The 63,564-nt window shown below is 48.2% G+C and overlaps 2 protein-coding genes across 3 annotated transcripts in view; both read right to left on the minus strand.

The window, feature by feature from the left end:
* Positions 1–20,961, minus strand: part of ASXL1 (ASXL transcriptional regulator 1) — a 21,814-nt gene extending 853 nt beyond the window's left edge. The window contains exons 1-13 of one of the 2 annotated variants that reach the window (XM_089665558.1): positions 20,731–20,961; positions 15,047–15,129; positions 14,305–14,307; positions 12,615–12,723; positions 11,821–11,932; positions 11,601–11,668; positions 11,428–11,521; positions 10,003–10,140; positions 9,715–9,878; positions 8,313–8,409; positions 6,488–6,593; positions 5,264–5,756; positions 1–3,602 (exon numbers count right to left, since the gene is read on the minus strand). The exon at positions 1–3,602 is cut by the window's left edge and continues 853 nt beyond it. In XM_089665558.1, the coding sequence (XP_089521684.1) occupies positions 1,830–3,602; positions 5,264–5,756; positions 6,488–6,593; positions 8,313–8,409; positions 9,715–9,878; positions 10,003–10,140; positions 11,428–11,521; positions 11,601–11,668; positions 11,821–11,932; positions 12,615–12,723; positions 14,305–14,307; positions 15,047–15,129; positions 20,731–20,787 (3,297 nt within the window). In that variant the 5' untranslated portion in view covers positions 20,788–20,961 and the 3' untranslated portion in view covers positions 1–1,829. Of the gene's footprint in view, positions 3,603–5,263; positions 5,757–6,487; positions 6,594–8,312; positions 8,410–9,714; positions 9,879–10,002; positions 10,141–11,427; positions 11,522–11,600; positions 11,669–11,820; positions 11,933–12,614; positions 12,760–14,304; positions 14,308–15,046; positions 15,130–20,730 lie in introns of those variants that run through there. The other variant, XM_089665557.1, reaches the window with a different exon arrangement.
* A 9,892-nt stretch (positions 20,962–30,853) lies between these two features.
* KIF3B (kinesin family member 3B) lies at positions 30,854–60,523 on the minus strand. The gene is made up of 9 exons (XM_089665559.1): positions 60,396–60,523; positions 49,195–50,653; positions 46,307–46,408; positions 43,479–43,601; positions 41,663–41,781; positions 41,465–41,578; positions 40,596–40,701; positions 38,803–38,981; positions 30,854–35,000 (listed from the first exon to the last, which is right to left on the minus strand). Exons 2-9 carry the CDS (start codon positions 50,602–50,604, stop codon positions 34,913–34,915), a joined length of 2,241 nt encoding a protein of 746 aa, XP_089521685.1. The 5' UTR covers positions 50,605–50,653; positions 60,396–60,523; the 3' UTR covers positions 30,854–34,912.
* Between the last annotated feature and the right edge of the window lie 3,041 nt (positions 60,524–63,564).

Below are 63,564 nucleotides of genomic sequence, written 5' to 3' on the forward strand. Positions count from 1 at the left end.
GCCAACTGGGGAGACGCCACTGGCCACTACAAGACCCAACCCTACAAAATTATGTTTAAAACAACGGCTAGAAATGGGCAGGCCTGCTAATGCCCAACTCTGGACCCCAGTAAGACCTTGTGCCGAAGCGTGAGCCACGCGGCAAAATACAAAAATGCCCAAAAACCGTAAGGTCTGTGTCAACTGGATGCTAAAAAGTAAATTATAAAAAAATTACAAAAAAACTGGTTTCTAGGGGCCTAAAAAAAAGACGAGACTTTTCAACAATTATGAGGCCCATGAACTCAACCAAATTGAAGCCTATGCGTTTATTCAAACAGCCAACTCACGAGCTGCTAAAGGACAGATATTGCTAAGCATGGCATCCTCAAAAATGGCTAAAAGCTTAAAACATCTGCCAAAAATGCAACATAAAAAGAGACTTTACCCACAGCAACCATTTTTTGTGCTGACCGCTGCAGACCAAATCCAGGTTTGCTGCTGTTGGTCAAAGCCAGCCTCTCAACCTTTTGACCCCAGAAGAACCCTTAAAATAATTCTCATGTCTCAGGGAACCCCTGGTAAGATTAGCCCATGGGGGAGTCACTGGGAAAATGCTCCTTACATTGACGTCCAGGCTTGCTGCTATTGGTTGCCATATTGTTGGTCTAAGCTAGCCTCTCAACCTTTTGACCCCAGAAGAACCCTTGAAATAATTCTCAGGGAACCCCTGGTAAGATTAGCCCAGTCATTGGGAAAATGCTCCTTACATTGATGTCTAGGCTTGCTGATATTGGTTGCCATATTGTTGGTCTAAGCTAGCCTCTCAACCTTTTGACCCCAGAAGAACCCTTGATCTAATTCTCAGGGAACCCCTGGTAAGATTAGCCCATGGTGGAGTCATTGGGAAAATGCTCCTTACATTGATGTGAAGAGTGCCCCCAGTTGACCTGAAACTATGCAGGCACCATCAGATGGGAGATCACTTCATTTAGGGAACCCCTGGCCACCTCTGGAGGAACTGACGAAGAAGCGGAAGCTTCGAAACGCGTTACCGCCCACTTTACGGAGTGACGTCTCCTTGGTGTCATCACTTGCCATCTTGCGTCCCACGTGGGTTCCAGCCGTCGCTACTTCCCTCCCAGACTTGGCCAAGGAACATCAGCCGGATCACCTTGAGGAACCTCCTGCGATGGTTTTACATGCCCATTCTATCTGCTCAATAGTGAGTTTCCGATTTTCCTATATCTCAATAAATGGATTTGTCCCATACTGCGCTTAGTCTGGCACCCTCTCTGTGTTGTCTTTACATACACCAAATCAGAGCTTCAGCTTCACTCTGGGAGGGTGGTTCTGCTGCTGGTGCCTACATACAGTTTAAGTCATGGACATTTGATGGACTTTTTTGTTTAATTTATGGTTCTATTCCTGTATGGTCCTTGGCAATATTTGCTTCTTTAGCCCCTATCTCCCCCCCTCCCCCTTTTTCTTCCAAGGAACCCTGATTGAGAAGGACCTAAACTCTACCTTGCGAAAAAAAGAAAAAAAAAGGGAACCCATCCTAAAATTCCGTTGTAACGATCAATGCACCATCTCTCCCATTGGCACTGCCTGGCAATGACTAAGGAGAGGAGACATCCCAAAAAACGTTGGTAAGACCAGTTACAGCTCTTTTGCATTACTGCCCCTTCAGCAGGATCTGTATCACAATAAGAGCTGAATAATAATAATAATCATCAGCGGTTTAGTCTCTAACAAAATGAAGCATAATACATATTAAATCACCTCCGGGCTCCGAGGTTATGAAAATACAGACAACGTACTATTGAAAGTCCCGGGCCATCTTTATACTATCTTATGACAAGGCACGAATCACAAAGCTTGGAGGGGCCTATGCAGTCGATGTGATAGAACGCTCCGCACCCTTCGCAAACTGTCATGGCTTTGAAGCTGCACCGGAACGACACATGCTCCCCGCTCTCATGCTCGGCAAAGACTTCCACGGACAGGGAGGCCTCGCCGGTCACCGCGTATTCTCCAGGAAAGGAGGAGAGGAGCACCCCGGCTGAGTAGCAGTAGGAAGCTACATCCTGCGCTTGCTTCCCAAATAAAGTTTGTTTTAATTTGCCTGGAGGGGATAGCGACAACAACTCTACTGGCAGCTCGACGTGGACATCGACCTCCTTGGGAAATGAGACAAATGGAAAGTCCAAGAGCAAACTATCCTTGTTGATGGACTCCATATAGCTAGCTAGCCAACGCTGTTGTTTTCCACCACAAAACATTTCGTCACCCTGGAACAGTTCCAAGACGTTAGGTGGATCAATACCACGAGGATTAGGTTTCTCGGCGCTCCCTTTATTTACCACCCCTTCACCCAGAGATGGGACACTGGGAGGTGAGCAAGATCTCGGCAACTCTTCACTCGCGTTTGCCAAAAAATATCCATCTTTGGAGATTAACGTAGGACAGCGTTGGTCGGGAAATTCACTTTTTACAGCAGTGGGAGCAACCAAGGGTAGAGAATCCTTGAGACCGTCATTCAGACCTTTAGGAGATAAATCATCTCCAACTTTGAACATGAAGTTCATGTCCGTATGCAGACAAGATAAATCTGTCGTTTGAACGGGTGTACTTTCGCACGTGTCACATGACGGTGAGCGAGGTGACCCTGCCAACACGTGTGTCTGATTTTGCTTAACACTGTCCAATAAGTCAGACTCGTTTGGCTCCCGTACATCCAGAACAGGAGATAAGTTGACCGACTTACAAGGAATGGTCTCTGGATGACTTCCACAGTCCCGATGCACGTTATCGGTTGAGGTGCTGGCTGGCTGAGGTTCAAGAGAGCGAGGGTCAACGGTGGCTGAATTTGCAGACTCTTGGAGGTCTGGATGTGAAGAATCCATGATACCATCACTGCTTTTGTCATTGGAATCCTTTTCATTTGAACTCGCGTTAACAGGTTTAATTCTGTTCTGAAAGGTATTGGACACGTCACCAAGGACACAAGACACAGATTCAGTCTGTACACAGTTCCCTTGCCCTGCAGAATCCGTAACTAGAACGGAAGCCGGCCGGCCAACTCTTACATTTTCTTCCCCTTTGCCATCCATAGGATCATCCATGTCACAGATATTTGTAGCTTTTTCGGAACTCTTACAGTAATCCAAAGAGCCAACCTCGCCATCAACCAGCTCATTGACGTGCCACTCTTTGGCCCCTCTGGCGTCGTGACCATACTCTTTGGTCTCTGGAGAACTCCAAGTGATTTTGACTCGAGGAACTTGAGGTTTGTCCGCCGAATCCCTCACTGTAGCGGACGGCAGTAATTGTGTTCTGCAGCAATCTGCTGGCTTCTTTCGATGTCTACGCTTAGCCGATCTTCTCCTTTTGGAGTCTCTGGGCCAGCTTCTTCTCGCCGTGGTGCTGTGGCCTCCTCCCGGGCCTCCGCCTCCACCAATGGAGGTCTGGAGGTCATGGCCACTGGTCTGACTGTCAGCAGGTGAGCAGGAAGTAAGTTGGCACCCAGGGGGATCAGGGTTTGGGATGATCCGGGGACAGATCTGGTAAGCTGGCAGACCTTTAACCACCCAGGGAGGTTTGATGCGAGAAAGCTGGATCTGCAAGATAAAAAGGACAATTAAATCAAAAAGGTCCAGCAAAATCCTCCATAACCATCAGCAGCTGAGAGGTACATTAGTGAACAGTAAAGGCGATCATATGTATTGTGTGCATTTTCCACGTAGCCCATAGTTCTTTAATTGAAACACTACCCATTTATGACAACTATTGGAGAGAGTGACACCATTAGGAGGACTTGTTTCCTTTATGTTCACCTGGTGACTTGGTTGGTAACATACTTCCTGTCTTGGGGTAGCACCTCAATGGGGTCACCCTTGGACGGCAATGGTAGGAGAGAGGGTATTGTCAGGCGACTAGTAAATCAAGAAGGACTTTTCAAAAATGACTGATAAATTAAAAGCCTGTGTTTGTCTTTATTACCACTTTAATGGCAGGTTTCTTTTGGCGCCTCCCGGCCCTTTAAGGGTTTCAGAAGCCGGGGTTTTAGGGTCACGTGACAGACGTGATTTGCTGTCACGCGATCAGGAAAGGTCCCGATCACAAGAGGAGATCGGGACCTTTCCGTGAGTACCTGACGTGTGCTGGGAGCACGCACTCTCAGCACATGTGTTTTTCTTAATTGCACAGAAATGTGCGGCCGCTCGGCATCAAGGACCAGACGCCGGGAGGTTGCACATTTGCGTGTGGCCGGTGCCAAGAGGTTAAACTACTTACCCTCAATGGAACAGGACGTGGTGGTGTCCCCACTATGATTAGACCACTTACACATTCCTTCACATGAAGCCCTGGTTCATACCGCTGCGACTTCAGGTGCGACACGCGATTCACAAATCACACCTGAATTCGCATCTAACGTATTTCTATGGTACGGTCTTAATAGGTGCGATTTCAAGCGTCGCATTTTGAAAAATAGTTCCTGCATTACTTTTTCACCACTTTAACCCCTTCATGCCGGCCGCACGCAAATGTGCAGCCTTCCGGTGTCTGGACCTAGACGCCAAGCGGCCGCACATTTGCGTTCATGTAACAAAAAACATATGTGCTGAGAGCGCGCACCCTGCGCTCTCCCAGCACACATGTGCGGTACTCGCAGAAAGGTCCCGGTCCACTCTTTCGATCGGGACCTTGCCCGATCATGTGACCGGCAGTGACATGACACTAAGCCCCGTCCTGCCCACCTCCCGGCGCAGGAACTCCTCCACGCCGGCGTGAAGGGGTTAACTTACAGACTATAGAAAGGTAAATGTCCCCAAAATTGCACCCATGTCTATATCAGCGCTACTTTGAAGTCGTACTTTAACCCCTTGGCGCTGGCGCCTCCCGGCCCTTTTTGGAGTCTCAGAAGCCGGGAGGCGGGGCGGGGTTTTAGGGGCGTGTGACCGCTGTGATTCGCTATCAATATTGGAAAAGGTCCCGATCAAAAGGGGAGATCGAGACCTTTCCAGGAAACACGGACATATGAGCTGGGAGCGCGCACTCTCAGCACATATGTACTTTCTAATTGCACGCAAATATGCGGCCGCTCGGAGTCAAGTCCCAGACGCAGAGAGGCCGCATATTTGTGTGCGGTCAGCGTCAAGGGGTTAAACTGGAACCAAATCGCACCAACTGGAAAATCGCATTCGGTGTAAACCGGAGCTTAAGCAGACTTCTGCTCACACCAAAAATGCAACAGGAAATAAAAAGGACTTAGCAATACCCGGATTGGGGGGACTTTTGGTTCCTCTTTGGTGGGCTGTGGCTTTTCTGGGTGAACACTTGTAATTGTGTTACGAAAGGACTGACGCTGTTCCATCCGTGGCTTCTTTTCGAGGGAGGGGCTGGAGTTATCTGGATCGGCCATCTTTCTTTTCTGCTCGCTGTTCTCGGGATGAAGCTCTGGGACCCTGTCAGAAGTGGATGGAAGGTTTACAGCTTCCGCAGGGGCTAGTCTGTCCTCTGAAGCTGGGCTGATATTCTCAGCTTTCTTGGGAGGAGGAGAAGAGATTTTTGCCTTTGAAGCCACTGGAAGGGTTTTCTGTAGTCTCTCTCGGTTTCTGTACATGCTGCGCCGCAGTCTGCCCCGGATCTCTGGAAGGGATTCTTCAACATGAATGGGCTCTGGGCTGGTCCTCTGCACAGCTTGACTTGTGGAATCAGGTTGGTTGCATTTATTTTCCGGGTCAGAACCTGGATCCTCAGACAGGCCAAGTCTACAAATATAAAACAGGCAAAAATATTTACTTTCATATGAAATAAGGAAAATATTGTGCACTTACCACATTCATCAGAGAGCGGTGACATCACCGAGAATGTGGCCTATCTATTCACTAGAGAGCGGTGACACCACCGAGAATGCGGCCTATCCATTCACTAGAGAGCGGTGACACCACCGAGAATGCGGCCTATCCATTCACTAGAGAGCGGTGACACCACCGAGAATGCAGCCTATCCATTCACTAGAGAGCGGTGACACCACCGAGAATGCAGCCTATCCATCCACTAGAGAGCGGTGACATCACTGAGAATGCAGCCTATCCAATCACTAGAGAGCGGTGACATCACTGAGAATGCAGCCTATCCAATCACTAGAGAGCAGTGACATCACTGAGAATGCAGCCTATCCATTCACTAGTGAGCGGTGACATCACTGAGAACGCAGCCTATCCATTCACTAGAGAGCAGTCGCATCACTGAGAATGCAGCCTATCCATTCACTAGAGAGCGGTGACATCACTGAGAATGCAGCCTATCCATTCACTAGAGAGCGGTGACATCACTGAGAACGCATCCTTCTAGTAAATGCAGAGTCATACACCCAATGAGGACCCTAAATGAACATTGTGAACAGGAACCTGCAGGAACAGGCAGGTGTGGAACATACAGATGACCCACCGACACCCCAAATGAACCAAAACAAATGATGATCCCAATAGCCACTCACTTTTGCCCATAGAAATCCTCGAAAAACTTCTCCTTCCAATCTTCTATTTTCTTTTCTTTGCCCATCTCTTGTCTCATTCTCAGCTGCATCTCTGGCGTAAATTCACCTGCGGGGACAGACATCCAATTACAGGAACCACAGCATAGGACAAGCGTAAAGGGGGTCAGCTTCATGCAGACATGTTGAATGACTCGGGGGCCAGCACACCCCAGCGGGTGCATTTTATGGTGCGCATGCGATGTAGGCTGGTGTAAAGAGGGAAGGTTTGCCGCTACGCCCAACTGGCCTGGGAGAAGAAACGATAAAGAGCGGTCTCCATCAAACCACACCTTCCACCCCACCCACCAGGGCGTAGTCATAGGGTGGGGGCTGGTGTGCGTTTTGCCCCCACGGCATGTTGGAACCCAATGGCAGTGTTGGTGTTTGGAGGATTGCTCACGTCATTGCTTGTCATGTTCAGGCAGCACACTTGTATGTTGTGAACACGACATACAGCACTTGATATCTCAGCGTCTGCCAATCAACAGCTTATGACACCTAGTGTGTATGAGCCTATACTGGGGAGACTCTGGGGTGGGGGGGATGGTAAAAATCTTTGCCTGCCAGTTAATGTACTCTGCACCAGCATCGGCCTTTATGAGAGCCTCACGCCACTTGTAAAATCTTTTATTTGAAATATTGTGACTGTTCCAGTATAGAAGACAACAGGACTGGCGTGCAGAAGTTTTAGAGTTCATTTCAGGCCTGAGAAACACAAAAGTGTTCTGAAAGCATGCATTTTTGAAATTTTTAAAGTAAAAAAACACAACAGAGTGGAAAACAAATCATAAAAAAGACCTAACCACATCGATAAACGGTCAGACGGGAGCGATGCCATTACAGGTGGACGTTTCCAAACGACCCCCTGCATCCATTGCCTGTGCGCGCTCCCTGCGTACGGGACCTCTATGTGAGGTCCTGATTCATGTCATCACTGATTGGCCAATCAGTGATCACATGAATAGCAGTAAACAAGATGTCACTTCTGACATCATTGCTTACTACGTGTGACATCTGTGAATGATCACAGAGATCACATGGTACAGGGCTATTCACAACAGCCTTATACCATGTGACAAGCTGTGACCAATCACAGCTCACACAGTATTTCTCAATGGCTGCAAGAATGCAGTCAAAGAAGAAATGATGGCATTTACAGCCTTTATGGGTGTAAAAGCAATCAGTGTAAAAAGAGAAAAAAAAAAAATCTTCATCACCCCCCACAGTAGTACAGTGTCACTATAGTAAACAAGATGTCACTTCCCGACTTCATTGCTTACTACTTGTGAAATCTGAACAATCACAGAGGTCACATGGTACAAGACTATTCACAGCAACCTTGTACCATGTGACAAGCTGTGACCAATCGCAGCTCTCAAGGTATTTCTCAAAGACTGCAGCAAAGCGTCCGGACCGGAAGCGGTTAAAGCAAAACCGTCCTTCCCCCCCCCCCCCCCCCCCCCCGAGAACAGCATGTAATATCTGCTCCACAAAATCTATTCCCCTGAAGGCCAAAGGGAGCTACAGAGGAGTAAAGACAAAAAAAAATAAAAATGGTAGTTTGTAGATATGGAGAGCAACTGACACTTTCCCAGCAGTACTGGCAGTTGGTAGGTCAGGTACCCAGTGCAGTCACATGGCGTTTACACCGAGCTGAGGATTCTCCCTGCCCCATGGTCTTCACATCCCCGTGGTTTCACCGATTGGCACGGGATGAATGGGGAGGTGTGTGGTGTATGTGCGATTGTTGGACATCGAATCCTTATGACATATGAGTGTCACCTACCGTCTGCTAGCCTCTCCCTCCATCTCTGACAGGAATGGGCAAAGAACTCGTTATTCAGGGCACTGCCACTCATCTTCGTCTGCCCGTCTGGAGTGACCTGGAAAGACACGCACAGCAATGTTACAATCTGCACAGCTTTTCAACATTTCCACATATAAATATTTTAATTGGATTATAATCAATATTTGACTTTGAACAATTTTTTAGCCCCGTGCCATCCTCCAGCCGCCAACTCCATTTCTGCTCGCAGCGCACAGGTGACGGCGACATCGCCAACCCTCTGCCGAGATCCCAGGAAGTTCTGAGTGTCACAAATTTCACCTGAAGATGTTCCTGAGCAATAATTCCAATACTCAGCATTCTCTAATCTCCCCAGATGGACGGTGACACCAGCACTGCACAGGTACCACCAGCAGCAGCCAGGAATAAAGATAGCACACTGACTAAATGGTTAGCACTTCCGCCTGGCACAACCACGGCACCACCTGCCTGGAGATCACAGGTTCTCCCTGTGCCTGTGTGAGTTTCCTCTGGATACTCCAGTTTCCTCTCACACTCCAAAGACATGCTGATAGGTGAATTGGTTCCTGTCCAAATTGTCCCTAGTATGTGTATGTATGAATGTGAGTTAGGGACCTTAGATTGGACGCCCCTTGAGGGTTAGGGACCTTAGACTGGATGCCCCTTGAGGGTTAGGGACCTTAGATTGGACGCCCCTTGAGGGTTAGGGACCTTAGATTGGACGCCCCTTGAGGGTTAGGGACCTTAGATTGGACGCCCCTTGAGGGTTAGGGACCTTAGATTGGACGCCCCTTGAGGGTTAGGGACCTTAGATTGGACGCCCCTTGAGGGTTAGGGACCTTAGATTGGACGCCCCTTGAGGGTTAGGGACCTTAGATTGTACGCCCCTTGAGGGTTAGGGACCTTAGATTGTACATCCCTTGAGGGTTAGGGACCTTAGATTGTACATCCCTTGAGGGTTAGGGACCTTAGATTGTACATCCCTTGAGAGTTAGGGACCTTAGATTGTACACCCCTTGAGGGTTAGGGACCTTAGATTGTACGCCCCTTGAGGGTTAGGGACCTTAGATTGTATGCCCCCTTGAGGGTTAGGGACCTTAGATTGTACGCCCCTTGAGGGTTAGGGACCTTAGATTGTACATCCCTTGAGGGTTAGGGACCTTAGATTGTACATCCCTTGAGAGTTAGGGACCTTAGATTGTACACCCCTTGAGGGTTAGGGACCTTAGATTGTATGCCCCCTTGAGGGTTAGGGACCTTAGATTGTATGCCCCCTTGAGGGTTAGGGACCTTAGATTGTACGCCCCTTGAGGGTTAGGGACCTTAGATTGTACCTTCCATAAGTCAAGTGGTCAACACCCGTGCTCTGCAAGGAGATTACCTGCCTATCCACCTCTGGAAGTAGGAGCAGCAGCTGCTGTTGAAGATTGTGGGGGAGAGCATTAAACGTCCGGACGTTGATCAGTGCACGAAGGTTTGTATTGACAAGAATAGATCCCGGGGTTTCGAAGTCTATCTCTTCTTCTTTGTTCTTCTTTACTTGCCCTGCGACAGAACAGGAGATGCCCTTTAAGCGAAGCACTCGTCACACGATTCATGGTTGTGGGAGAGACAGTTCTGTCAGAAAAACCTTTCATGTCACAAACAGTAACAAGTGTTTCCACTCTACCTGTAACTGGGGAAGTCTTAATACTTCTGAGATGATGTGTGGAGTTTCCGCTCAGCGCGGCACGCCTGTGAAAGGTCAGATTGCTCCCGATGGTTCGGTTACTGGAGGACGCGCTCTCTACACGACGGACAGATAAGCCTGAGACACAGCAGAGAGTCAGCCAGCAGAAAAAAATCACTAATAACAGCTTCTCTATGACTCTAAACCAGTCCCAGAATCCATGTGCTACGTGATGCCCGAGACTCAGAAATGAAAGGAATTCCTTTACCCTCCAGGACTGAGCCGCGTGTCAGCGATGATCCTGCTTCCTTTGTATCTCACGCGCTCCCCCTCCCAGACACTGCAGCTCACAGTGGGAAGGGTTCAGCAGCAGAAACACATTCTGTCAACCCAGATATCAGTGGGCAGGGATAGGTGTGGCCAGGTGCTGACAGATACAGGCTTGTATATCAGCAATATGAATGTTAAGGCTGAAAAGCCACGCCCGCTCCAACATCTTCTCCCACTTAAGCAGGCACAGCTTACACGAGTGGCAACGCTGCACTGAATTCAGGAGCAACGCAGCATCGTTGTCACAGCATAACAGGAAGCTGCATTATGAGGACTTCCATGGCAGGATCAACAGGAGGGACTTTGTGGTGACAAGTGTAGATGTACTTACGACTAAAGGGCTGTGCTACATATACATACAATCTCTCTCTATATCTATCTATCTACATACATATAATTAATAAATATAAATTTTATATATATATCTATCTATCTATCTATCTATATATATATATATATATATATCACACATATATATCACACATATATATATCACACATATATATACATACATATACACATACATATACATATACACATACATAATTATGTATTAGTCCTACCTATTTCAAATCAATAGTGCAGCGCTGTGTTCTAAATAATAACAGTTACAGGACATTAAATAATAACCAAGTGACCGAAAGATAAATACATCCAAAAAAAAAATGTCCCCAAAAGTATTTAAAAAAATAAATTAAAAAAAAAAAAAAAAATATATATATATATATATATATATATATATATATATATATATTTTAATAATAATATACATTTTTATATATATATTTTAATAATAATTATATATATATATAAAATTTATATTATTATTAAAATATATATATATTTATATATATAAATAAAATTGATATTATTAAAATATATATTTTTTTTTTAATTACTTTGGGGACTTTTTCTTTGGGCATTTTTTTTTTAGATGTGTTTATCTTTCGGTCACTTGGTTATTATTTAATGTCCTGTAACTGTTATTATTTATAACAGCGCTGCACTATGACTTGACCTAGGTAGGACTACTGATGAACCCAAACAGAAGAGATCAGCTAGTGACCTTTGTGGCAAATTGACGAATATTCTTACCGGAGGTTGATGGTAAATGGGCCCCGTTGACCTTCAGAGGCGTCAAAACAACGCGAGGCAGTAAAACTCCACTTCTTCTCTTCTGTTTGTTGACCTAAACGATGAGCACCTCAGGGTCACAGAGAAAAGAGGGCACCCCCAAATATTCCCCGCTCCCAGAAAAGAGCCATTACCTGCACCAAGGACCTGGTTTCTCTGACGTTGGACTCTTGGGCAGAGGACGCGCTTCCAGATGATTCCACTGAATGAAAAGAAAAGGAATCGGTCAGGCTCTGGAAATATTGAGTTTGTGTAGATATTGCTGATATTGCTCCTCATTCTACACAGGTCAGTAGGGGGTATTCTTTGAGATGGGAAGAAGGGTCAATGGCCAGCCCAGTGTGACACCTGTACCTGCAGCGCCTGTATTGCTCTCACTCCATTGGCTGCTCTCCTCGTCGGCTGTATCTTCTGTGTCCCCATCTTCAGGCAATGACACCACACGAGACCACTGCAGTGCATTCTTCTATCATCGAAAAGAGAAACAGCAGCATTTTTAAAGGATTTCCTTTGCTCTTTGTATCGTACTACGGGGGTCATTTACTAAAACCGGAGAGTTCAAAACCAGGTGAGGCTCTGCATAGAAACCAATCAGCTTTCGGGCTTTTGGTTTGTCAAAAGTTTAACCCCTCGCCCTCCTGAGGATTTAGCTCCGCGGTATATATACACTAGGATTTATTTTTTTTAATACTAGTAATGGCAGCGATCAGCAACTTATAGGGGGGCTGCGATGGGCATTCTGACACTGGGGAGTACTAACTGCTACTGACATCCCCAGTGACACCAATACAGTGATCGGTGCTAATAAAAAGTACTGACACTGTACTAATGACACTGGGCAGGAAGAGGTTAATATCTGGGGCGATCAAAGGGTTAACTGTGTGCTGTTTTACTGTGTTGTTTGTGTGTGCTTTACTATGTAAGCACACTGCTTTGTATGGCTCTGCCATGCAGAGCCATACAAAGTAGCGTGCTGGTGCTGAAGGAAGAGATCTGTGTTGTTTACATAAAGACCTCTCCCCTGTTAGTGTTCCTCTGCGATTGCATAAAATAAATGAAAGTAAAAAAACCTTCAGCCTTTAGAATCACTTTACTGTATCTTCTTCCGCTAAACACCGTTACAATGTCCATTCTCAGCTCACACTCACCTTCATTGTGAACAGATTGATCCGCCCTGGGAGCTTGTAGAAAAGAGCCTCTCGGGTTCTGGAGTTAGAATGTAACATGGCGTTCAAACAGGCGAGTGGGGAAGATCCGCTGCACCACAAAGATCATGTCAGTTCACGGAGAGCAAGCGAGCGAGAGAGAGAGAGAGAGAGAGAGAGAGAGAGAGACGAAAAAAGACAAAGAAAGACGAAAAAAGAGAAAGACGAAAAAAGAGAAAGACGAAAAAAGAGAAAGACGAAAAAAGAGAAAGACGAAAAAAGAGAAAGACGAAAAAAGAGAAAGACAAGAGAAAGACAGACAGGACGGACGGACGGACAGACAGAGGGAGAGGGGGAGAGAGAGGAAAAAGAAAGACGAAAAAAGAGAAAGAAAGAGACAGACAGGAAAGAGAGAGAGAGACACAGGAAGGAAGGACAGACAGACAGACAGAGAGAGAGGAAAAAAGAGAAAGAAAGAAAGAAAGACAGACAGGAAGGGGAGGGGAGGGGGGGGGGGTGGACAGACAGACAGGAAGGACAGAGAGAGAGAGAGACAAAAAAAGAGAAAGATGAAAAAGAGAAAGAAAGAGAGAGAAAGAGAGACAGACAGGAAGGAGGGAGAGAGAGAGAGAGAGAAAGCAAGAAAAAAATAAATAAAAAGAAGAATGAAGAAAGAAAGAAAAATGAAAAAGAAAAGAAAAAAAAAAAAAACACACTTTTCTAAAATAAACAAATCCTAAACCGGGTTGCTATCTGTGACTTTTTACAGTCTCTGGCTTCACTATTTTTTTTTTTTTTTTTTTTAAATGCAAAAAAGAAACCAAAAAAACACCTAATCAGTAGCCAGGCCACTAACTTTGGATAAAACCTCCACTTACTCAATGGGGTGATTTTTAGTGTGACTTGGTTGATGTTTGTTTTTTCACATTCTATGGGGCCAAGTCACACTAAATCCCACCCAAGTCTCACAGGAACCTTTTCCAAGATCACCATTAGGCTGTTTTCCAACCGATCCGTTTTTCTTCAATTTTTGCATTTAAAGAAGTGCAAGACAAAGGCATGACCATTACATCCTATGGAGCACTTCACTGGTTAGTTGCATTTTCCAAAGTCCCGCTTGCTGCAATTTTATATATATATATATATATATATATATATATATATATATATATATATATATATATATCTCTATCTGGGCCGTCTCTGAGTCCAGGTAGATGTGCAAGTGTGATTGGGATATGTTTTAACTGGGAATTTGTTTTTTTTCATACAGAATGGGAGCCTTAAAGGCATATTCCATTTTTGTTAAAAAATAAATAAATAAATAAATAAATTTATTATATATATTTATATAATTTTTTTTTTTCTTCACTGCAGGAACCCCTACTTCACAAGGCATTGGACGACATTTATGTTAGCAGATCACTTGAAGAGGAGAGACTTGCAATTCAATTGTGATCCTCTTCCTCAGTGTCTAGCTGAGTGGTCATGTGACCAGCCCCCATGAGATCCTATCCCAGTGACTTGAGGGCCCCCAAGACCTTTTAGGACTCTCAGGGGGCTGGCATGGTAGTAGGGAATGACGAGAGGAGAGGGTGGAAGGGGGTGTGGGAGATTTGGCGACAAAGTGACCACAAAAAACCAGCAGACACAAACTTTACAGTTCTATATATCATTTTTAAGTTGTTCTTACCTTCTGTAGATGCCAAAGATGATCATATAAAAAGAGAAAAAAACAATAATTAGTGACATGCCATGGACATTCACCGCTTAAGGAGCGCCATTTAGCAGATGTACTGAGCAGCATTACGTGTATATATACATCATTTTGCATTTCTGGGTAGGGGGCTCGTACTGAGCCCGCGAATGTCAATCACTGGATCCCGGCCGGTAATTATCCGCCGGCGCCCAGTGATTACCGAGCATCTCAGACAGGGAGGAAGACTTTTGTTTAATCTTCCTGCCAGACAGCTCAAGCACACTGCTCGGGATGGTTGCACACAGCACAGCCATCCTGATCAGTGTGATTACAGTGAAGCACACCCCCCACCCCCAAGTAAAAACACTCCCAGCACACATTTAACCCTTTGATCGCCCCTCACATTAACCCCTTCATGCCCAGTGCCATTAGTACAGCATCAGTGCTTTTTTTTTTTAGCACTGATCACTGTATTGGGGTCACTGGGGATGTCAGTGAAACTAGAGTCAGTCCCCCCCCCCACCCCCAGTGTCAGAATGTCCGCCGCAGTCCCGCTAAAAGTCGCTGATCGCCGCCATTACTAGTAGAAAAAAAAAAATCCCATTATCTATACCGCCATTTGTAAACACTATAACTTTCACGTAAACCAATTAATTTACACGTATCGGGATTTTTTTTTAGCGAAGACACTGGGAGGCACTCTGCCTTTTGCCAGGAGCTGGAACACAAAACTCACTTGGTCTCTTTCAGCCCCTCAGCCTCAATCACGTTCAGAATCTGTTTTGGGGTCATCGGTGCATCTGAATAATTCTCCAAGACCTGATGGGGAAGAACAGAAACACAGATTACTTCTTTTATTCCAATTATCGAATATGGCTGAAACCAAAAATCAGCCTTCCAAGACCAGTCTGCAAACCAACAACTACATAGAGCATACAATATGTACCTCAACCCCCCCCCCCTACTAATCACAGCAATGGACCCTGCAATTATATAACCCCCCCAACACCAAATATACTATAGAACTCTTTCCCCCACCCTCTGTTACATTATATACCTTCTCACTTAATCCAAACACACTAATATTCCACTATATATACACCAGGGGTCTCCAAACTGCAGCCCGAGGGCCAGATGTGGCCCTTTGCTTCATTTTATCCTGCCCTTGGGGCATTATTCCCTCACTGTCAGCAAAAATGGGGCACTATTCCTCCCCCTGACACCAATGATGGGGCACTATTCCCTCACTGATACCAACGATGGGGTACTATTCCTCCCACTGACACCAATGATGGGGCACTATTCCTCCCACTGACACCAATGATGGGGCACTATTCCTCCCACTGATACCAATGATGGGACACTATTCCTCCCACTGATACCAATGATGGGACACTATTCCTCCCACTGATACCAATGATGGGGCACTATTCCTCCCACTGATACCAATGATGGGGCACTATTCCCCCCACTGATACCAATGATGGGGCACTATTCCCCCCACTGATACCAATGATGGGGCGCTATTCCTCCCACTGACACCAATGATGGGACGCTATTCCTCCCACTGATACCAATGATGGGACGCTATTCCTCCCACTGACACCAACGATGGGGCACTATTCCTCCCACTGACACCAATGATGGGACGCTATTCCTCCCACTGATACCAATGATGGGACGCTATTCCTCCCACTGACACCAACGATGGGGCACTATTCCTCCCACTGACACCAACGATGGGGCACTATTCCTCCCACTGACACCAATGATGGGGCACTATTCCTCCCACTGACACCAATGATGGGGCACTTTTCCTCCCACTGACACTAATGATGGGGCACTATTCCTCCCACTGACACCAATGATGGGGCACTTTTCCTCCCACTGACACTAATGATGGGGCACTATTCCTCCCACTGACACCAATGATGGGGCACTATTCCTCCCACTGATACCAATGATGGGGCACTATTCCTCCCACTGATACCAATGATGGGGCACTATTCCTCCCACTGATACCAATGATGGGGCACTATTCCTCCCACTGATACCAATGATGGGGCACTATTCCTCCCACTGACACCAATGATGGGACACTATTCCTCCCACTGACACCAATGATGGGGCACTATTCCTCCCACTGATACCAATGATGGGGCACTATTCCTCCCACTGACACCAATGATGGGACACTATTCCTCCCACTGACACCAATGATGGGGCACTATTCCTCCCACTGATACCAATGATGGGACACTATTCCTCCCACTGATACCAATGATGGGGCACTATTCCTCCCACTGACACCAGTGATGGGGCACTATTCCTCCCACTGATACCAATGATGGGACACTATTCCTCCCAATGACACCAATGATGGGGCACTATTCCTCCACTGACACCAATGATGGGGCACTATTCCTCCTACTGATACCAGGACTTTCTACTCCCGCTGGCCACAGTCCGGCTCTGCCAAAAATTGAGGGACAGTAAACTGGCCCTTTGTGTAGAAAGTTTGGAGACCCCCAATATATATACACACACCTCCTTCCTATTACACAGGACACAGAGCATCTTCATTAGCCACTAAAATAGGGTTACCCCACCCCATACCAGATGACACGGGGTGGCCTGTAACATTACCAGCCGGAACTGGAACCAGCTCAATGGTATGGTGCCATACAGGTCCAGGGCAGCGACTCCCTACAGGGGGACCCGAGTCCCCAAAGGCCCTTAGTGATAGGTGAAGATTGGACCCTTACAAGGGTCTGGTAAGTGCCCTGTGGTGGCCCTCTACTGGTGTGACCCCAAACTGCTCTAGTGAAACCCACCCCCCACATGCAAGGCATGGATGTGGTGTCCCTAGTGGGAAATATGGCACATGCTGCACAGGTGCTGCGGCGCAGCAGGGCACAAGAAAAGCCTATGTCAGGAAGGACCCTCATGCAGCAACCTTGCTAGTAGGACTACAGGTTACAGAAGAACCTCCTTCACATCACGATTCCTTGTGGGAACTGCAGGTCGCAGTAGTACCTTCTTTGTGGACTGCTAGTCACAACATGCGTTACAGAGGCCACACAATCTCACAATTTTCCATGCGTAGGTGGTGGGGCACTGGAAGATTGAGAATGGACAATCCCATGAGGAAAAAAGTGCACCGTCTCCCGGTACCGCGCCCTCTCTGCTTCACCTTGGCCAGCTTTCTTCCAGGTCCCACCAATGGAGTGTCTTACGCCAGCAAACGATGAGTTGAACACTCTGTTGACCAAAAAATGAAAATAGCTCGTAAAATTGTGCCATCATTTGTTTGGTTTTGCAGCTGGCACACTGGTGACGCGAGGATGATGAATTCAACAACTGACACAGATTTTGTTGGGTTTTAGACTCATCTACTGCTGGCATTGATGGCATGGAGGAGGACATGGAAGAGGAGGACATGGAAGAGGAGGACATGGAAGAGGAGGACATGGAAGAGGAGGACATGGAAGAGTTTTTGGATCCTCCAACATCAAAGATGGGAAGATTGTTCCTTCTTTTATCCTGAAGGGTCTTGAGAACAGACACTACCCTTCTGATGGGATGGAGTTCTGGCCAATTCTTGGTCTGGGAACTTGGTCAGCACAGGAGAATTCGTTGCCCGTCAACATCCTGGAATTGAGGGCTTTTCATCTTGCCCTACTGCATCGATGGTGCAGCTGAAGGGTTTTCCTATAAGGGTCCAATTGGATAAAGCCACGGTAGCGGCGTAAATTTTTCATCCAGGAGGCACCAGTATTTGGGCTGCTCAACGGACGTGGATCTCATCCTGCAATGGGCAGAACTTTCCAAGTTTTCGCGCTCCGCATTCCAGGCGTGGAAGTTTGGTGAACGGGGGTTCTCAGCCATCAACAACTGTTCCCTGGAGAGTGGAGGCTGCACCCACCACTGTCTGCTGAACTCTGTTGAGAGGTGGGGGCTCTTTAGCAAAGGATATTGCTATTCTGGTGTCCAAGGTCAATGCCCGGCTGGAAGAGCTAGTTTCCAGGACCGAGAATCTTTGAGCTCTAATGAGACTCTGGGACCAGTGGTCCCTGCTTTATGCCCGTCGTTATAGCTCCTACCTCATCAATTTAGCAGGATTACAGTGGAAGGTATTTTTCGAGGTTTCTAACCCCGGCCTTAGCCCAGAAGAATGAAGCACTCTGATATTGTGAAGGTGTTGGCACACAAACCTTGAACTTTTTAGATAGTCCCAACCTTCGGATGCAGGGTCCAGTTTTTTGGGTTTTTTTTAGTTGCTGGTTCAACTCCAGATCTTATGTATTCCAACTCTATGAAAGGCTTGGAAGGTGCCCTCAAGGAGGACTGATCAAGTCCTTATACGTTGTGTTCTTTAGTATGAGGTTTCACCGGCCGGGATTCAACCAATTCCATGGGGGAGTAACTTGACCCGAGTCCATCCGGGATATTCCTCTTAGTCCTTCTGAGTTGGCAGGTTATATTTCTTGGTGCCAAATTACTTCAGCTCAAAGAAATTAGGACTGGACTGCTCTATCCTGCGAGGAAATGCCCCGGGTACTCCACCATGACAAGGCGGCTTTTTTCAGCTTCATTCATCCATTTTTTTCTAAGGTGGCTTTGTTGTTCCTTTGCAACCAGGACATGTGATGCCGTCTTTCTGTCCAAGGGGGGGGGGGGGGGGGGGACAAGGCTCTTCACACTTTGGATGAGGTTTCTGCTATCTGGTGTTACCTGCAGCGGATTGGTTGGATTCCCTTCTTGTGCTTCGTGGAGGTCCAAGGAAGGGTCACGCAGCTTCCAAGTCTACCTGCTCTTGTTGGATCCATCAGTTTCCGGTCTGAGGACGTTTGGTGACCAGGAGTTGTGGGTACATCCCGAGCGGGTCAACATCGGGGTTCAGGTCCCATATAGTCACCACCTGGTCTTTGGTTCATACCATTTACAAAGTGTAACTACGTGGATGTCATAGCCGGTGAGGACGCTACCATTGGTCGGGGGGTACTGCAGGCTGCTGTGTGAGGTTCTAACATAACGGGGCCACCGGGCTATGCTGCCCTCCCCTCGTATCCATGACTTGGGGTCATCCCCACCATCAGGACCAATGAGGATACTGTGTGTCCCGAGATGTAGGAGAGAGATGACCAAGAGAAGGATTCCACAGGAAGACCAAACACTCCACCATCCGCTCCCAGTCCTCCTGTGTTGTAGATGTACGGTCCGCATTGCACTGCACCGAGCAACGTTGTCACCACATAAATCCTGTGTTGTCACAATACGCCACACCCCCCCATTACATTATATGTACACCCCTCCTACATTGTACTACATGTACACCCCCCTCCACATTGCGCTACATGTACACCCCCCTCCACATTGCGCTACATGTACACCCCCCTCCACATTGCGCTACATGTACACCCCCCTCCACATTGCGCTACATGTACACCCCCCTCCACATTGCACTACATGTACACCCCCCCTCCACATTGCACTACATGTACACCCCCTCCTACCCTCCACATTGCGCTATGTAAACCCCCATCCCCTCCGCATTGCACTACATGTACACCCCCTCCTCCCCTCCGCACTACATGTACACCCCCTCCTCCCCTCCGCACTGCACTACATGTACACCCTCCACACTGCACTACGTACACCCCCATCCCCTCCGCATTGTACTACATGTACACCCCTTTCCCCCAAAAAAGGCACTATACACACACCCCTGTTGCACTATATATACTACCCCCCCCCCACAATGCACTATACACAACCCCCTCCCCCACAATGCACTATATATACACAACCCCCTCCCCCACAATGCACTATATATACACAACCCCCTCCCCCACAATGCACTATATACACGACCCCTCCCCCACAATGCACTATATACACGACCCCTCCCCCACAATGCACTATATACACGACCCCTCCCCCACAATGCACTATATACACGACCCCTCCCCCACAATGCACTATATACACGACCCCTCCCCCACAATGCACTATATACACGACCCCTCCCCCACAATGCACTATATACACGACCCCTCCCCCACAATGCACTATATACACGACCCCTCCCCCACAATGCACTATATATACACGACCCCTCCCCCACAATGCACTATATATACACGACCCCTCCCCCACAATGCACTATATATACACAACCCCTCCCCCACAATGCACTATATATACACAACCCCTCCCCCACAATGCACTATATATACGACCCCTCCCCCACAATGCACTATATATACACAACCCCCTCCCCCACAATGCACTATATATACACGACCCCTCCCCCACAATGCACTACATACACACATCACCCCCGTCCTCCGGACACCGCTCCATGCACCCCCCTCCCCCGCAGTACGTGGTACGGTCCCCCTCCCCCGTATTTGGTACCATCTTGGCGGCCTCGGCCCACGTGCGCTCCCTCCGCCTCTTCTGTTTGTCCCTCATGATGGGGGTGTGTAGTCGGTTCTCCCGGAGGGGGGGAGGGATCTCTCTGGCGGAGCAGACGGAAACGCGGGAAAGGAGGTAACGCTGGGAGTTGTAGTCCTCTCCGGGGTCCCCAGCCAGCTCCTACGCACCGGAACCACACTCCCCACAATACACTTCCGCCCCACCTCGGAAGACACGTGACGGAGAACGGCAGCCGGGGATTGGAGGATCGGGCTCGGAGAGCAGTTCTCGCGGGAAAAGCGACGCCCACCAAGCTCGACGTCAGCAGCGGAATGCGCATCGAGGGGGGCGGGGAGAATGGGCGATCGTGCGAAGGCGCCGGTCACGCCCTCCCTCTCCTTATATGGCGAGGCTGGGGAGAGCCTGGAGCGGGCTGCGGATTGGAGGGGCTCTGCGGCACTGGGGGCGGGACTACAAGTCCCAGCATGCCTTGCACATGGCCAGAGCTAGTGACGTCACCTATTACCGACTGCAAATTCTTTTTCATGCTGGAAATGTACTTGGAGCTCCCAAAACCAATGACATGATGGGCGGAAGGAGAGGCCCTGGAAGGGTGGAGGGTGTATGATCACTCGTGTATTTCCAGTACAACATAGAATACAAGGCATTGTAGTGACCACAGGCTCCATACTAGACCCAGAGTGATGGGGAACAGAACCCAGCCGGCTGTGCTGAGAACATAGATACCAAACATGCCCAACCTCCACATGGTGCCTGCTGGTGGAAGAGCAACAATGTGATATTATCCATAGGGGGCGCTCTACAGGTCATCAGTTCATGAAGGCCCTGGAATCATCGCTCCCACTCCAGTGTGCACAGCGACCTGGTACATGTAGTGAAACCAGCACCCAGAGTCACCCCCAACTGTCTGTTGAAGTGCCCAGGTGTAACTGTCATTTCTTTGTTCCCTTTTCACTTTATTACTATTGCACTGCAGGGGGGGGGGGGGGCACTTATGGGAGAGCATTTTGCAGTGACTGGTTCTCTTTAAGGGGTTCTCAACCACCAATCCATGAGCCTTCATCCCCCCACTGTGCGCCCCCAACCTCCTACAGTGTCCCCTATCTTGCAGAAGAGCCTCTAGCCTCTCCCCCCATAGTGTCCCCACTTCCAGCAGTGCCCTCTGTTCCTCCACAGTGCCATCCAGCCCCCTATCTTGCTGCAGAGTCTCCAGTCCCCCCATTCTGTCCCAACCTCCCACAGTGTCACCCACCCTACTAAACTGCCCAGCTGTGCTCCTCAACTTGCCACCCAGTTTCTAGCTTGCAGCAGAGCCTCCAGACCACCATGGAGTCCCCTAGCTTGCAGCAAAGCCACCTCCAGACCACCATGGTGTCCCCTAGCTTGCAGCAAAGCCACCTCCAGTCCTCCATGGTGTCCCCTAGCTTGCAGCAAAGCCACCTCCAGTCCTCCATGGTGTCCCCTAGCTTGCAGCAAAGCCACCTCCAGTCCTCCATGGTGTCCCCTAGCTTGCTGCAGAGCCTCTAGAACTCCATAGTGTCCCTTAGCTTGCTGCAAAGGCTCCAGATCTTCATAGTGTCTACTAGCTTGCAGCAGAGCCTCCAGACCTCTATAGTGTCCCCTAGCTTGCTGCAGAGCCTCTGGATCTCCATGATGTCCCCTAGCTTGCAGCAGAGCCTGCAGACCTCTATAGTGTCCCTTAGCCTGCTGAAGAGCCTCCAGACCTCCATAGTGTTCCCTAGCTTGCAACAGAGCCTCCAGACCTCCATAGTGTCCCCTAGCTTGCCGCAGAGCCTCCAGACCTCCATAGTGTCCCCTAGCCTGCTGCAGAGGCTCCATATTTCCATAATGTCCTCTAGCTTGCTGCAGAGGCTCTAGATCTCCATAGTGTCCCTTGGCCTGCTGCAGAGGCTCCAGATTTCCAGTGTCTCCTAGATTGCCGCAGAGTCTCCAGACCTCTGTAGTATCCTCTGGCTTTTGACAGAACCTCCATAGTGTCCGTTAGCTTGCTGCAGAGCCTTCAGACCTCCATACTGTACCGTAGCTTACCGTAGAGCCTCCAGACCTACATAGTGTCTCGTAGCTTGCTGCAGAGCCTCCAGCCCTCCGTAGTGACCTTTAGTTTACCACAGAACCTCCAGATGTCTATAGTGTCCCTTAGCTTGCTGCAGAGCCTCAGGGTCTCCATAGTGTCCCCTAACTTGCCGCAGTGCACCCAGACCTCCATAGTGGCCCCAGCTTGCCACAGAGCCTCCAGACCTCCATAGTGTCCCCTAGCTTGCTGCAGAGCCTTCAGACCTCCATACTGTCCCGTAGTTTACCGTAGAGCCTCCAGCCCACATACAGTGGCCAGTCTCCTACAGTGCTCCTGCAAAGCCCCCGACCTCCTGGAGAGAACCCCAGACCATTCCAGCTCCCTCCAGAAACTTTGTCTCCTAGAAGGCCAGCAAGTCTACTACAGAGTCTTCAAACCCGCACCCCTACAATGACTTCCAGAGCCTCCAAGCACTTTTGCATTGCCATACTTTTATTTTTTGAATAAATGTTTTTTTCTCACCGTTTGGGACAAGAAGATTTGGAAAGAATTTACCAAGCCCTGGTCTCAATAATGTTGGGAACCTCATTGTTAGACCTCTCATGTCTCACCTACCTTCCACTGAAGTGACTCATTTATTGAGCTGCGGGGTCCTTCTCCCGGCTCCGCACTGTGTATCTTCGAATTTGGCAGGGCCGTACATGGCTCCTTTCACAACTCTATCTTTCGTTTAAAGGAATCTGAGTAAATAGAAGTTGGTGCATGAAAGTATACAGTTGTGTCCAAAATTATTCAACCCCCACTGAAATTGAGTGTTTTGGCCAGTTTGACATTGCTTTTGATCATTCAGTCATCTTGCTTACATTTACATTAAAGAGGCACTTGTAGGTCAGACAAATATAACATAACAGTTATAATGAAATAACCACAAATGTCTTTTCTGTGCTCACAGCATTATCAGTTTTATTCAACCCCCAAGTGACATTCAATCTTAGTACTTAGTACAGCATCCTTTTACAGTTATAACAGCTTTTAAACGTGAAGCATAGCTTGACACAAGTGTCTTGCAGCGATCTACGGGTATCTTCGCCCATTCTTCATGGGCAAAGGCCTCCAGTTCAGTCACATTCTTAGGCTTGCGCACTGCAACTGCTTTCTTTAAGTCCCACCAGAGGTTCTCAATCGGATTTAAGTCTGGTGACTGCGATGGCCACTCCAAAATGTTCCAGCCTTTCCTCTGCAACCATGCTCTAGTGGACTTGGAGGTATGCTTGGGATCATTGTCCTGTTGAAAGGTCCAACGTCTCCCAAGCCTCAGGTGTGTGACGGACTGCATCACGTTTCCATCCAATATCTCCTGGTACTGAAGAGAATTCATGGTACCTTGCACACGCTGAAGCTTCCCTGTACCTGCAGAAGCAAAACAGCCCCAAAGCATGATTGACCCTCCACCATGCTTCACAGTAGGCAAGGTGTTCTTTTCATCATAGGCCTTGTTCTTCCTCCTCCAAACATAGCGTTGATCCATGGGCCCAAACAGTTCTAATTTTGTTTCATCAGTCCACAGAACACTATCCCACAACTTTTGTGGTTTGTCCACATGGCTTTTGGCATACTGCAGTCGACTCTTCTTATTCTTTGGAGACAGCAAGGGGGTACGCCTGGGAGTTCTGGCACGGAGGCCTTCATTACGCAGTGTGCGTCTTATTGTCTGGGCTGAAACTTCTGTACCCACATCTGACAAATCTTTTCTCAGTTCCTCAGCAGTCACACGGGGACTTCTCTCCACTCTACGCTTCAGGTAGCGCACAGCAGTCGAAGTCAGCATCTTCTTTCTGCCACGACCAGGTAGCGTTTCAACAGTGCCCTTTGCCTTGAATTTGCGAATGATGCTTCCTAAGGTGTCTCTTGGTATGTTTAACATCTTTGCAATCTTCTTATAGCCATTGCCCTTCCTGTGAAGAGAAATCACCTCTTCTCTTGTCTTCCTGGACCATTCTCTTGCCTTCACCATGTTTGTAACCACACCAGTAAATGTCTAGAAGGAGCTGAGTATCACAGTCATTTTAAAGCTGCCTAATTGGTGCTTATTATGCTTGATTGCTGCTCGGTGACATCCACAGGTGTTTTCAATACCTGATGGAAAGCACCTGTATGAACCTCTGTTCTTCAGAGTGGTAGTCTTTAAGGGGTTGAATAATTGTGGCAATGAAGAAACCACATAAGAACCATTTACTACTGTATTACATAAACAATTGATGTCATTTTAGTTGCATTTGGGTAGTTACAACGTCCTTGTAGGATTTGATTCTGAATACAATTCCAAATGTACACTATAGTCCCTAAACCCCTTTACAGCATTGGGGGTTGAATAATTTTGGACACAACTGTACAGAATCCGTTCCCCATAAACACCTTATGCACTCTATGTTGTATTGGGCCGCTGGCCTTTCCACGCACATGACCTTTAATGGCCCCCCAGTCTTAGTCCGTAGGGTTCAATATTGAGTTGGCTGGCCTTTCCACGCACATGACCTTTAATGGCCCCCCAGTCTTAGTCCGTAGGGTTCAATATTGAGTTGGCCCCGCCCTTTCCACACACATGAACTTTAATGGCCCCCCAGTCTTAGCCCGTAGGGTTCAATATTGAGTTGGCCCCGCCATTTGCAGCTATAACAGCTTCACCTCTTCTGGGAAGGCCGTCCACAAGGTTTAGGAGGGTGTCTATGGGAAGGTTGGACCATTCTTCCAGAAGCACATTGGTCAGGTCAGGCACTGATGTGGGGGGAGGAGGCCTGGCTCACAGTCTCCGCTCTAATTCATCCCAAAGGTGTTCTATGGGGTTGAGGTCAGGACTCTGTGCAGGACAGTCAAGTTCCTCCACCCCAAACTGGCTCCTCAATGTCTTTATGGACCTTGCTTTGTGCACTGGTGCGCAGTCATGTTGGAACAGGAAGGGGCCATCCCGCCAAACTCTTCCCACAAAGTTTGGAGCATGAAATTGTCCAAAATGTCGCCTTAAAAGTTCCTTTCACTGGAACTAGGGGGCCAAGCCCAACCCCTGAAAAACAACCCTACACCATAATCCCCCCTCCACCAAACTACACTTGGCACAATGCAGTCAGACAAGTACCGTTCTCCTGGCAGCTGCCAAACCCAGACACGTCCATCGGATTGCCAGACAGAGAAGTGTGATTGGTCACTCCAGAGAACACGTCTCCACTTCTCTAGAGTCCAGTGGCGGTGTGCTTTACACCACGGCATCCGAAGCTTTGCATTGCACCCCAATGGGACACAGGTGGCCAAAAAAAAAAAAACTGGCAGGGGTTGTAGCCCTCTCTTACTCTGAATAAAAATGACTTACCATTAACTCTACTGTAACCAGAATGGGTACTTTTTTTTTTTTTAAAAGGGGAATTATGCTTTCGAGACCGTGTTTTATGTTACACTCATATTCAGGGTTTAAACCTGAAACATGGTCGCATCCCCCAACCCCCTCACCTTCAAAGTGACCCCCTCTATAGTGCGTATTTATCTCCATCCAGAGCACAAAGTGTCATTTCTGTCTGCTGCCCCATTCCTCAGCAGGAGTCACTTCTGGTATTCTTGACACCAAGAGAATAAAAGGTGACAATGGAGGGAGCTCCAGCACACAGCCTGTGATTGACAGCATCAGCTCTGTTCCTGTGTACTGTGTGAAGGGGTTTTGGGGTGGAGTATTTAGGTTTTGTGCTGCCCCAAGCAACACAAAAATTGGACGCCCCCCCCGGCAGAGAGAGAGCCTGACACTGACCAACACCAGACCCCCCAAGACAGAGAGGCCGACAGTGACCAACAACACCCCATCCCCCCCACCACACACACCCGAGAGAGCCTTCCACTAACATCCACCCCCCCAGTGGCGACAGAGAGACACTCACCTTCACAGCTCTGAACATTCCCGAGAAAGACAGTTGGGCTCTGCATACACCATCAAGCAGCCCGCAGCCTCTCACGGATCCTACCTGGTCCCCATGCTGCATATGTCCCTTCTTCCAGGGGGCGGTGCTGCCCCCCTAAAAAATGCCGCCCTAGGCAAATGCCTTGTTTGCCTTGTGATAAATATACCCCTGGCGGCGCAGGTAGGGAGCGCGCACGCAAGCTACCAGAAAATGCAAAATCGCGTATATATATGTGATTTTGCACATCCCTGCCGCCCCGTAGCAGTACTTCTACTATAGGGCGATCAGGAAGCAGTTAAAGGATCACCAGTACTGTGAAGCATGGTGGGAAAGTATACAGAAATCTGTGCACCGAACCAATGATGCATGGAGTGCAGTTACAATGCTCTGCAGGCTTCAATGCAAACTTTTATTTTACAAACTTTTTTTATTTTTTTAACAAAAGCGGGACTACGCCTTTACCAGCTCTGGGACAATTCTCTATTTTTCAGCTGAAGCTGGAGTTTGCCATTAGCATCGGTTTATATTGGGGGGGAGGGGGTGGAGAACCCCTGAAAAAGTCAAATCCTGAAATAAAGAGAACGCAGGGCTTGCAGTAAAGAGATTTTATTTAGATTTACATTCACCAATAGACAAAAGTACAAATAAATACATCTCCCTCCTGCTTCTTATTCCTGGATGGGAAGTAGCCAGCACACTGCAGCGTGATGACGTAGAAAATTCACAGCGTCTATGGCTTCTTCGTGTAAGGCCGAGGAGGCGCGCCACCTCCGTGTAACGTCACCCTCCAGGCTTCAAAGTACGTAAGAGCAAACCATGCACGGGGATGGGGGGGGGGGGGACGAGGAGCGGATTCAGGAGCAAGCAAGTGCCGAGTGACAATGGAGACATTCAATAACTATGTGCATTCACAGTACAGAGCAGCAAGATGGCCGACTACATGAAGGGTGCAATGGTTTACTACGCAGCACAGTTCCAGCATCCACCTAACCAACAGTGACCACCGCCATTCGCTGCCAGCCGTCTGCATGGTGCCAGGGTGGGGGGGGGGTACGTCTTAGAGGCCCCCAGGCGTGAGACGATGGTTGTCCAATCCTACCTGTTAGGGTAGCACCATCGAACGATCACATCTGTGGGCCTTAAAGGTTTAGACCGGCCATACATGGGTCGAAATTCGACCGATTTTTCTTCTGAAAATCGAACCTAAGAATAATCAGCCAATCGGGTCAATGGCACCAGCTGATTTTTCGTGGTTCCTCCCCTTTTCGGTGATTGGGCATGTTGGAAAATTCGTGAAAAACGACCGATGATGGTCAAATCGTACGATCGTTTTTCCAAAAAGAATATGCGCGTGAGCCGTGACCTGGAAGGAACAGAAGTTTCGCCTGTTATGTGGGGTGAACTTTATGACTTGGTCGGCTGATTTTCGAAATCACTGATGGCGCCATCGGATTACCGAGCGAACAACGCTTCTGATTTTTGGATGAAAAATCGTTAGTGATTCGACCCGTGTATGGCCTGCATAAGTGAACAAGCTGAAGTTAGAAGCCGATTGGCTCCCGTGCACAACTGCACCAGATTCTGGGAACTCCAGTTTTAGTAAATCTCCCCCCATTGGGGTTGATTTACAAAATAGGAGAGTGCAAAATCTGGCACAGATGAGCATGGCAGCCAATCAGCTTCCAGGTTTTATTGTCAATGCTTAATGTCAACCATACATGGATCAAAATTCGACTGATTTTTCGTCTGAAAATTGGACCTAAGAATAATCAGCCGATTTTTGCTCTGTTAGTGGGGGCAATGGCACCGTGGAGCTGTGACCTGGAAGCACCTGGAAGAAGTTTTGCCTGTTGTATGGGGTGAACTTTATGACTTGGTCGGCTGATTTTCGTGGTTCCTCCCCTTTTTCAGTGATCGGGCATGTTGGAAAATTCGTGAAAAACGAAAGATTTTCGACTCAATGATGGTCAAATCGTACAATAAGGATATGCGCGTGAGCCATGACATGGGAGGAACAGAAGTTTCGCCTGTTATATGAGGGGGACTTGATGACTCGGTCGGCTGATTTTCAAAATCATTGATGGCACCATTGGATTACTGAGCGAATGACGCTTTTGTACGAAAAATCGTTCGGAATTCGAACCATGTATGGCCTGCATAAATACATTTTTTTTAGTTTTGGAGAGAGTAGGGAAAAGTTTTTTTCTGTCCGTGACTCCCTTGAGCAGATTTTTTTGTCACTTCCTGTCCCTGTGACACCTGTATAAGAAATGTGGTGAGTGGTTTTCACCAGGACAGCAACAAAGCATTGTTGGATGTTCAAATGCTTCCTCGCTTTTTGGAGAGATTTCCCGTCATTTCCTGTACTGACAGGAAGTGAGAGAAGATCACCCCAATCAGGACACTGGTGGAAATGAAAAACCTGACAGTGGCCCCCAGCTCTATCTAAAACACAATCCAAAATTTTGCCTGGGGAAGCAAACTGTTCACTTACTCCCCAGCTTGGGGGAAGGATCGATCGTAGGACATTTCCAGCCAATCGCCATTGTTCTGTGAGAGGCTAGCACAGGGTGTCTGCTCGGTGTATAAACATTCACAACTAGGCAATTGAGAGCCATCACAGAGCAGCTGAATCTTCTATTGGCCATTTTGTCTAAGGGCAGCCTGCCTTACCAAAACGTTTCGAGACTTGTTTTATACCATTCCAACAGATGGCAGTACAAGGATGCACACACAGTCACAGGAAGCACCGACCTTCATAAGTCAGCGTGCCAAAAGACATCCTGTGTACATCGGGAGCTGTGCAACTGGTGCTATTCTGACCACGTACGTTACCACGTTTGCTATTTCATCACGGAAAGCAAGTTAGAACAAAGAGCAAACATGAAATTTTGCATGAAACCCGGGAAAATCTGCCACAGAGACGTTTCCCCTGATTCGGCAAGTTTACGGCGATGCTGCAATGAGTCGTTCGAGGTGTTTTGAGTGGCAGGAGCGCTTCAGGAGTGGAAGAGCATCACTGGAAGACGAGGAGAGATCAGGAAGACCTTCAATGAGCTTGACCCCCAAAAATGCCCTCTTCCCGAAGATCCAACTCAAAGATCGTCGTTTTGAAGATCCAACTCAAAGATCGTCGTTTTGAAGATCCAACTCAAAAATCGCCGTTTTGAAGATCCAACTCAAAGATCGCCGTTTTGAAGATCCAACTCAAAGATCGCCGTTTTGAAGATCCAACTCAAAGATCGCCGATTTGAAGATCCAACTCAAAGATCGCCGTTTTGAAGATCCAACTCAAAGATCGCCGTTTTGAAGATCCAACTCAAAGATCGCCGTTTTGAAGATCCAACTCAAAGATCGCCGTTTTGAAGATTCAACTCAAAGATCGCCGTTTTGAAGATCCAGCTCAAAGATCGCCGTTTTAAAGATCCAACCCAAAAGGTCGCCGTTTTGACAACATTGCGGAGATCCAGCAATTTGCCCGGTTTCACGCAGAATTTCACACTTGCTCGTTCTAAATTGCTACCCATGATGAAACAGTAAGCAAATCGCTGGATCTCCGCAATGTTGTCAAAACGGCAATCTTTGAGTTGGATCTTCAAAACGGCAATCTTTGAGTTGGATCTTCAAAACGGCAATCTTTGAGTTGGATCTTCAAAACGGCGATCTTTGAGTTGGATCTTCAAAACGGCGATCTTTGAGTTGGATCTTCAAAACGGCGATCTTTGAGTTGGATCTTCAAAACGGCGATCTTTGAGTTGGATCTTCATCTTCGGCAAGAGGGAACTTTCAGGGGTTGAGCTTGTTGAAGGTGTTTCTGATCTCCCCTTATCTTCCAGTGATGTTCTTCCACACTTGAAGCGAGCGTGCCACTCAATACACCTCAATACAGCATGCAGAATCCATGTCAAACGTCTCTGTGGCAGATTTGCCCGGTTTCATACAGAATTTCACATTTGCTCTTTGTTCTAACTTGCCGTAAATGATGAAATAGCAAACGTGGTCAGAATAGCACCAGTTGCACAGCTCCCGATGTACACAGGACAATGTCTTTTGGCATGCTGACATATGAAGATCTGTGCTCCCTAGAGGGAAAGATATTTCGTTTTATACAGTTTTTGGATAAAAGAACATTCAAGGTGCATATTTATTGGTAAATAATCTCTTTAAAATGTACATTGATATTTCATGATACTGATTTCCACATTTCATCTGCTTATAAGATGTCATGTAGTGAGGTGTCAGGGGACCGAACACTGCAAGCTGGGAGGAGGACCTTTAAACTGGACCTTTAACACTCTTGTCCACGATGGCATGAGCTTGGGTTCCCTAGCACACTGACAGCTCTTGGTCAAGGCTTCTGATTGGGAGCCAGCAGGACAGGCTATGAGAGCCAATCACAATCAGATGATACAGAAGCCGCACTGCCTCCCTGGCACTAACACCCACTTCCCCTCCCTGGCATAAAGCGCTGTTATGTGACCGCTGTGAAAGCCTATCACTGTGGTCGCATGACACCTAAAGTGCTGCCAGGCAGTGGTGTTAGGGGTTGTTAGGCAATGTAAATACCTTCATTGTGGTGTGTAACGCTACCTCCTTGATGTAAAGATCGGCCCCCGGCTGCCTACCAGGGAACATCGGCCCCCGGCTGCCTACCAGGGAATTTCAAGATGGTGGCGCACTAGGAGAGGGGTGCATGGAGAACTTCAGCAGCAAGCAGACAATGTTGGACTCCACAGACTAGTGAGCATGCATTTTTAAAATCTCAGATGGGGCAATGGTTATGAATGAAGTTCTTGTTTAAAGAGACCCTGAATTGTTCCCCCCCCCAAATATTCACCTGAGCCCCCTTCCTATTCAGTGATGTGCACGAGAGCCTTGGCTATCTCAGGACTCCCTCTCCTCATTGGCTGAGACACATTGGCTCCCACTGCTGTCAATCACAGCCAGTGAACCAATGAGGAGAGGGCAAGGGCGAGGCAAAGCAGCGGCTCTGTGTCTTGTGGACGCATAGAGCCAGGCTCAGGAGTGAGCATGCACCAGTCCCCCCATAGCAAGCAGGTTGTTGTTGGGGGCACTGGTCAAGGGGGAGGAGCCAGGAGCGCTGGCAGGGAACCCGAAAAGAAGAGGATCGGGCTGCTCTGTGCAAAACCATTACACAGAGCAGGTAAGTATGACAGGTTTGTTATTAAAAAATAAAAAATGCGGAAACTTTAATATCACTTTAAATACCATTTAAAATGTGACTCCCCAAACCTAAAGACAACTTATTATCTTTTACTGATAGAAAGCAAGAGGGGGAGCGTTGGCAGCAAAAACCCTATTCCAGCATTATGTCACGAATCTGGAACCGGGGAGTTCGGCTTCCTCCAGTTTAATGACAGATCCTATTGGATACTATGGGTTACAGGTTTTATTATGAAGCTTTGGATAGACTGTGGAAAAGTCAGCACCCCCATCAGGTTTTTATTGCTGTGCCCAATGGGGAGATTCCCCCCTCTGTATTTAGCAGGGTGACCATTGTTCATGATGGGAAATACAAAAATGTTACAGTTGTCACCAGAACAGGAATAGAGGGGAATCCTTCCAATTGGGACCCCTGTTGTGGTGACAAATGTCTGCCTTTTTGTAAGGATCTCCTGTCACTTGACTTGGGAGATCCTTGTCTGTCCTCAGCAGTTGGCGGTCCAGAATACTGCAGAGAACCTGATTACCATGATTCATGTGACTTGAAAAGGTCCTCCTTTGGTGTTGACGATCCTAAATGCTGCAGGGCATGGTGCCACATAATGAATTAGCACCGTCCCTTGCATAGCTCTTTGTTAGCCAGGACAGTGCGATGATGATGATGTACCCCCTAGAGGGCGAGTCCCTGACACCCTGGGCTCACAGGAAGCAGGTTAAATGATACTGGGTGTCATTCAACCCAAAAGAGGAGCAGCACTGGACCATGGAGCGGGGGACTCTGCTATAGAGTACTGCGCCTAAATGATGCTGAGTGTCATTCAACCCAAAAGAGGAGCAACACTGGACCATGGAGCGGGGGACTCTGCTATACAGTACTGCGCCTAAATGATGCTGAGTGTCATTCCACCCAAAGGAGGAGCAACACTGGACCATGGAGCGGGGGACTCTGCTATAGAGTACTGCACCTAAATGATACTGAGTGTCAATCCACCCAAAGGAGGAGCAACACTGGACCATGGAGAGGGGGACTCTGCTATAGAGTACTGAGCCTAAATGATGCTGAGCGTCATTCAATCCAAAGGAGGAGCAGCACTGGACCATGGAGCGGGGGACTCTGCTATAGAGTACTGCGCCTAAATGATGCTGAGTGTCATTCAACCCAAAAGAGGAGCAGCACTGGACCATGGAGCGGGGGACTCTGCTATAGAGTACTGCACCTAAATGATACTGAGTGTCAATCCACCCAAAGGAGGAGCAACACTGGACCATGGAGAGGGGGACTCTGCTATAGAGTACTGAGCCTAAATGATGCTGAGCGTCATTCAATCCAAAGGAGGAGCAGCACTGGACCATGGAGCGGGGGACTCTGCTATAGAGTACTGCGCCTAAATGATGCTGAGTGTCATTCAACCCAAAAGAGGAGCAGCACTGGACCATGGAGCGGGGGACTCTGCTATAGAGTACTGCGCCTAAATGATGCTGAGTGTCATTCAACCCAAAAGAGGAGCAACACTGGACCATGGAGCGGGGGACTCTGCTATACAGTACTGCGCCTAAATGATGCTGAGTGTCATTCCACCCAAAGGAGGAGCAACACTGGACCATGGAGCGGGGGACTCTGCTATAGAGTACTGCACCTAAATGATACTGAGTGTCAATCCACCCAAAGGAGGAGCAACACTGGACCATGGAGAGGGGGACTCTGCTATAGAGTACTGCGCCTAAATGATGCTGAGCGTCATTCAACCCAAAGGAGGAGCAACACTGGACCATGGAGCGGGGGACTCTGCTATAGAGTACTGCGCCTAAATGATGCTGAGCGTCATTCAACCCAAAGGAGGAGGAACACTGGACCATGGAGCGGGGGACTCTGCTATAGAGTACTGCGCCTAAATGATGCTGAGTTTCATTCAACCCAAAAAGAGGAGCAACACTGGACCATGGAGCGGGGGACTCTGCTATAGAGAAGGGAAGTACTGCGCCAAGAATTTTTTTTTATGGACTTGGGCTTTAGGGAGTCTCCCCAAAAATAATCCTGACCTGTATTTTAACCGTACTCTGTCCAAACACCTTTAAAAAAAAACCCATCTGCCACCTAATGACTGACAGACAATTTTTCCACAAACTCCAATTGGTATTTGGGCCGGTTGGATTTTCAGCCGCACAGGACCGGCAACCTAATCGGGCAGTAAAATCAAACCGTCCGTAGCAGCTCAGGATGACGCCCGGGTAATGACGTGGGGGGGGGGATAAAAGTCACCATCAGACGGTATGAGACAGCCTTAGACCAAAAAAAAAAAACAAAAACACTAATTTACATTATAAAAGAAGACTAAATATACATCTAAGTCATAAAAAAATTATATAAATACCAAGAAACGTAGGTTAGGGTACAGAGATCAGTGCAGAGAGTCGAGTTTGCATGTAAACACATCAAGCGTCTACATACCACACTCCGAGTTGTATCTAGCGGTAAACTCTTCTTCCGTTTGTCGATAAAGTTTTAAAGTGTACAGGCTGTGCTACACAAGATGGAGGCGGCCACGTTATGTGCGGAGCCCAGCCTATCAGCAGGCTAAGACGTAGTGACATCAGAGGCGTTCTTTATGAGGTTGCTGAATATTAGTTGTGAACACAACATGGCCGACTCCCTTGTGTGCCCTTTAAGCCAACGTCCTGCACACTGTCCACGCAGTATTCAGGCCACGGAAAGCCTGACGGAGGGGGTCTTGTGCCTTGAGACCGTGCTACCACATCTACTACAGTTAGGTACTAGACGTATGACCCTCACTTACGTTTGTTATTCCGACCCACCAAAGTTCTACTGTTGGCCTGAGAAAGCGCGAGGGATTCCAGCATTGAAAAATTCATTTCTATGGTTTGGTTAGTGGAGGCCCCTGTGTCCTCCTGTGGTCTTCTTCGTGTTACCTGTGTAAAGTTCATCCATCTACTTTGTCCATCCTAATACTTCATGTCAGGAGTCCACGGATCTGGTTCTGGTCTACTTTGGAACCAGGCCCCTTGACTGGGGGAAGTGCACGGATCCGGAGGGGCTGGGGGAGGGGCCGGTCCGCCGTCCAGTCTTAGGCCTGGAAATACCAGAGAAGGAAGATGTATATTAGTCAGGTTGTTGGTTGGTTCATTATCAGGACCAGTCCACCCAAAAGTGATATTTTATTTAGAGGTGAAGCCTTTTGTGAGTCAGCCTCTGGTTCTTTTAGGGCTTATTCACACTCGCCTCTGAAGAGCAATTCTGCATTTGGATCACTCTTCAGAAAGCATTTGACAGGTAGTTAGGAGGCACTGTAACGCCTCCTCACTGCCAGTTTTAACCCCATTAACCCCACAGTAGCTTCTGCATCCGTACACTTTGCACAGATGTGGAGCGCTGGCAGAGCAGCCCTGTTCACTTGAGCAAAAGGGGGTATAATTCTTGTCATGGCTGCGCCATGTGTACAATGGTGAAAACACAGCTCAACCGTGGGGTTTTACCACCCCTCAACTGCTAATGTGAACAAGCCCTAAAGGTCTTGGATGCTGCCTTTAAGTGTTACTAAACCCAGGACCCCGCATTCACTATATCTGGTCTCCCCGGACCCCGCATTCACTATATCTGGTCTCCCAGGACCCCGCATTCACTATATCTGGTCTCCCAGGACCCCGCATTCACTATATCCGCTCTCCCCGGACCCCGCATTCACTATATCCGCTCTCCCCGGACCCCGCATTCACTATATCTGCTCTCCCCGGACACCGCATTCAATAATCTGGTCTCCCCAGACCCTGCATTCACTATATCCGCTCTCCCCGGACCCCGCATTCACTATATCTGCTCTCCCCGGACACCGCATTCAATAATCTGGTCTCCCCAGACCCCGCATTCACTATATCCGCTCTCCCCGGACTCTGCATTCACTATATCTGGTCTCCCCGGATCCGCATTCACTATATCCGCTCTCCCTGGACCCCACATTCACTATATCCGCTCTCCCTGGACCCCGCATTCACTATATCCGCTCTCCCTGGACCCTGCATTCACTATATCCGCTCTCCCAGGACCCCGCGTTCACTATATCTGGTCTCCCCGGACCCTGCATTCACTATATCTGGTCTCCCCGGACCCTGCATTCACTATATCTGCTCTCCCCGGACCCCGCATTCAATAATCTGGTCTCCCCAGACCCTGCATTCACTATATCCCCTCTCCCCGGACCCCGCATTCACTATGTCTGGTCTCCTTGGACCCCGCATTCACTACATCCGCTCTCCCCGGACCCCGCATTCACTATATCCGCTCTCCCCGGACCCCGCATTCACTATATCTGGTCTCCCCGTACCCCGTATTCACTATATCAGCTCTCCCCGGACCCCGCATTCACTGTATCCGCTCTCCCCAGACCCTGCATTCACTACATCCGCTCCTTGTTATACTCTACTTCCTGTGTGCACTCTGCATAAACTGAGCGAATATGGATCCACCCCGGCTCTGCTCAGATTTGCGAGCTGATCCCCTGCTGATCAGGACAGAATCCGCACAATCTGAAATGGGTCTTGGTCTTACCTGTAGACCAGTGGTCTCCAGACTGTGGCCCAAGGGCCAGATGCAGCCCTTTGCATGCTTTTATTTGGCCCTTGGGCCATTATTCCCCCCACTGTCAGCAACAATGGGTCATAATTCCTGCCACTTGACACCATTAATGGAACACTTCTCCTTCCACTGATACCAATGATGGGGCTCTATTTTTCCCACTGACACCAATGATGGGACACTTCTCCTCCCACTGACACCAACATCGAGGCACTGATTCTCCCACTGAAACCAATAATGGGACACTTCTCCACCTACTGACACCAATGATGGGGCACTATTCCTCCCACTGATACCAATGATGGGGCACTATTCCTCCCACTGATACCAATGATGGGGCACTATTCCTCCCACTGATACCAATGATGTGGCACTATTCCTCCCACTGATACCAATGATGGGGCACTATTCCTCCCACTGACACCAATGATGGGGCACAATTCCTCCCACTGACACCAATGATGGGACACTATTCCTCCCACTGACACCAATGATGGGACACTATTCCTCCCACTGATACCAATGATGGGGCACTATTCCTCCCACTGACACCAATGATGGGGCACTATTCCTCCCACTGACACCAATGATGGGACACTATTCCTCCCACTGATACCAATGATGGGGCACTATTCCTCCCACTGATACCAATGATGGGGCACTATTCCTCCCACTGATACCAATGATGGGGACACTATTCCTGCCACTGATACCAATGATGGGACACTATTCCTCCCACTGACACCAATGATGGGGCACTATTCCTCCCACTGATACCAATGATGGGGACACTATTCCTGCCACTGATACCAATGATGGGACACTATTCCTCCCACTGACACCAATGATGGGGCACTATTCCTTCCACTGACACCAATGATGGGGCACTATTCCTGCCACTGATACCAATGATGGGACACTATTCCTCCCACTGACACCAATGATGGGGCACTATTCCTCCCACTGATACCAATGATGGGGCACTATTCCTCCCACTGACACCAATGATGGGGCACTATTCCTCCCACTGATACCAATGATGGGGCACTATTCCTCCCACTGACACCAATGATGGGGCACTATTCCTCCCACTGACACCAATGATGGGGCACTATTCCTCCCACTGATACCAATGATGGGACACTATTCCTCCCACTGATACCAATGATGGGGCACTATTCCTCCCACTGACACCAACAATGGGGTGCTATTCCCCCCACTCATACCAATGATGGGGCACTATTCCTCCCACTGATACCAATGATGGGGCACTATTCCTCCCAATGACACCAATGATGGGGCACTATTCCTCCCACTGATACCAATGATGGGGCACTATTCCTCCCACTGATACCAATGATGGGGCACTATTCCTCCCAATGACACCAATGATGGGGCACTATTCCTCCCACTGATACCAATGATGGGGCACTAGTCCTCCCACTGATACCAATGACGGGGCACTATTCCTCCCACTGATACCAATGATGGGGCACTATTCCTCCCACTGACACCAATGATGGGGTACTATTCCTCCCACTGATACCAATGATGGGGCACTATTCCTCCCACTGATACCAATGACGGGGCACTATTCCTTCCACTGATACCAATGATGGGGCACTATTCCTCCCACTGACACCAATGATGGGGCACTATTCCTTCCACTGATACCAATGATGGGGCACTATTCCTCCCACTGATACCAATGATGGGACACTATTCCTCCCACTGATACCAATGATGGGGCACTATTCCACCCACTGACACCGATGGTGGGGCACTATTCCTCCCACTGACACCAATGATGGGGCACTATTCCTTCCACTGATACCAATGATGGGGCACTATTCCTCCCACTGACACCAATGATGGGGCACTATTCCTTCCACTGATACCAATGATGGGGCACTATTCCTCCCACTGATACCAATGATGGAGCACTATTCCTCCCCCTGACACCAACAACGAGCCACTGTTTCTCCCACTGAAACCAATGATGGGACACTTCTCCACCTACTGATACCAATGATGAGGCATTATTCCTCCTCCTGACACCAACAATGGGGCACTATTCCTCCCTCTAATACCTTTACCCACTGACACCAAAATAATGTTCTGCTCTTGCTAGCCACAGCCTGGCCCTCCTAAGGTTTGAAGGACAGCTGACTGACCCTTTGTTTAGAGAGTCTGGAGACCCCCACTGTAGACCCTCTACACGTATCCCTTTATGTCTACTTTACTTCTCAAAGTCCTCCAACTGATTCCGCTCGAGAAACATTTTCCAGCAGACCTGTACTTGCCTGGCTTTGGACTTTTTACTGGCCGTGCTTTCAAATGTGGAGGCGTCAACTTGGATGTCATCTTCATCCTGAAGGGCAGCTTCCAACGCAGCCTGAACCTTGGGAGCCACGGCTGGACCTTCATAATCCCGAGTCGTCCGACTTGGCATGTCCAGCTCCAGAAGAACAATGTTCTCAGCCTGAAAGATTGTTTTTATTAAAGCGCTAACACCAGGAAAACCGCTAAATACACGGAAGAAATACATATACCAGAGATGTTTTACTTGCCAAAGCCTGTTTTATTTCTGTCTATGCTGTCCTCAGATTTACACAGCTCTGCCAGCCTGGCACAGCAGAACTGACCTTTCTAAGCTGCAGTTAAGTAACCCTTACAGGTCTTGTCCATTCTCCCAGCCTGTAAATGAGCAGTGAAATGATAAGCAGCAGACTAATACACTCATCTCTCCATCACTCTGCTCTCTCCTTCTAGACTCATGTTCTTGTCTTCAACTAGATCAGTGGGTTAGGTGGACCTGAACTCAAAAAGTAAAAATCTGTGAGGTGACATGGAAGATCTAGAAGTGTGAATTGTACTCAAGCAATACCCTGATAAATGTATATTTTGTCCGGAATTCCTCCTGAAATGTAGCAGTGAACTTCCTGGTATGTGAGTGTGCCTAGGCACTCCTTTGTCTACAACCTGATAGCTATAGATCTGCAGTGTGAGATGTAAGGCACTGATGCTTCTGATTGCTAGTTTCACCAGATACAGAGTGAAAATTAGGTGATGTCACTACTGTGCAGCTCACCGTTCCCTTTGCTGGAGGCTCTGACGTGAGGAAGCAAAGCCTTGCCTCTACCAAGATGGCCGCCCTACACAGAGCCACAGTGAAAAAAAGTCAAAATCTGTGAGGTGACATGGAAGATCTAGAAGTGTTAATTGTACTCGAGCAATACCCTGATAAATCATATTTTGTCCGGAATTCCTCCTGAAATTTATCAGTGAACTTCCTGGTATATGAGTGTGCCTAGGCACTCCTTTGTCTACAACCTCATAGCTATAGATCTGCAGTGTGAGATGTAAGGCACTGATGCTTCTGATTGCTAGTCTCACCAGATATGGAGTGAAATTCGGTGATGTCACTACTGTGCTGCTCACCGTTCCCTTTGCTGGAGGCTCAAATGTGAGGAAGCAAAGCCATGCCTCTACCAAGATGGCCGCCCTACACAGAGCCACAGTGAGAAAAAGTAAAAATCTGTGAGGTGACATGGAAAATCTAGAAGTGTTAATTGTACTCCAGCCTCAACCAAAATGGCCGCCCTACACAGAGCCACAGTGAAAAAAAGTCAAAATCTGTGAGCAATACCCTGATAAATGTATATTTTGTCTGGAATTCCTCCTGAAATTTATCAGTGAACTTCCTGGTATGTGAGTGTGCCTAGGCACTCCTTTGTCTACAACCTGATAGCTATAGATCTGCAGTGTGAGATGTAAGGCACTGATGCTTCTGATTGCTAGTTCACGGAGTGAAATTCGGTGATGTCACTACTGTGCTGCTCACCGTTCCCTTTGCTGGAGGCTCTGACGTGAGGAAGCAAAGCCCTGCCTCTACCAAGATGGCCGCCCTACACAGAGCCGCAGTGAAAAACAAGACATGCAAAGCAAACATTAGTTGCAGGGAGAGCACAGGCAATGTTAATGCCTAGTCCTTTGCCCTCTGCTTGGCTTTTTGGGCTCGGTTCCCAGAGTCCAGTTGCTCTTTATCAATTCTGAAACGAATGGACATGTCTTTATAACACCAGCCCCGCCTTACCCTGTATCGAGGATCCGGCCTGACCATCATTGCCATTCTTGCGTGACGACTTAGTGGTCTCTTGTAGCCGATGGCGGACACGGGCCGTCTCATCATCTGCTGATTACTAGACCGAGAAAAGACAAGATTTGCCGGAAGTGCAGAGCACAGATCGGTGCAGTGTATGGGCAAGAGAAAGGGTTTCAATCCATCCCAAAAGAACAAACATTTTCTAAGGATGGAATATATTTTCATCTTTTTTTAAACATTATTAACATTCTTTAACTGAATGCCTTCAACTGAGTGCAATCTAGATCACAGGTGTCAAACACAAGGCCCGCGGACCAAATCCGGCCCTCCAGGCCATTTCATGTGGCCCTTGTACCTCTCCTGCAGGTACCCCCTCTTGTCTCCGCCCCCACCTTGTCTCAGCAGAGAGGAGAACAGAACTCCTCCGTCAAATCCTGCACCTCTCAGTGCAGCTGCAGCACCCCCTCATCTCTGCCTTGACTCTGGTAACTGATTCCACTCCTCCTCTGGTCCTCCTCCAGACCCTGCACTTTCTGCTTTCCAGCTCTGCCCCCAAAGAGGGTGCACGGTGATGTTAGGGAGGGTGTGGGGTTCTTGGGGGAGGGGGTGTGCTCTGGACATCTAGTCTTACAGATACAACCGGCAACCATATTGCTGATACGGCCCGCGATGAAATGCAGTTTGACACCCCTGATCTAGATGAAATACACAGAGCCAAAAGGGCCACAGCTGCAGTTTTAAAACAGAAAGTGAAACAAAAAGGTAATACTCAAGACTGTGCTGACAACCAATCACAGAAAAGAATGGTGGCAAGAAGACCGAATACCAATCAGCATCCAGTGTAGGTATCCAATACTTACTCCAGCCTGCTGATTGGATGAAGCTTCCACTGATCCTCCTCCTCCTCCAGATAGCAGCGGTTCATCATCTTATTCTTCTCTTCCATAGGAATGAAGTTCTCAATGATGAGGTGCCTGTGACATAGGAAATGGTTATACCGGGAGTAGGCCCGAGCCGTGATCAGTGAGCCGCTGCCATTCTCTACAATAGATGCTTACTTTAGTTTCAGCTCTCGGGTGAGCTCGTTCTGCGTCTGCTCCAGCTCTTGGCGCTCTTTTATGTGTTCCTCCTGCAGGTCGTGGATCTCCGCCTTAACCGCCTGCAGCTTGGAAAACAGCTGTAACACGAAGGTGACACGGATAGTAAAGATCACCCATGGCACATGTGAAATCCACAACTCATATGCTCCTTTCTTGATCTAGAGTCTGCACGAGAGCCTTGGCTCTCCAAGGGACTCTCCCTTCTCATTGGCTGAGACAGCAGTGGGAGCCACTGGCAGAGGGATCAGAGCAGGCAACTCCTGCTGAATTGGTCTGTGCTGTGTCTATTACAGACACAGCATAAAATACAGAGCAGATGGCGCCGAATTAATAAAAGGCCTTGCACCCCTTTTGTTACTTAGTGGCAGCATCTGCTCAGATATTTTAGCTTTGCAACGTACAGCCGACGCCTCTCTTTGTGAATTCCCCCAAAGGAGTCCGGCAGTAAGGGCCACAAAACAAACAGCTTCCAGAATGGAAGGTAAATGGACGGCACTTTTCATGACCTCTCGATGATGTTTCAAGAGCCTGCTGTGGCCAGTGGTCAGACTTATCTCCAGGCAGTTCCCTGTAAGGACAGTAGATCTGGATGCTGGGGTCCCCCCACCCTGCATTCACTATATCCGCTCTCCCCGGACCCTGCATTCACTATATCCGCTCTCCCGGACCCCGCATTCACTATATCCGCTCTCCCTGGACCCCGTATTCACTATATCCGCTCTCCCCGGACCCTGCATTCACTATATCCACTCTCCCCGGACCCTGCATTCACTATATCCGCTCTCCCCGGACCCCGCATTCACTATATCCGCTCTCCCCGGACCCTGCATTCACTATATCCGCTCTCCCCAGACCCTGCAATCACTATATCTGCTCTCCCTGGACCCCGCATTCACTATATCTGGTCTCCCCGGACCCCGCATTCACTATATCCGCTCTCCCCGGACCCCGCATTCACTATATCCGCTCTCCCCGGACCCTGCATTCACTATATCCTCTCTCCCCGGAACCCGCATTCACTATATCTGCTCTCCCCGGACCCAGCATTCAGTATATCTGCTCTCCACGGACCCCGCATTCACTATATCTGCTCTCCCTGGACCCTGCATTCACTATATCTGGTCTCCCCGGACCCTGCATTCACTATATCTGCTCTCCCTGGACCCTGCATTCACTATATCTGGTCTCCCTGGACCCTGCATTCACTATATCCGCTCTCCCCGGACCCTGCATTCACTATATCCGCTCTCCCCGAACCCTGCATTCACTATATCCGCTCTCCCCGGACCCTGCATTCACTATATCTGGTCTCCCACAGTACACACAACATGGGAATGCAATTTTAGTAAATATAATTTCTCATCAGCAGTCAGAGCAGTCTTGTGACTTCAGCAGAGCACTGGTCAAAGCTTGTAGGAGGAGTATTCTTTCTGCTCTAGGAAGATGCAAAACCCCTGACCTCTGTCTGATCAGTGCTGATTGGCCCTGTACTGATCACATGCACTCTTCCAAGAAATAAAAAACCTCTCTAGCAATACACACTAAATTGAGCATGTGGCCACGGTTTCAGTCTGTCTTATCAGAATGGACATTTGAACAAGAGGAGGGGCAGAGAAGACAGGATCAAACAGCCTTTTTACACCATGCAGAGGATTAACCCCTTAGGTCCCACAGTGAGTATAACAAGCATGCTTTACTGCATCTACAGACTGATTGTACTCTTGTGGGTTCAGTAACACTTTCATTACTATGGAAAGGCGCCTCCAGAATTTACCTTTTTCAGTTTCTTGGTCTTTATATCCACCTCCTGCTGTAATGAACTATAGGTCTCCTTTAGCTCCAGAGTCTCTTCATCGCGGCTCTCCATCTGTTGCTGCATTTCTCGCTCTCGCCGTTTCTAAATGACCGACATAAACATCAGACCTGGAGCCACGACTTACATTTCATACAAAAGGAACATTAAAATCAGGAACGGCACAAACATGAAACCGTATCTGCACATCGGTGTTAAAGCAGATCTATAAAAAAATAAAAAAACTTCTCTTGTAACCATCGATGAGAAAAGCAAGAGACGAGACCCGTGTATGGACTGTTCAGGCTCTGCCTAATGCCAATTGTTCGGTTTCTTGCAAAGGAAAAGTTCGGTGTTTTTGTAGATCCTCTAAAAGGTTTTCTCGGCCTCAACATCAGTCCACTTACCTCCTCTGGCATAGACCATGTGACCAATTGCCATGGCCCTAGAGTCCATACACAGGCACCAGTGTGCGTGAAACATGCAAGAGGATTCATTCTTGTGTTTGATTTGCCAGTTCGTCTTAATAAAGAAGCCACAAATATTTTCCAGCGTGCTGTCCTCCAATAAGTCAGTGGTTCTCAACCTGTGGGTCACGACCCCTTTACAGGGGTCACCTAAGACCATCGGAAAACACATATTTCTGATGTGTAAAGAGCAGCTACTGTGTTGAAAGCAACTACTGTGTAGAAAGCAGCTACTGTGTTGAAAGCAGCTACTGTGTAGAAAGCAGCTACTGTGTTAAAAGCAACTACTGTGTTAAAAGCAACTACTGTGTTGAAAGCAGCTACTGTGTTGAGAGCAGCTACTGTGTTGAAACCAGCTACTGTGTTGAAAGCGGCTACTGTGTTGAAAGCGGCTACTGTGTTGAAAGCGGCTACTGTGTTGAGAGCGGCTACTGTGTTGAGAGCAGCTACTGTGTTGAGAGCAGCTACTGTGTTGAGAGCAGCTACTGTGTTGAGAGCAGCTACTGTGTTGAGAGCAGCTACTGTGTTGAGAGCAGCTACTGTGTTGAGAGCAGCTACTGTGTTAAAAGCAGCTACTGTGTTGAAAGCAGCTACTGTGTTGAAAGCAGCTACTGTGTTGAAAGCAGCTACTGTGTTGAAAGCAGCTACTGTGTTGAAAGCAGCTACTGTGTTAAAAGCAGCTACTGTGTTAAAAGCAGCTACTGTGTTGAAAGCAGCTACTGTGTTTAAAGCAGCTACTGTGTTGAAAGCAGCTACTGTGTTGAAAGCAGCTATTGAGCTGAAAGCAGCTACTGTGTTCAAAGCAGCTACTGTGTTGAGAGCAGCTACTGTGTTGAGAGCAGCTACTGTGTTGAAAGCAGCTACTGTGTTGAAAGCAGCTACTGTGTTGAAAGCAGCTACTGTGTTGAAAGCAGCTACTGAGTTGAAAGCAGCTACTGAGTTGAAAGCAGCTACTGTGTTGAAAGCAGCTACTGTGTTGAAAGCAGCTGTGTTAAAAGCAGCTACTGTGTTGAGAGCGGCTACTGTGTTGAAAGCAGCTACTGAGTTGAAAGCAGCTACTGTGTTGAAAGCAGCTACTGTGTTGAAAGCAGCTGTGTTAAAAGCAGATACTGTGTTGAGAGCGGCTACTGTGTTGAGAGCGGCTACTGTGTTGAGAGCGGCTATTGTGTTGAAAGCAGCTACTGTGTTGAAAGCAGCTACTGTGTTAAAAGCAACTACTGTGTTGAAAGCAGCTACTGTGTTGAAAGCAGCTACTGTGTTGAAAGCAGCTATTGAGCTGAAAGCAGCTACTGTGTTGAAAGCAGCTACTGTGTTGAGAGCAGCTACTGTGTTGAGAGCAGCTACTGTGTTGAAAGCAGCTACTGTGTTGAAAGCAGCTACTGTGTTGAAAGCAGCTACTGAGTTGAAAGCAGCTACTGTGTTGAAAGCAGCTGTGTTAAAAGCGGCTACTGTGTTGAGAGCGGCTACTGTGTTGAGAGCAGCTACTGTGTTGAGAGCAGCTACTGTGTTGAGAGCAGCTACTGTGTTGAGAGCAGCTACTGTGTTGAGAGCAGCTACTGTGTTGAGAGCAGCTACTGTGTTGAGAGCAGCTACTGTGTTGAGAGCAGCTACTGTGTTGAAAGCAGCTACTGTGTTGAAAGCAGCTACTGTGTTGAAAGCAGCTACTGTGTTGAAAGCAGCTACTGTGTTGAAAGCAGCTACTGTGTTGAAAGCAGCTATTGTGTTGAAAGCAGCTACTGTGTTGAAAGCAGCTACTGTGTTAAAAGCAACTACTGTGTTGAAAGCAGCTACTGTGTTGAAAGCAGCTACTGTGTTGAAAGCAGCTATTGAGCTGAAAGCAGCTACTGTGTTGAAAGCAGCTACTGGGTTGAAAGCAGCTACTGTGTTAAAAGCAACTACTGTGTTGAAAGCAGCTACTGTGTTGAAAGCAGCTACTGTGTTGAAAGCAGCTACTGTGTTAAAAGCAGCTACTGTGTTGAAAGCAGCTACTGTGTTGAAAGCAGCTACTGTGTTGAGAGCAACTACTGTGCTGAAAGCAGCTACTGAGTGGAAAGCGGCAGTATTGGAGGAAAAACAACACTTCATGAATTATAATTACTGGGTAAATAATTTTATGGTTGGGGGTCACCACAACATGAGGAACTGTATTAAAGGGTCGCGGCATTAGGAAGGTTGAGAACCACTGCAATAAGTGTACAGAAACTGGCAGTGATCAAGCTGGATGGGCACACGGTTTGCCACATTTTTTAATCTTTTGTATCTATTGCCAACATATGTAAGATTTAATAAAGATGAATGAAAAAAAAAAAGTGACTATGCCCCTTTAAAACAACTGCCACTTGCCTGCTCAGCAATTTCTTGCCTCTTCTGCTCGAGGACTTTCTGTTGTTCGTTGGTATGGTCCACAATGTTTTTACCCCCAACCAGAAGTTTACTTTCCATGGCCTGCAAAGGTAGAATCATTAGTGATATGATGAGCAACGTTCACATAACAGTCCAAGTTCATCAGCAATTTTAGATCTGGATAGTTGGATACAGAAGTCATGGATGTTAGATGTGCAGAACGAAAAAATTGTTTCATTTTGATTCGCTATTTAAATCGTTTTTTTTAGTTACATTTTTTTTTCGGAATTAGTTTAGTTGATTTGTATTTTAATTCAATGACATTTTCTGAATTCAGTCAAATTGAATTCAATTCAACCAAATAGATAAGCATGGAATCAGCATTCAAATTTATTCTATTCAAAATTCGAATTTCGAAAGACGGTTATATTCTACTTTATTCTATTCTATTATTTTCTATTCTGTTCTATTCCTTTATTTTCTATGCTATTTTATTCAATTCTTTTCTTTTCTGTGCTGCTTTAATCTATTATTTTATTTTCTATTTTATTCTCTGTGCTCTTTTAATCTATTCTATTTTCTATTTTATTCTCTGTGCTCTTTTAATCTATTCTATTTTTTATTTTATTCTCTGTGCTCTTTTAATCTAGTCTATTATTTTATTTTCTATTTTATTCTCTGTGCTGTTTTAATCTTTTCTATTTTATTTTCTATTTTATTCTCTGTGCTGTTTTAATCTACTCTATTTTATTATTTTCTATTTTATTCCTTTATTTTCTATTCTATTTTGTTCTATTCTTTTATTTTCCATTCTTTTCTGTATTACTCTATTCTTTTCTATTCTGTTACTTTTTTTTCTATTCTATTCTTTTCTATTCCATTGATTTTTTTTTCCTATTCTATTTTATTCTATTATTTTCTATTTTATTCTGTTCTGTTTTGCTCTATTTCTTTTCGATTCTGTTCTTTTCTATTCCTTTACTTTGTATTCTATTTTATTCTGTTCTTGTTTTCTAATTCGATTTGATTTTTGGCCCTTATTTCGGATTCGTTTATTGTTTTTTACTGGTCATTTGATTGTTTACAACAATTAACAGTATTGTCGCAATAATGTATTACAGATTTGTAAAGGATATAGATTGTTTTTTTTTTATCTGCAACTACTGCCGGTGGCTATAGCTGCTAGCAGTGATCACTATTTCTTTTCGATTCTGTCCTTTTCTATTCCTTTACTTTGTATTCTATTTTATTCTGTTCTTTTTTTCTAATTCGATTCCAATTTCGGCTGTTATTTCGGATTCGTTTAAAATCGTTACTATTGTAATTCAGAAATTTGGATACATGTGAATCTCTGAAGAAAAGAAAAATTAGAACAAAATAAACTGCACATGTCTAATGGATGTTTATTGCTGAATAACACCCAAGCAGAATGCAGCTGTACAGATGACCTGCACCTTCATAAAGGGTTCACAGTCACTGAATTACGTAATGTTTTATCAAACAGCTTTATTGATACACTTGACCTAACTTGATGCTTAAGTTGCTCCTATGGTGTCCATTTTTTAGCATCCCTGTCATTGTTTAACCTTCCTTAACCACTTCCAGTCCGGACACTTTTACCCTCTTCCTGTCCAGGCCAATTTTCAGCTTTCTGCGCTATCACACTTTGAATGACAATTGCACGGTCATGCAACACTGTACCCAAATTAATTTTTTACCATTTTTTTGACACAGATAAAGCTTTATTTTGGTGGTATTTATTCACCGCTGGGATTTTTATTTTTTTTGCTATGTAAATGAAAAAGTCCAAAAATTTTGAAAAAAAGTGTTTTTTTAATAAAATTTTGCAAATAAATAATATTTCATCATAAATCTTTGCCAAAATTTATTCAGTTATCTTTTTAGTAAAAAAAAAATCCAAATTAGTTTATAACCAAAAATTATAATTTTTAAACTTTTTTTTTACATTTTTATAGTATTATTTTTTTTTTACATACTGTCACCCTAGCAGTACAGTGTCACCATGGTGACACTGTACTACTTGTGGGGGGTGATGAAGATTGATTTTTTTTTTTTTACACTGATTGCTTTTACACCCATATAGGATGTAAAAGCAATCATTTCTCTTTCTCTCTGTCTGCATTCTTGCACTCATTGAGAAGTACTGAGTGAGCTGTGATTGGTCACAGCTTGTCACATGGTACAAGGCTGTTGTGAATAGCCCTGTACCATGTGATCTCTGTGATCATTCACAGACTTCACACGTAGTAAGCAATGATGTCAGAAGTGACATCTTGCTTACTACTTTGCATGTGATCACTAATTGGCCAATCAGTGATCACATGATCGGGACCTCGTACAGAGGTCCCGTCCGACGATCTGTGTTTCACTGTGTCCGGAGGACACAGCGGGCACCGGATCGCGGTGCTGCGCGCTCCCAGGGAGCGCGCACAAGCAGGGTGCGGGGAGGCCGTTTATAAACGGCCACCCGACCCTGCACTGCCACCATCTGGCCGTTTATATGCAACGGCCGGTCGGGAAGTGGTTAACCCGCCATAGAACAGCTATGTCCTCCTCGCTACAACCACGAGGGTTACTAGTCATCCTCTCCGTTGTTCTCCTGCCTGACATCCCATATTTCATTCACTGCATGGACTGAATGAGTTAGAACGGTCATGTAGAAGGGATGTCCCATAAAAACCACCGTTGCCCAGACTCTAAGCTAGGACAACTATTTCTAAAGGAAGAAGCAGCTTTGCCATAGACATGCACACTTAGTTGGTCTGTGAATGCATGTTTATGGAAAGATCTTTTGTCAGAACAAACTTTTAGCTGCCATACAGTGCCTGCATATCTGACCACACTTGCATGCCACTGGTTAGGTTTACCTTGACTTTAGCCGTCAGCATTTCCATAGCCTCTTTTTCTTTTCGTAAATCGGCCATTTTATTCTCTTTCTCCTTCAAAAGCTTCTGTTTCTCTTCCGCCACCAAACTGTGATCTTCGACAATGGCCTTCTTCTCAGTCTCAAGTTTCTCCTGCTGTTCCCTCCAGTAGTCTTTGTCATCGCCATCTTCTTCTCCTTCACAAGAGTCCCCATCACCGTCTCCATCTTCTTCATCATCTGCTGCTCCATCGACACCAGGTCTTCTCCTACCTCGCTTTCGTCTTTTCCCCACCACCTTCTTCTCCAACTGCGCTTTGAGCCTTGCAATCTCCTCCTGGAACTCCCGTAATAATGCGTCCTTGGGGTCTTCGTTCACTCTCGGCTTGTTCTTGATATTTTTGGCACGATTGGCATAGCGTAGAGTTGTCAGGGACTCCTCAACGTTATAGGAGGCAGGCCCAATATTGGCCACCATAACCGTCTTCGCATTGCCACCCAATGAATCCTGCAGTAACCTAGTAAGTTTAGAATCTCGGTAGGGAATGTGGGTGCTTCTGCCATCCACAAGGGCAGATATAACATTTCCTAGTGCCGAGAGAGACAAATTAATTTTTGTAGCTTCCTTTAGCCGTTCGCCTTGGGCTCCAGTCTTTGTTTGACGTTCACTACCAGCCAAGTCGACCAGATTGAGTTTTCCTACTCGGATGTGGTTCTCGCCATCCAAACCAATCTCACTGCACTCAATGGTGATCATAAAGATGGCATGGGAGCGGGAGCTGTGTTCATTCATGTTGGTGGCGCCCACGGAGCGGTTCTGGTTGCCAACATTCATGACATGTTCTATTTCCTTCACGCTTTTGGTGACAAAAGAGGACAAGTCTTTGACATAGACCCCAGTGTCTGGTCTTTCTTTAAGTTCTAGACGTTTCGACTGATCTTTGTAGAGAAGGTCTCTGATCTCTTCCTGGTAGATTTCTAAATAAGAAGCCCTGACCAAATACTGTTGATTCTGGGAACGGGATATGTGGGTGAAGATGTGTTCAAAAGAATTTGGTATTACACCCCTCTTTTCCGGATCACCTCGTAGTCCTTCCATCGTGTAAGTCTTCCCAGTTCCTGTCTGGCCATAGGCAAAGATGGTTCCATTAAAGCCTTGCAAGACAGAATCCACCAACGGCCTGAATGTTTCATCGTAAAGCTCCACCTGCTTAGAGTTAGAGTCGTAAACCGCGTCGAACGTGAATGTTTTTGGCAACTCGTTACTGGCCCCTTTCTGAATCTTCACCGACACTTGCCCGAGCTTCACATCCACCTCAACCACTTTTTCAAAGCCGGCAGCAGTTTCCTTGGTGTTCATAGGCCGGCACCGCACCACCACCCTCACAGTCTCCGAGCTCTTGGACTTCGACATCTTCGGTGTGGTCAGTCTAGGATTCTTCTCTAGTTATCTATTTACCACCCTACATGAAAAGCAAGCAAAAAAAAACAAAAATAGAGAAATCAGCTGAAAATCTCAAGTTATTGGTTTTAAAATGTAAAACATTTAGAATCAACTCTATGTATGTTTCATTATAGGATGCTTGTTACTGTTCGACTATCAACCGGTAGTTACCAAATTATTGTAAGTAACATTCATAATGGTCTCATTGCATAATCTGCAACACAATCATCTTCTCAGTATGGAGAGGTCTCCTTGTATTGGAACCTTGAATGCCCGTGGAGTATTTATGAAAATTGATGTTTGTGAGATCTGCTGTGGTATTCCATCAGCACATCTGTCATTGGAGCATCAAGCGCGCTCCCTGCCATGCTGCGAGCGTCAAGGTCAGTGTTCCGGCAAAGTGGGTCAGAGCGGATGATGCAGGAGAGGTGGGAGGGGGAGCATGGATAGAGGAAACCTCAGTACATGATCTGCCCTGATTCATATAATAATACTGATTACTTCCAAAAACACTAATATTACACATTACACCCGAAGGCTTGTCATACTTGCATTAGGGGGACAATCATTTAAAATTCAAGAGCCATTTAGTCCAAATGAAGAGCTAGGAGACCAATATAAAACAAACCTAAAGGAATCATAGAATGAGTAAATGCCTAAATAAGGTACATTTCTGTTGAAGTGATCAGTAGATCTAAGGATGGAGGCAGCTGGAGTTATATGTACAAGTTGACTTTTTATGCAAGAGTCAAGCTTTGCCCCGCCCATTCCCTGTACTGTTAATTGGACTCAACGACCAATAGAGATGGAAGATAGTAGAGCCATATAAAACGTTTGGTCAATGAGAGCACCAATTACATTGCAGTTCCACTAGGGCGGCAGAAGAAGGCAGGCCAATGTTTGGTATGACTGTTTGCATTGGCATTCAGAGTTCACAGAAAGTCACCTCTCCTTAGGCGTTTAAATTTTGCTTTATAAAATTTGTGCACCCGTAACGGAGGCCAATGGGCGTTCCCAGGCCATAATGGACCCCTGCAGATGTTCTCTGCCCCTAACAGACCCCGGCAAGCGATCCCTGCCCGTAACAGGCCCCAGCCCATAATGGACCCCGGCAGGCATACCACGTCCGTAACAGACCCCAGTCCAGTTCTCAGCCCATAACAGACCTAGGCAGACATTCCCCACCTGTAATGGACCCCATCCCAGTTCTCAGCCCATAACGGACCTAGGCAGACATTCCCCACCTGTAATGGACCCCATCCCAGGTCTCAGCCCATAACGGACCTAGGCAGACATTCCCCACCTGTAATGGACTCCATCCCAAGTCTCAGCCCATAACGGACCTGGGCAGACATTCCCCACCTGTAATGGACCCCATCCCAGTTCTCAGCCCATAATGGACCTAGGCAGACATTCCCCACCTGTAATGGACCCCATCCCAGTTCTCAGCCCATAACGGACCTAGGCAGACATTCCCCACCTGTAATGGACCCCATCCCAGGTCTCAGCCCATAACGGACCTAGGCAGACATTCCCCACCTGTAATGGACCCCATCCCAGGTCTCAGCCCATAACGGACCTAGGCAGACATTCCCCACCTGTAATGGACCCCATCCCAGTTCTCAGCCCATAACGGACCTAGGCAGACATTCCCCACCTGTAATGGACCCCATCCCAGGTCTAAGCCCATAACGGACCTAGGCAGACATTCCCCACCTGTAATGGACCCCATCCAAGGTCTCAGCCCATAACGGACCTAGGCAGACATTCCCCACCTGTAATGGACTCCATCCCAGGTCTCAGCCCATAACGGACCTAGGCAGACATTCCCCACCTGTAATGGACCCCATCCCAGTTCTCAGCCCATAATGGACCTAGGCAGACATTCCCCACCTGTAATGGACCCCATCCCAGTTCTCAGCCCATAATGGACCTAGGCAGACATTCCCCACCTGTAATGGACCCCAGCCCAGTTCTCAGCCCATAACGGACCCCGGCATGTGTTCCCCGCCCGTAACGGTCCCCAGCATGTGTTCCCCACCCGTAACGGACCACGGCATGTGCTTCCCGCCCGTAATGGACCCCGGTATGTGTTCCCCACCTGTAACGGAACCCAGCAAACGTTCCCGGCCCCTAACGGACCCCAGCAAACAATCCCGGCCCGTAACGGACCCCAGCAAACATTCCCTGCCTGTAACGGGCCCTGGCAAATATTCCCCGCCCGTAACGGACCCCAGCAAACATTCCCTGCCTGTAACGGGCCCCGGCAAATATTCCCCGCCCGTAACGGACCCCGGCAAACGTTTTCTGGCAAATGTTCCCCGCCTGTAACGGACCCTGGCAAACTTTACGCAGCCGGTAAGCATTCTGTGTCCGTAACAGTCCCCAGCAAGCGTTCTGTGCCCGTAACGGGCCCTGGCAAGCGTTCTGTGCCCGTAACGGGCCCCGGCAAGCATTCCACGCCGGTAACGGACCCCGGCAAGCGTTCTGTGCCCGTAACAGACCCTGGAAAGCGTTCCGCACCCATAACAGACCCTGGAAAACATTCTGCGCCCGTAAAAGACCCCAATGGGCATTCCCTGTCCATAACAGACCCCAATGGGCATTCCCTATCCATAACAAACCCTGATAAGTATTCCCCATCCATAACAGACCCCAATGGGCATTCCCTATCTGTATTGGGCCCCAACAGGTGCAATGCAGGGCAATGCTTGACTTGACTTTTTGTATTGGCATTCAGACTTCATTTAAATCCCCTCTGCTTGGGCATTTTGTACAATATAAAATTCCTTCCAACATAAATACGGATGTTAAAGAAATGATTACATTTAGGAAAAACCATAATGTACAACTGGCTTCGGGGTATCTGCACTGAGGGAGTACAAATGTTGCCAGCATGACCTGTTTTTCTAAAAATACTAGTCCCTTGGCTGCCATGTAGATGCAGTGAATGCAGTACATTCAGTCATCACGTCTAGACCAGCATGCAGGTTGGGAGTCCTGATTGCACTCTGTTGCTGGGTCAGTGTCTCCAAATATTGAAGCCACAGGTGGCCAGGCAACTAGCATTTACATAGATACTGTACACATATATATTTCATATATATATTTTTTTTTCTTTTTTTAAGTTATTTACTGGTGAATTAATCATTACAGAGCTGCATTGTGTCTTTTATATCTGTCCAGAGTTCTGGTGTACATTGGTTTGTTCTTGTGTCGCTGTGTTACGGCACCCACGTGGCGCGTCACCGTTTCCCTAGATACATAAAGGTCCTGTTGGATTCTGTACTCTGATCAGCGACCCTGCCAAGGCAAACACAGCTGTCTGAACTTTTCACACTCAGGAGAGGCATGGGATCACTCAGAGCTTCACACGTTCCGTGATTGGGACAGACACCAGCGTGTGGCTCCTGAATGGATTGATATTTTCGCAGTAGATGTGTGGTCATGGATTTACAGGAGGGACATGTCTGGAGCCACTACTGTATTCTAAACCTGACCAGCACATTCCTACATTCTTGCAGGCTGCAGGTTGGTTGAACCAAAGCCCTATTCACTTCAATGGGTCATATTCAGCATCAGTTCCTCCTGTTGAACACAGCATGCCTTTTAATTTTTGGTATTGGCATTTCTTAGTTTAGGTGGACAGTTAGGGGGCTGTAAAAACCACATCTTTTACCGCCCGTGTGAACAAGCCCCAATTCACGCTAGTTTAACACCTCCCTACATCCCATTCGGCTTTCTTGGACCAAAAAACAGGTAACTTTGGGGACAGAAGCCAGTGGGAGTCATCTGTGTCCTCAGCGCTGGACCGGCCACTGTATGTGCAGTTGTGCAAGCTCCAACCATCACTGCTTGGGAAGGATGAGGGGGGGGGGCACACTTTTGGCATTTGATTGGCTCCAGGTGGCACATGCACCACACTTTTGTGATGTCTGTGGTCAGAGTGAGCTCTAAGACAGGAGCTTACATACGGTAGACTTCTGCAGACGGGAGGAAGTGAGGGAGCATGGATGGATGAGTAGATCTTGATGGGATGGGTATGCTATCAGGAGGCCCCAAACCATGACCAGGAATATCACTGATCCCCCTGGTCACCGACTACAATGGAGGAAGGAGAGGCAAGGAAGCACAGGTAAGGGGAGTATGGGGGTGGGGGTCAGGAGAGACCGATATCACCTATCCCCCTAGTCAATGGCTGTCAGGGGAGACTTATCCCTAATCCCCCTGGTCACCGACTGTGATGGAGGGGGGAGTGGCAAGGAAGCACAGGCAAGGGGAGTATGGGGGGGGGGGTCAGGGGGGACCAATATCACTGATCCTAATGGCCACCAACTATGATGGAGGAAGGAGTGGCAAAGAAGCACAAGCAAGGAGAGTATGGGGTGGGGGGTAATGATATAATCAATCTCCCTGGTCACTGACTATAGAGGAAGGAGTGGCAAGGAAGCACAGATAAGGCAAGTATGGGGGGTGTCAGGGGGGACCGATATCACTGATCCCAATGGTCACTGACTATGATGGAGTAAGGAGTGGCATGGAAGCACAAGCAAGGCGAGTATGGGGGGGTGTCAGGGGGAACCGATATCACTGATCCCCCTGGTTACTGACTATGATGGAGGAAGGAGTGGCAAAGAAGCACAGACAATGCGAGTATGGGGTGGGGGGTAATGATATCATTGATCCCCCGGTCACTGACTACGATGGAGAAAGAAGTGGCAAAGAAGCACAGACAAGGCGACTATGGGGTGGGGGGTAATGATATCATCGATCTCCCTGGTCACTGACTATGATGGAGGAAGGAGTGGCAAAGGAGCACAGACAACGGAAGTATGGGGTGGGGGGTAATGATATCATTGATCTCCCTGGTCACTGAGTATGATGGAGGAAGGAGTGGCAGAGAAGCACAGACAAGGCGAGTATGGGGGGTGTCAGAGGGGACTGATCCCCCTGGTCACTGACTATGATGGAGGAAGGAGTGGCTGAGACCCAGAGACAAGGGGAGTATGGGGTGGGGGGTAATGATATCATTGATCTCCCTGGTCACTGACTATGATGGAGTAAGGAGTGGCATGGAAGTACAAGCAAGGCGACTAAGGGGGGGTGTCAGGGAGGGACCGATATCACTGAACCCCCTGGTCACTGACTATGATGGAGGAAGGAGTGGCAAGAAAGCAGAGACAAGGGGAGTATGGGGTGGGGGGTAATGATATCATTGATCCCCCTGGTCACTGACTATGATGGAGGAAGGAGTGGCAAAGAAGCACAGACAAGGGCAGTATGGGGGGTGGGGGGTAATGATATCACTGAACCCCCTGGTCACTGATTATGATGGAGGAAGGAGTGGCAAGGAAGCACAGACAAGGGGAGTATGGGGTGGGGGGTAATGATATCACTGATCCCCCTGGTCACCAACTATGAAGGAGGAAGGAGTGGCAAGGAAGCACAGGCAAGGCAAGTATAGGTAGGTCAGGGGGAACCTTTGCAGAAACAAAGTCACTGTGGCCTGTCTGAGCAAGCTGACCCTATCTCTTCAACCACATTTACAGGAAAAAGATCCGAGTTATGAATCTGCAGAAATGGCTTCAGATGTTACCTGCTCACGGTCACATGAATTAAAATCTTCTCCATGCAGAAAAAGTCAATTTCTTTTGAACCTTTACAAGATTTACCTTCTTATAATGAATATTGATCAATTGCTTGGTAACACACATTGCTATTGCTCTGAGGAAGGGAGTTCAACTCCCGAAACGCGTTAGCACTTTATCCGAGGATGCATGCTGTCCAGGATTGGCACCTTTGACTTCTTGTCTCTGTTTTTATGACTTTTATGGCTTGTGAGTATGTTTTTGCATCTTTTTAATACATTTTTGGTTTTGCGTTAATGCACCCTGTTTTGTTTTTTTTTCTACAGGGGTATATGTACTAAAACTGGAGCTCTCAGAATCTGGTGCAGCTGTGCATGGTGGCCAATCAGCTTCTAACTTCAGCTTGTTCAATTAAGTTTTGACACTAAAACCTAGCAGCTGATTGGTTTCTATGCAGAGCTGCACCAGGTTTTAGTAAATGACCCCCAATGACAAGTATTTTGGGTACAGATTGGGGCTCAGTGACCTGTCCTGACTATATGAGAACACACCTAACTCACCTCCCATCATTCTCACTTATCTATCAGCCTGAGCAGGCAAAACCTAATTCCCTTTATTTACTAAGGAAAACTAAAACCCACCCCCAGAAACGATTCCTTCTCATGACAGATGATAAATCTCAAGCTTTCACACCCAGGGTGAGCCATTGAGTCCCATATATATGTATATATATTTGATTAAATACTCTGTATTGGATATATTAAAGTTGTTTGGTAATTGAACAATGTTCCTTTGATATACCTTTAGACTGCCTCGGCGGTAGAAATTTTTCAAAAAAAACTCCCCTGAAGAAGCTCGCGAGGACGAAACATGTAGGGAGTAACTACATAACCAAGTTTGAACCTCAGTTGTTTTCTTAGAACTGAAATTGTTTTTATGTTCCTGTATTGTTTTCTTTCTTGTTGTGTTTTTTTACAAAAATACGAAATAAAAATTTCTATAACTTTTTAATATGTTTGGTATTCATGTTCATGCACCCTGAAAGTCCCATCTTCTCTACTGAATATATGATAAACCTCAAGTGTCAGCCTGGCTAACCGGGAATTCCATCTGATAGACAAATCCATCATTTGTGATATTGTGATGTGACATGTCCTATTGATTTCCCATAGAAGGAAGCTGCCTGGGATCGGTGTAACGGACCCAATAACACAGTATAAGATTTCATTATGGGATGGAAAACAATCACAGCAAATAAAGCTCCATCAAGGCAGGGCGGCCATGTTTATATAAAGCAGAACTCCAGCCAGAACATTGTTCTTTTTCTGGTTGGAGTGAGGCAGCTTCTCCTTGGATAGTTCTGATCATCCTTCCTTCCCCTCCTCGTTAGTAATGGAAGGGCTGAGTTCTGTTGGCTGTAATTGCTTTGTGTCTGTAGTGTACCCCAAGGGGTGTCCCTAGCCCCATACCCCAAGGGGTGTCCCTAGCCCCATACCCCAAGGGGTGTCCCTAGCCCCATACCCCAAGGGGTGTCCCTAGCCCCATACCCCAAGGGGTGTCCCCAGCCCTGTACCCCAAGAGGTGCCCCCAGCCCTGTACTCCAAGGGGTGTCCCCAGCCCCCACCTCCCTCTCCACATCTCTATGATGTCCTTCTACATAGTCGGTGCTGTTCACACATCAGACACAATACAGGTGATACATTGTCCTCAGTGTCTGATCTGGATTTTCTTATACATTGTATCTACATTATATTGCCAAAAGTATTGGTCCGCCGGCCTTTCCACACACATGACCATTAATGGCCCCCCAGTCTTAGTCCGTAGGGTTCAATATTGAGTTGGCCCCGCCCTTTGCAGCTATAACAGCTTCACCTCTTCTGGGAAGGCCGTCCACAAGGTTTAGGAGGGTGTCTATGGGAAGGTTGGACCATTCTTCCAGAAGCACATTTGTCAGGTCAGGCACTGATGTCGGGGAAGGAGGCCTGGCTCACAGTCTCCGCTCTAATTCATCCCAAAGGTGTTCTATGGGGTTGAGGTCAGGACTCTGTGCAGGCCAGTCAAGTTCCTCCCCCTCAAACTGGCTCCTCCATGTCTTTATGGACCTTGCTTTGTGCACTGGTGGGCAGTCATGTTGGAACAAGAAGGGACCATCCCCAAACTCCTCCCACAAAGTTGGGAGCATGAAATTGTCCAAAATGTCGCCTTAAGAGTTCCCTTCACTGGAACTAGGGGGCCAAGCCCAACCCCTGAAAAACAACCGCACACTATAATCCCCCCTCCACCAAACTTTATACTTGGCACAATGCAGTCAGGCAAGTACTGTTCTCCTGGCAACCGCCAAACCCAGACACGTCCATCGGACTGCCAAACAGAGAAGCGTGATTGGTCACTCCAGAGAACACATCTCCCCTGCTCTAGAGTCCAGTGGCGGCGTGCTTTACACCACGGCATCCAACGCTTTGCATTGCACTTGGTGATGGAAGGCTTGGATGCAGCTGCTCGGCCATGGAAACTCATTCCATGAAGCTCTCTACACACTGTTGTTGGGCTCATCTGAGGGCCACACCAAGTTTGGAGGTCTTTAGCTATTGACTCTGCAGACAGTTGGTGACTTCTGCGCACTGTGCGCTTCAGCATGCGCTGACCCCGCTCTGTCATGTGACGTGGCCTACCACTTGGTGGCTGAGTGGCTGTTGTTCCCAGTTGCTTCCACTTTGTTATAATCCCACTAACAGTTGAGCGTGGAATATTTAGTAGCCAGGAAATGTCACGGATGGACTTATTGCACAGGTGGCCACCTATCACGGGACCACGCTTGGAGTCACTGAGCTCCTGAGAGCGACCCATTCTTTCACCAATGTTTGTAGAAGCCGTCTGCATGCCTAGGGGCTTGATTGTATACACCTGTGTCCATGGAGGGGATTGGAACACCTGAATCACATGATTTGGAGGGGTGTCCCTATACTTTTGGCAATATAGTGTATCTCTATGATGTCCTGACACATGGCCTGGTCTAGCCTAATCATATGACAGGTGATACATTGTTTTCAGAGTCTGGGCTGCACCCAGGAGGATGTTCTATTCATCGCTATGATGTCCGGACACATGACCTGGCCTGTATACCCATCAGGACACAGTACAGGTGACACACAGCAGTCAGTGTCTGGGATGGATCTTCTCTACATCTGTATGATATCCCGGTACACATGGCCTGGTCTAGCCTGGCCACATGACAGGTGATACATTGTCCTCAGTGTCCTGGCCGAATCTTGGAGTATATCCTATACAATGTGTACACTATGATGTCCTGACACATGGCCCAGCCTGATCACACATCACAGTACAGCGTACATTCGGGGGAATTTATTAAAACTGGAGCAGAAAGTTAGAAGCGGATTGGTTCCCATGCACAGTTTTTCCAGTTTATATAACCCCCCCCTCCCACCAACAGCAATGTACTCAGTGCCTGGGCTGCATCCTGGTACATGACCAGTGCTGACCACATATCCGACCACAGTATAGGTGATACATAGTGGTCAGAATTCCGGACTGACATTCTGTACATCTCTAGGACCTGGTCTATCCTCACCACCTGACAGGTGATACATTGTACTCAGTGTTTACATCTGCAGGATGTCCTGACCCCCATCATATGATACATTGTGTCCGATTTGTGTCCCCTATACAATGTATACATCTCTAGGATGTTCTGACCCCCCATCATGGGGTACATTGTGTGGGATGGATGATATATACAATGTATACATGTCTAGGAGGTCCTGACCCCCCATCATATGATACATTGTTCTCAGTGATGGGGGGTCTGCCCTGTGTCCCCCCCCCCCGGTGGTGCTCAGTGATGGGGGGTCTGCCCTGTGTCCCCCCCCTGGTGGTGCTCAGTGATGGAGGGTCTGCCCTGTGTGTCCCCCCCGGTGGTGCTCAGTGATGGGGGGTCTGCCCTGTGTCCCCCCCCCCAGTGGTGCTCAGTGATGGGGGGTCTGCCCTGTGTCCCCCCCGGTGGTGCTCAGTGATGGGGGTCTGCCCTGTGAACCGGCGTCTAAGAGGCCCTGACATGGGAGGATGAAATCAGAGCGCACACAGCGGAAGTCATGCTGGTGTCCCCCCTCCCCCAAAATACACACAGCGGGTGGGGCCCCTCCTTGTCCCTCTCACCTGCCATCCCGCCGCCGTCCTCGTCCCTCTGTCCCAGTACAGCCGGATGCCGACCGACCGCCGGACCGCCACTTCCTTAGCAACGGTCAACAGGCCGCACAATCCACTTCCCTGGCAACAGGCACCGCCCCCCCGCACTGCAGAGCCATGAGGGCGTGGTTACAGAGGGAGGCTCAGCGCAGCTTAACTCACAAGGGCGGGGCTACATCGTCCGGCCAAGCGTCGAGGGGCGGAGCCTGGGAGCGCTCTCTCCATGCTGGGTTATCCTCACTTCCTGTCTGGGTGACAACGGCTCCCTCTTTTTTTTCTTATATGGGTATCACAGGGACAGGACGTCAAGGAAAATCCCCCTGATTCGGTCACAGATAAACAAATGAATGCAGACACTAACGGGACGTTTTTACAGCGGCTGTTTTTGGCTTTTGGCGTTTTTTTCTACACCCAGTAAACCCAGCAGCGTGTTATCCTATGTGTCCTGTACACACACAGACTGGAAGCATCGTTTATTGGCTGGAATAAACCCCTCAGAACTAGCAGGTTTCTAGAGTTTTTAAGCTGTAAAAATGCTCCAATGCTGAAAAACGCTGCAAAATGGCCTTTTTGGGGCATTTTTTTTGTGTGTAAAAAAGATAAAAAACACAAACACGGAAAAACGCGGCTAAACGTTAAACGCTGAAAAATTCACATTTCTAACACTTCACACAGCGAACCTTACGAATGTTATTAAACCGCTCCGTGTGCATGGTGCCAAATCCCCCCCCCCCCGAGAGACCTCAGCACCCCCCCCAACCCTCTAATGTGCCCCCAGACCCTCTGAGAGACCTCAGCACCCCCCCCCCAACCCTCTAATGTGCCCCCAGACCCTCTGAGAGACCTCAGCACCCCCCCCAACCCTCTACTGTGCCCCCAAACCCTCTGAGAGACCTCAGCACCCCCCAACCCTCTACTGTGCCCCCAGACCCTCTGAGAGACCTCAGCACCCCCCAACCCTCTACTGTGCCCCCAGACCCTCTGAGAGACCTCAGCACCCCCCAACCCTCTACTGTGCCCCCAGACCCTCTGAGAGACCTCAGCACCCCCCCCCAACCCTCTACTGTGCCCCAGACCCCCCTCAGCACCCCAAACTCCCACAATGGCCCCCAACCGCCCCTGAGAGCCCTCAACACCCCCCCATAACCCTCTACTGTTCCCCAGACCACCCTCCCCCGACCCTCTACTATGCCCCCAGACCCTCTGAGAGACCTCAGCACCCCCCCCTCAACCCTATACCGTGCCCCAGACCCTCTGAGGGACCTCAGCACCCCTCCCAGACCCTCTACTGTGCCCCCAGACCCTCTGAGAGACCTCAGCACCCCCCCCAACCCTCTACTGTGCCCCAGACCTCCCTCAGCACCCCAAACTCCCACAATGGCCCTCAACCCCCACCCCCCCCCCCGAGAGCCCCTCAACACCCCCCCACAACCCTCTACTGTGCCCCCAGTCCCCCTGAGAGCCATCAGCACCCCAAACTCCCACAATGGCCCAAACCCCCCCTCCATAACCTTCTACTGTGCCCTCAGACCCCCCTGAGGGGCCTCAGCACCCACAACCTCCAACAATGGCCCCAAACCCCCCCCTTCGAGGGCCCTCAGCACCCCGAACCCCCCCCCCAAGAGATCTCAGCACCCCAACCTCCCACTGCACCCCAAACCCACCTGAGACCCCTCAGCACCCTCAACTGTACACTGTGCCCCAAGACCCCCCCCTTCCCAAGAGCCCTCAGCACCGCAACCTCCCACTGTGCCCCCAGAACCCCTCCCCCCCCCAAGAGCTCTTAGCACCCCCAAACCCTCCACTGTGCCCCCCCAGCAACCCCCAATCCTCTACTGTGCCCCCAGACCCCCCTTCCCCGAGAGCCCTCAGCACCGCCAACCTCCCACAATGGCCCCAGACTCCCCTCCCCCGAGAGCCCTCCGCACCCCCCATTGTGACCCCAATACCCCACTGTGCCCCATACCCACCCAGAGAGCTTTTAGTACCTTTCAACCCCCCCCCCCCCCCTCCTGAGAGCCCTCAGCTGGCTTCCTTCTCTCACCCTTCTGCTGGTTTTCAGCTGCTGCAGAGAGAGCCATACAGGGGATTGGTTCCTGTAATTGCCCCCCCCCCCCAACCTCCTTGTGCACCATACATTTCCCCCTGCTGTCTAGGCCCCCCTAACCCTACAGTGCTGCCAGCTTCCCTCCTCTCCTTCCCACCAATGGGAAAGGTCCAGTAAACATGTCACATTTACCAGCCCTTTCCTGAATGAACACAATGAGTGATTGGTACTAATCACTTACTAATTCATTACTGAAGAATAGTAAGCTGTGGGTTTTTTTTTTTGGGGGGGGGGGGGCTGTCAGGTTGACTGTATGGGGTCCAATTGTTTCTAACAGCAGCCCTGCCCAGACCCCCTGGGAGCCATCAGCACCCCCCCAAGCTCCCACAGTGCCCCCAGACCCCCTGGGAGCCATCAGCACCCCCCCCCCCAACCACCCACAGTGCCCCCAGACCCCCTGGGAGCCATCAGCACCCCCCCAACCTCCCACAGTGCCCCCAGACCCCCTGGGAGCCATCAGCGCCCCCCCCTAATCTCCCACAGTGCCCCCAGACCCCCTGGGAGCCATCAGCGCCCCCCCTCCAACCTCCCACAGTGCCCCCAGACCCCCTGGGAGCTATCAGTGCCCCCCCCCCAACCTCCCACAGTGCCCCCAGACCCCCTGGGAGCCATCAGTGCCCCCCCCCCCCCCCAACCTCCCACAGTGCCCCCAGACCCCCTGGGAGCCATCAGCGCCCCCCCCAACCTCCCACACTGCCCCCAGACCCCCTGGGAGCCATCAGCACCCCCCCCCCAACCTCCCACACTGCCCCCAGACCCCCTGGGAGCCATCAGCGCCCCCCCCCTCAAAGTGCCCCCAGACCCCCTGGGAGCCATCAGCGCCCCCCCCCCCCAAAGTGCCCCCAGACCCCCTGAGGGCGCTCAGCAGCCCACAACAAAGGTGTATTTTTGGTAAGTCCCGGAGTTGGGCTTTAGAGCTGATAGGAGATTTTACTGATTGGGATTCGGCTACTTTAACATCCCCCCCCCCCCCAGTACAGTATAGAAGGATGGATACAACACACACCATGTAAACTCGAATATATTTTATTA

The sequence above is a fragment of the Staurois parvus genome, unplaced genomic scaffold (assembly GCF_062004578.1).
Source record: "Staurois parvus isolate SC_StPar_1 unplaced genomic scaffold, SC_StPar_1.0 ptg002240l, whole genome shotgun sequence".
Taxonomy (NCBI): Eukaryota; Metazoa; Chordata; class Amphibia; order Anura; family Ranidae; genus Staurois; species Staurois parvus.

Bases quoted from the DNA above. Each gene is read 5' to 3' on its own strand.
- KIF3B (XM_089665559.1), bottom strand. From the start codon at position 50,604: ATGTCGAAGTCCAAGAGCTCGGAGACTGTGAGGGTGGTGGTGCGGTGC. The intron at 41,579-41,662 runs GTAAGCATCTAT...CCTATGTCACAG, and splicing joins ACCCGAGAGCTGAAACTAAA to GCACCTCATCATTGAGAACT. The intron at 40,702-41,464 runs GTAAGTATTGGA...TTCTCGGTCTAG, and splicing joins CATCCAATCAGCAGGCTGGA to TAATCAGCAGATGATGAGAC.